The 53,138-nt window shown below is 55.4% G+C and overlaps 3 protein-coding genes across 4 annotated transcripts in view; 2 read left to right on the forward strand and 1 right to left on the reverse strand.

The window, feature by feature from the left end:
* Positions 1-1,760, forward strand: part of LOC102269134 (mas-related G-protein coupled receptor member D) — an 11,331-nt gene extending 9,571 nt beyond the window's left edge. Inside the window, exon 3 of the mRNA XM_070359092.1 lies at positions 1-1,760. This exon is cut by the window's left edge and continues 930 nt beyond it. The gene's annotated coding sequence lies outside the window, so the exon portion shown is untranslated.
* A 16,146-nt stretch (positions 1,761-17,906) lies between these two features.
* IGHMBP2 (immunoglobulin mu DNA binding protein 2) lies at positions 17,907-42,523 on the reverse strand. The gene is made up of 15 exons (XM_014482643.2): positions 42,365-42,523; positions 40,253-40,422; positions 37,260-37,443; positions 36,579-36,676; positions 32,950-33,113; positions 31,746-31,946; positions 29,682-29,829; positions 25,965-26,139; positions 24,251-24,433; positions 23,871-23,989; positions 23,367-23,461; positions 22,331-22,454; positions 20,901-21,728; positions 19,407-19,579; positions 17,907-18,956 (listed from the first exon to the last, which is right to left on the reverse strand). The coding sequence occupies exons 1-15, from the start codon at positions 42,448-42,450 to the stop codon at positions 18,759-18,761; spliced, it is 2,946 nt and encodes a 981-aa protein (XP_014338129.1). The 5' UTR covers positions 42,451-42,523; the 3' UTR covers positions 17,907-18,758.
* A 6-nt stretch (positions 42,524-42,529) lies between these two features.
* MRPL21 (mitochondrial ribosomal protein L21) lies at positions 42,530-52,524 on the forward strand. 2 transcript variants are annotated; one of them, XM_005908900.3, is made up of 7 exons: positions 42,530-42,673; positions 46,502-46,559; positions 48,497-48,582; positions 49,199-49,362; positions 50,854-50,906; positions 51,242-51,345; positions 52,407-52,524. In XM_005908900.3, the coding sequence occupies exons 1-7, from the start codon at positions 42,574-42,576 to the stop codon at positions 52,469-52,471; spliced, it is 630 nt and encodes a 209-aa protein (XP_005908962.1). In that variant the 5' UTR covers positions 42,530-42,573; the 3' UTR covers positions 52,472-52,524. The 2 variants fall into 2 exon arrangements, with proteins under 2 accessions (XP_005908962.1, XP_014338125.1); XM_014482639.2 differs by lacking the exon at positions 46,502-46,559 and having other exon boundaries at positions 42,538-42,673.
* Positions 52,525-53,138: the final 614 nt, after the last annotated feature.

Below are 53,138 nucleotides of genomic sequence, written 5' to 3' on the forward strand. Positions count from 1 at the left end.
TGGCTCTTACATCACCTAGGCCTCATTTTCCAGGGCAAGGCTGTGCCCGTCCTTGACTTAGGAACTCCGCTTCGGACTCACGGAGCCCAGGGCACACTCAGGCCAGGGTAGTAAACAGGGCAGCGAGGCTGACCAAGGGGGCTGGATGAGGGGACCCAGGTGGGGATAACCAGGAGAGCCAGGGTGGCCGGGGAGGCCGGGACAACCGGGGGCCATCAGGATGACTCCCTCCAGCCTGGTCAGACAGCTCCATTCCAGTCCGCTCCCGTCCACTCTGCTGCCCAACCCCCGTGCCCCCAGAGGCGCGTATCAGCTCCCTTTGCCAAGGGGACGTTTGCCCTTTCAGACCTGGCTCCCTGCGGTCTGACTGGGCGAGAGCCAGGAGGACGCAGAAGAAGGAAACTAAACACAGAGCCATTCGGCCCGGAAACAAAATATGGCAACCGGCTGTTGCAGTTCCGTCGCTCAGTCGTGCCAGACTCTGTGACCCCAGGGACGGCAGCCCACCAGGCTCCTCTGTCCATGGGATTCTCCAGGCAGGAATACTGGACTGGGTTGCCATGGCCTTCTCCAGGGGATCTTCCTAGTCTGGGAATCAAACCTGGGTCTCCTGCATTGGCAAGGGGGTTCTTTACTGTCTGAGCCACCATACTTTTCAGCAAATCCGGAGCCTGGCACGAAGTTGCAGGTTAACAGTAAACAGACGAACAGATGAAAGCTTAGTATCCTCCATCCTAGAATGAACCAACCCCGGGGTTGCACGTGGTGGCTCCAGATAAGACAGAGCAGAGGCGAAGCTCGTCCTGAAACCTGGAGAAAAGGTGAAGCTACACGCACTGGGTTTCCCAGATTGTGCTAGCGGCAAAGAACCCGCCTGCTGATGCAGGAGATGCAAGAGATGCGAGTTCGATCCCCAGGTCGGGAAGATCCCCTGGAGGAGGGCATGGCAACCCACTGCAGTATTCTTGCCTGGAAAATCCCACGGACAGACGAGCTTGGCGGGCTACAGTCCACAGGGTTGTGAACAGTCGGACACCACTAAGCGTGTGCACACTCACACACACACACTCACACACACACAGTCAGGGACACCCCCCTCCCCAGCTCCCTGGGCAGAGGCTGGAGGAGTCTTTACCAGGCATGCTTATTTCCTGTAGCTTATGTAACAAATGACCACAAACTGAGCATTTTAAAACAGAATAAATTCGGACTAATATCTCTCAGGGGACTTGGAGCTATTTTTTTTTTAATTAGGAAAAAGCAACTCCTTGTAGGGATACTTTAGCCTGTTGCTGCCTGAAAGATCATAAAGTAGGACGCTACAGAGTGCTTCTGGCAGACAAAGCATTCACTGAACCAGGTGAGACGGATTAGCTGAATCACGGCAGATGCTTCGCCTCCTAACCTTTTCAGCCAATAACACTTTCGCACGGACTTAGGGTCCTGTTTTCCGTGTTTCTCTCTTAGTTGTATCAGAATCAGATCCTCAGTATTTTAAACTGGGTAACATACTTACATATGCTAAAACTGAAAGTGGAATGGAATCGCTACAGCGAAATATTTCAGACTTCCCTGGTGGTCCAACGGTTAAGAATCCACCGGCCAACGCAGAGGACACAGGTTCGATCCCCAGTCTGGGAGGATCCCACATGCCAAGGGGTAACTAAGCCCGTTGCGCCACAACTGACAAAGCTCACGTGCTCCAGAGCCTGCTGCTCCACAACGAGAGAAGCCGCTGCGGCGAGAAGCCCCCGCTCGCCCCAACTACAGGAAAGCCCTTGCGCAGCGACCAAGGCCCAGGGCAGCCAGACACAAATACACAAAAATAAAATAAGCTTCATTAATAGGCACTGACGCTTGCATTTTCTACCCGTCTCGTATGTCACAAAATAGTCTTCTGAGTTTTTTCAACCATTACTAAATGTAAAAGTCATTCTTTGCTCGTGGGCTGTACCCAAAGAAAGGGCCAGGGGCCCAGATTGGGTCTGAGGGCAACCGTTTGGCAACCCCTGATCCAAATAACATCGGGAAAATGGTTTACTGAATTCTGGGGGAGCTCCGTGATGTAATACGATGAAGCAGTTTTGAATGACGATTGTGACAAATATTTTTAAAACATGGGACAATGTTTATGACACATTAAGTGGAAAATAGCAGAACACACAAGGGTATGAGCAGCCGGATGGTAACGCTGTAAAAATGCGCAAACACACGGAGGGCGATCTGCAAACCATTAAAAGGGCCCAGCTGGGTAAGCAGAGTGAGAATGGTTTCATCATTCGTTTTTCCAATTTTTTTTTTTTTCAAGAAGACTCAGTGTAATTCTTGGCTCAATGCAATGCGTGGTAAAGTGAAATTTCAGAGGTTGGGGGACACAGCATAGCCAGTGATCAAGATCATAACTCTGGGCTACACTGGGGGTTGGAACCCACTGGTCATCACTCACCGCTGAGCCCCAGCTCCCTCTTCCAGGAGCAGTGGGGAGTGAGAGGGGGAGTCCGGAGGGTGAGCCCTGAGCGGAGCCCTCCTTCCACGGTGGCCCACTTGGCCACCGTCCCTCAGGGGTGCCCCCTCCCAGCTCTTCCCTGGGTCTCTGGGGTCAGCCAGCTCTCTGAGGTTGCTCCTCAACAGCCCGGGTCATGGGGGCCCGCCCCGCCCTCACCAGCACTAACCCGGCTCCTCCATCTGAAGGAGGCACCTCCATGGTGCAGAGGCTTGGAGGCCGGTCCAGCCATGGTGGGAACGGTCATCCCTGCCTCACAGTCCTAAAGAGCCTGGCTCAAGGGCAGGCCAGAAGGCTCAGCTACCATGTGCTGTTCAAGAAATCCAAGGGACACAGGGTGACCATCTGACCCAGCACTTCCACTCCAAGAGAAGTAAAAACAGCTTCAGGTAAAAGCTCGCACTCGAATGTTCCCAGCAGTACTACTCACAGTAACCAGAAAGTCGGAAAGTCCAAATGTCTACCACCCCGATGGATAACAAGATGTGGTCGGGCCATACCATACAACAGTGTTCAGGTGTAAGAAGGAATTCACACTGACACGTGGATGAATCTTGACAAGGTTCAGTGAAAAAAGCCAGACACTCAAGGCTGTATTGTACGATTCCATTTGTATTAAATGTCCAAAGTAAGTGAATCCAAAGAGACAGAAAGGAGGTTTGTGGTTGCCTGAGGCTGGGGCTCAGGGACTGGGCAGTGACTGCTGGTGGATCTGGGGTTTCCTTCTAGAGGGATGAAAACATTTTGGAACCAGATAGAGGTGAGAGATGGGATGAGATGGTTGGATGGCGTCACTGACGCAGTGGACATCAATGTGAGCGAACTCGGGGAGATGGTAAAGGATAGGGAAGTCGGGCGTGCTGCAGTCCATGGGGTCGCAGGATCCGCCATGACTTAGCCACTGAACGACAATAACGAGATGATAGCTTTGCAACATTAAGAATGCCACTGAAAGGCTCACTTTAAGATGGCTGGTTTTAGGGCTTCCCCAGTAAAGGGAAGGCTCAGTGGTAAAGAATCTGCCTGCCCGTGGAGGACACACAGGTTCCATCCCAGACCCAGGAAGATCCCACACGCTGTGGAGCAACTAAGCCCGTGTGCTGCAACTATTGAGCCTGTGCTCTGGAGCCTGGGAGCCACAGCTACTGAAGCTCGGGTTCCCTACCAGCCATACTCCACAAGGAGAGAAGCCACCGCAGTGAGACTCCCTCGCACTGCAACCCGAGGGAAAGCCTGTGCAGCAGTGAAGACCCAGCACACCCAAAAATAAATTATCTTTTAAATGGTTAATTTTAGGAATTCCCTGAAAGTCCAGTGGTTAAGCCTCCGTGCTTCCGATGCAGGGGGCGTGGATTTGATCCCTGGTCGGGAAACTAACATCCCACAGGCCACATGACCAAAACAAAACAATGAAATAAAGTGGTTAATTTTACGTTCTGTGAATTTTACCTTAAAAAGATGTCCTGAAGGAGCTGGCCAGAGTTGGGGGAGGGGGAATACAGCAGCTGAACGGTGCCATAGACAACGGGCCAGATGTCAGAGCCACATAAATACGTAACATCGAGTCCTCCATCCGATACACACGCAGCGATGCCTACATGGGACAGACCCTGGGCCAGGGAGAGCCAGGGCTCGGACCCCATCCGGCCGGCTTGAGGACGGCCGGACACAGGGCGCTGGCCACCTCTCTCCGTGGAGGACGGAGATCTCCCTGGAAGCTCCCCTCCCCCCGGGGGGCTGCAGTTTTCCTGCCCCGCCCTCCCCCGCCACCCCACCCTGCGAGGGCCCGCAGCGGTCCAGGGGAACATACTGTTGGCAGCTGCCAATCTCCCTGACTGACAGGCCTGGAAAATCCAGAATTCCTCACCCTCTCACGTTGCCAGGCATGCAGACCTTCTGGGCTGCATGTGTGAATTAGAAATGAGAGGAATACGATTATTATTAAGAACATTTGGGCGGGACTTCCTGAACCATTAAGTCACCCTTCACCCAAGCCAGAAATATGGACGTCTTCCCAGGCCCTTACCCCACGGGGATCAGGCCACAAATTCTGATGATTTAACCCGTGAATATTCAGCAGCTGTGCCCCTCAGCCTTCTCTGCCTGGCCACGCTTCCAGACTCTGGCTACCTACCCCGTCCTCCATGATTCTGGTTCATTGAAGACACCTCCTCCTCTTGGTCATCCCCAGAAGGACTTTTCTAGAATACAAATCGGGCAGATCTCCCCCTCCTCCCACCTATGTAAGACCCAGGCCCACCCCCAGCCAACCAGGACCACAGGATGCCCAGGATGGAGAAGCACCCAGGATGGAGAAGCACCCTGCAGGGATCTGTTCCCTACAGATCACAGGACCACACTCAGCACTGTGGAAAACTTTTAAAAAGTGCAAGAACTGAATAAAATGACAAGCACTAGACCAAATCCCAAAGGTCAGAGATGTTTGAATTTGGCCTTACAACTTTCCTTCTTCTTTACGCACGTGGGTGTCTTTTACATACATAGCACGTGTGCTCAGACACTCAGTTGTGTCCGGCCTTTGTGACCTCATGGACTGTGTGGCTGCCCAGCGTCTTCGATCCATGGAGTTCTCCAGGCCACGATACTGGAGTGGGTTGCCATTTGCTCCTCCAGAGAATCTTCTCAACCCAGGGATCGAACTCATGTCTCCTGCATAGGCAGGCGGATTCTTTACTACTGTGCCACGTGGGAAGCTCTTACATAAATCGGAGCCTACTGAATCACTAGTTCTGCATCCCATTTTTATCCTTAAACGTTAACATTAAATGATTACACAATGTGATTATAAGATGATTCTACCATTTGATTTTTACAAAGTATCTGCAAAAAAGATGAATTCCTAAATATTATAGAGGAACTTTGGGGTAAAGATGGCAAGTGAAAGTTAGTCACTCAGTTGCGTCTGCCTCTTTGTGACCCCACCAGGGTCCTCTGTCCGTGGAATTCTCCAGGCAAGAATGCTGGAGTGGGTTGCCGTGCCTTCCTCCAGGGGATCTTCCCAACCCAGAGATCAGATGGCAGATTAAAGGCATACATCAACCGAAGGCCACTCCTGAGGCAAATCGACTGATTCCACAGAATCACCAGAAGCTCAGGAAGTGGGGGTCCTCGGGTGCTGAGGAAGGGGGTGCAGGGGAAATAAACTAACAAGGAGGTAGGAAAGCCTTTCAGAGAAGCAATTGCTTTAGAGACTGAAAGTAGAATAGAGGTAGGAATTCCCTGGTGGTCCAGCGGTTAAGACTCTGCCTTCCAGCGCAGGGGGTGTGGGTGTAACCCACGGAGCCCGGTCAAGGAACCAAGGTCCTGCAGGCCGTGGGATGTGATCAAAGATTGTTAAAATTTAAGAATAAAATTAAAAAATAATTTTAAAAAAGAAAGTTGAGGTGACCAGGGGCTGGGGTAGGGAATACGGTTTAGGGGGCACAATTTCCTTTCAGGGAGATGAGAAAGTTCTGGAAGTGGACAGTGGTGATGGCTGTATAATATTACTCAATGCCACTGAGTTGTACCCTTCAAAACGGTTAAGATGGTACATTCTATGTTATGTGTATTTTACCACAATTTTTTTTTAAAAAAGAAAAGGGACCTGGGACTTCCCTTGGGGTGCAGTGGATAAGAATCCGGCTGCCAGTGCAGGAGACGCAGGTTCTATCCCTGATCTTGAAAGATCCCACAGCGAAGCCCAAGGACCACAACTACTGAGCCTGCGTGCCTAGAGCCGATGCTCTGCAACAGGAGAAGCCACAGAAGCGAGAAGCTCCTGGGCTGCGACGAAGAGCAGCCCCACTCTCATCAACTAGAGAAAACCCATCAAAACTGCGAGACCCAGCTCAGCCAAAATAAATAAGTTAATTAATTTTAAAAAGACACAGTCTGATGATCAGATCTGAGGTGCTACTCAGCGAAGCCCCCTCCCCAGACCCAGGAGAAGAGTCGGCGCAGGTCTCGTCTCTGCAGTGAGTAAGACGGGCCCCTCTGCTCTGGGGCCAGGGGCACAGTCAGGGCAGGGATCCCACGCAGAGGAAAGGGTGTGAGGAGGAGAGATGAGCAGCAGATGCCGCGAGCCCACCTGCCCTGGCGCTGCCAGGAGTCCGACAAGTCCAAGGGGAGAGACGGACACTGACCTCCGACCCCTGGCTCCGGGGCCCGGCAGCTGGCTCCCCGGCAGAGCCCTAGGTCAAGGAGCCCGTGAGCATCTGAGCATGGAGGCCTCACCGGATCCAAGTGGACAAGGACCAGGTGTCTGAGGAGAGTCCTCCAGCAAAGGCAGATGACGGAAATATGGAATAAAACCACTGCAGGAAGAGGGGTGCAGGGAGCAGGGCACTGCACCCCAAGAGAGGAAGGAGGAGAGAGACGAGGGAAAGGAAGGAGTTCTCAAATCGCGATAAAATGTGATCGTAGGAATTTTTAAAACCTGAATATCAATATGAAGGTTGGGCAAATAAGCCTGAGGAACGGCTCACAGAAAGAAAGCAAAAGACCAAGAGAGAGAAAACGGAAAATGTAAAAAGAAAATATGTCCAGATTTGCCCTGTGCACGAGGGGAAATCCAGAGAAAGGGCAGAGAGACGTCACAGAGAAGAAAATCCACTGCAAGATGACCTCAGAAAACCTCCCAGCGCAGAACCATCAGAGAGCTCCGCCCGGCTGCAGAGGGGCGAGCCCCAGTCATGCGCTGGACAGATGATCAGAAGCCCCAGGAGGGGGATCCGGGGGCGAGACAGGTGCAGACCCACCCCCATGAAGCTTATAAACACCGTGAACCAAGACTCACTGAAAGAAATGCATTTACATCACAATCGTGCACACACAGAGCCCTGAGTAAAGTTTCATCAGACAGCGCCTCCTCTGACCGCGTGTGTCACCGTCTGATCACTCCATCCTGCCCCTTCTATTTCATGCCACTGTTTGTTAAAGTCCCTGGTCGCAGCTCACCATGTTGATTTCAAGTCCGCCATTCGGGTTCGGCCTACAGTTAATGCTGTGCTGTGCTTAGTTGCTCAGTCGTGTCCAACTCTTTGTGACCCCATGGACTGTAGGCTGCCAGGCTCCTCTGTTCATGGGGATTCTCCACGCAAGACTAGTGGAGTGGGTTGCCTTGCCCTCCTCCAGAGGATTTTTCCAATCCAGGGATTGAACCCAGGTCTTCCACATTGCACGCAGATTCTTTACCATCTGAGCCACCAGGGAAGCCCAAGAATACTTGAGTGGGTAGCCTATCCCTTCTCCAGGGGATCTTCCTGACCCAGGAGTCAAACTTGTATCTCCTGCATTGCAGGTGGATTTTTTTTTTTTACCAGGTTGTGCTATGATGCGAAGAACTGACTCACTAGAAAAGACCTTGATGCTGGGAAAGATTGAAGGCAGGAAGAGAAGGGGTCAACAGAGGATGAGGGGGTTGGATGGTATCATCGACTCAATGGACATGAGTTTGAGTAAGCTCCAGGAGTTGGTGATGGACAGGGAAGCCTGGTGTCCTGCAGTCCATGGGGTTGCAAAGAGTTGGACACAACCGAGAGCCTGAACTGAACTGAGCTACCAGGGTAGCCCACAGTTAATAAAAAACAAACAAAAAAGCAAAATGCTTGGTACATACAGTAAGTCCCCTACATGTGAATCTTCAAGTTGCGAACTTTCAAAGATGCTAATGAGTGTTTACACGTCCAGTCGTGTGTCTGGTGTACACTGTCTCGTGTGTGCACCTCTACAGGCGGCTGTGCTTCTGTGTACTGCACGGAACTGCGTAGAGCACACCTTTATGTCAAGCCCAGGGTGTCTGGAATCAAGCCTGAAAACAGCAGTGATGTAGCTGGTAGCGTTGTACTTTTCAAGGTACTGTACTATTAGATCAAACTCGTTTTCTTTATTTTTTGTGTTTGTATCTTATGTGTTATTTGTGTGAAAAGTATTAGAAACCTATTCCATGCAGGACTTCCCTAGTGGCCCAGCGGTTAAGATTTCGCCTTCCAGTACCAGGGGTGGGCACGAGTTCAGTCCCTGATCGGGAAGCTAAGATCCCACGTGCCTGGAGGCCGACAAACCAAACCCTAAACCATAAACAAAACTAACGAATTCAAGAAAGACTTTAGAAAACGGCCCACTTCATAAACCTATTACAGTGCAGTGCTGTATGGCCGACTGCGTTAGCCGGTACTTAGGCTGACTGTTGGACTCATGAATAAATTGGACTTAGGAACTCGATCTTGGAACCAAACACATTTGTTTGTAGGGAACTTACTGTATAAACCATGGAATATTAGCCATTAGAAAGAGTGACATAATGCCATTTGCAACAACATGGATGAACCTAGAGATTATCATACTAAGTGAAGTAAGTCAGACAGAGAAAGACAAATATGTGATACCCCTTACAAGCAGAATCTTAAAAAAAGAAAATGATATAGATGAGCTTACTTATGAAACAGAAACAGACTCAGAGACAGAAAGAATTTATGGATACCAGTGGGGGAGGGTAGGGGTTAAGGGATAGATTGGGAATTTGGGGTTGGAATGTACACACTGCTATATTTAAAATAGATAACCATCAAGAACCTACTGTAAAAATAATAATAATAAATTTTTTAAAAAAAGAAAAAACAAAACACCAATCTAGCTGGAGGAGGGAGGCAGATACTGTAACAGTGCAGTGTTAATAATAAAGTCCTGTGTATTCCACTTTTTCTTTTTTTTGGCTGTGCTGGGTCTTCGTTTTGTGCAGTAGCTTTGTGCAGGCTCCTCTCCAGTTGTGTGTGTGCTTCTTGTTGCGGTGGTCTCTCCTGTTGCGGAGCGCAGGCTCCAGGGCACTCAGGCTTCAGCAGCTGCAGCTTGCAGGCTCCCGGGTTCGGGCTCAGCAACTGTGGCTCAGCCGCTCCTCGGCGTGTGGAATCCTCCCGGACCAGGGATGGAACCTGTGTCCCCTGCAATGGCAGGTAGATTCTTATCCACTGCTCCACCAGGGAAGTCCTGTGTCCCACTTTGCTAAGCCCTGAAACTTCACCGGAACCCCAGAGCCCTCTCCCTTCTGGCAAACTCTGGCCCGCTTGTGTGTGTGTGTCAGGACCACCCCTCGCCCCCACCCTCCGACTGCTCTGTGGAGACCAGCTCATGGGTGCCAGGCTGGAAGCTGGGAGACCAGTGTGCCAGTGGATTCCAGTCAGGAAAAAGGGGACTCACCGTGGGCACTTGAGACCCAGGATCGCCTCACGGGACTCCAGCTGCGCAGAGAAAACGAGCGGCTAGCCGTCACCCCCAGCACTGGGAGGACAGGAGGGGCCCAGCCCCGGAAGGACCGGGGGATAAGTGTTGGGGGCCAGAGTGAGGCACTCCGCCCGTGGCAAAGGTCATGAGGAAGGAGGCTCGACATACGCAAAGGCAGGATCGAGCCTCAGGAGTCCCCCTGGAAATCCTCGAGCATCTACCCCCATAACCAGAGCCTGCCTGCTTTATTACTTTGTGCTCTCACCTACACCTCTGACTTTACGGGGGGCTGTCCCCCACCACCTCTTTCGGAGAAGGAGTTAACCTAGAGCTCCAGTTAATAAAAACTCCTGGGTGTGACAAGAGTGTTTTAACCTACAAACTCCTCTGAAGGTTCTCTAGCCTGCCTGACAGGCTTGTCCGGCCACATGTGATTGCTCACAGCCTCCCAACCGTGAGAGGCATGAGATGCTTTAAACCTTCTAAAAACAGGTTCCTTAGAAAAGTTAGAAAACTATTAGTATAAGTATAATGGGCTGATTAGAAATTGTATTGGTGAAGGGTTTTTCATTTGTTGAGCCAATGTTTGTTGCTAAGTCTCCACATCCCCTGCCCTTACACACGTTAATGAATATATAGAAGAAATAAGTATTAACCTTTGATATTAATCACGTTAGACCTTAGGCTAAGTACATTCTTTCCTTAGCTAAAACCCACTACACCCTCACCCTATAGGAATGTAACTTTATTTGGGTGGCGTCTCTTTTAAGAATAATCACCCCTGGAGAAATAAGTGTCCTGGTTGACTGACCGCTGTCACAAGGAGAGGGTCATAAATTGTCAGCAGGCCCCCCTGGCCAGAAGATGATGTAACACCCCTAAGACCTCTGTATACATTTGTATGAAGCACCTGACTTTGATAAAAGTCAGGACTGCTGACCCCGCGTGACTTTTGCATAACATCTCAGTGTATAAAAGTAGACCATGGAAAATAAAGAATTGGGATCAGTTTCTCGAAATACTGGTCTCCCCATGTCTCTCTCTCACTCTGGCTGAGTCTCCATCTGGAGCGCGGAACCCGCCATGCTTACTAATTATGCCTGGGCTTCTAAGATCCGACCGGGGAGGCCTCAGTGTCTCCTCTCCTTCGGGAGAATGGAAGGACGCCTGCGGCCTACGTAGTGGTGCAAACTTCTTGTCTTGAAGTTTTATTGGTCTCCCGCATAAACCAAGCTACTCAGCCTCTTTTCTCCACTGAATTTTCCTACTGAGCTATCCTCATCCTATTACTCTTTACATCTTTAATTAATATCTAATTGAAGTTATTGTATCCTGATCCTCGCCGACGCCGTCCCCGCTTCGAATACCCTGGATCAGCCAGGGCTGGACCCTGGCAGATACGGATGCGGTTTGCGGAGCATCAGCCTGGCATCACAGAATGAAGCAGAGCAAAGAGGACATGGGGGAGAAGGACGTTGTGAAACAGGTGGGGACCCCGAGGCAGAGTGCAGGGCAGACGGGGCGGAGGCTGGGCCGGGATCCAGGTCAGACAGGCTGCGTGGGAGCCAGGGCAGCCACAGAGGAGGGGGAGATGCGGGCAGATTCCAGCATGGTCTGAAGGCAGGGCACAGCGCACTTGCTGGCAGGTCTGTGCGGGGGTGAGAAAGAGGTGAACAGGATGGCTGTGAGGGTGCCCGGCAGGTGAAGGCAGGGCACTTGCTGGCAGGTCTGTGGGGGGGTGAGAAAGAGGTGAACAGGATGGCTGTGAGGGTGCCCAGCGGGTGACCTGAAAGAGCTGCAGGATTAGAAGGCGTGTCAGTGTCCTGGGGCAGCTTGAAACACAGAAACTTGTCTGCCCCTGGCTCTGGAGGCCACAAGTCCAAAATCAAGGGGTCAGCAGGGCTGCGCTCATTCCCAGGGCCCTAGGGGAGGAAGAAGCCTTCCTGCGTGTCCCAGCTTCCGGGGCTCCAGGTGCTCCTGGATCCGGGCCACATCCCTCAAGCCTCTGCCTCCTCCTCCAGGTGCCCCCCTCCTCCCTCCCATCTATCTTCTTTTGTCTCTTATAAGGGCACCTGTCATTGGCTTGAGGGCCCACGAGCCAGCAGGATGATCCCACCTTGAGATCCTTAATTACATCTACAAATACCCTTTATCCAAAAAGATCTCATTCATAGGTTCTGGGTATCGGGATGTGGGCATAGCTTTTGGGGGCCACCATCCAGTCCACCACCCAGGGGCTGATCAGGCCCTCAGACAGGGACGCGTTGAGTTCGGGATGCCTCTAAATACCCAAGGGCAGATGCGAGCAGACTTATATTTGGAGCTAGGGAAGATCGTAGAGAAGATAATCCTTGGGGTGCCATCAGCATGTAATTGGCATTAAGGCCCCGAGTGGCTCAGGCCCCGTTTCCCAGAAGCACAGGGGGATTCAGGACTCGGGAGTCTGGCTTATGGGGAACAGCTGCTCAGGGCAAGAGAGTGAGGACCCAGGGTGGGCTCAAGGGAAGCCGAGCAGAAAGAAGGCCTTGGCTGGAGACAGGCATCGGCCTGACCCCGATATGCCAGGGGCTGGTTTCACCGGAGTCCTCCCGCTTTGAGCCACAGGCCAGCGTCTTGAATCGCTGGGTCCTGCTGAGTTCTGTCCAAATTCCTGAGCCCAGAACAGGGAACAGGATAAACGGTAGTTTTATACCACAGAGTTTTGGGTAAATTTGTTATGTGGCCATAGCAACGGGAGCAGCCTTTCTGCCTCTGACGAACAGGAAAGCCCCAACCAGACCAGGAGCCCAGCAGGCCCAGCAGCTTCCCGCCTCTGACTGCCCAGTTTCTGTCTGTTTTCTGGAACACGGGGATGTTTATCTTTGAGGGGGGTGTGGCTCCATGTGTTTAGAATTCCTTTTCCATTTTATTAGGACTGCTGAGTGTCGGGTCAGGGATCGGGGTGAGGGTCCTGCCCCAACTTGAGACCCAACTAGTGACGCTGTCCTGACCAGAAGCCTGAGCTCTGTACCTCCTGCCCTTCGTGATGGGAGCCGGGGGACCCCGTGGGGTCTCACCAGGGGGAATAAAGAACAGAGAGGCATGACCACTGTCCCCAGGCTTGCCGAGGACCGGAAGAGGACTGGCTCTGTGCTGGGGGAGCAAGAGACAAGTTCATTCCCAGATGATCGGGGACCTGCCGGCTCTCACAGGGAGGGGTGTTCCCTGGACATTCGGCGGCGGGGCAGCAGTCCCTACGGGGCTTGCTGGGGCTCCACGTGCTGAACCCAGGGAGGAGGCTCACCAGCAAGCCGTGACCTCTGTCCTCTCGCTCCAGGAACGGGCATAAAAGACACCAGGACGCTCCCTTCACTGAAGAGCCTCGACCGGAAGTTCCCTGCCCTGGTTTGGCTGTGAAAGCCAGCCCCGGGCAGCCCCACATGGCTACTCACAGCCTCTGTCTGTCCGGGGTCACCAGCAGCCTCCGCAGCATCTCTGAGCAAATTTAAAAAAAAAAAAGGGAATTCCCCGACAGTCCAGTGGTTAGGACTCCGTGCTTTCACTGCCCAGAGCCTGGGTTCAATTCCTGGTCGGGAAACTAAGATCCCACATGTTGTACAGCACAGCAAAAAAAAAGTAACGGAAAGCCCTTCCTCTGAGGGGCCGCAGCTGGTTTCACCAGACTTGTTCGGCTGGGCACAGGTGGGTTTCAACCCCAACTCACCCCAAAAGCCAGTTCCATCCACCCCTGAGAAAGGTGAGCAGGCCAGTCCCAGGGGCAGGCCCCTCTGACTGCTGAATCTGTGGGGTTGAAGGCTGAAGCGAGCGACGTGGCAGCCTCAGGACATGTTTGAGAGGGAAAGACGGGTGTGAGCAGCCCTCTGCTGGGTTTCTCTCTCTCTGGGTCCTGGAATCCCTAACTGAGTTCATGAAAAGAATCCAAGTACGGCTTCCCCCTAAGGTAGGGAGCCCCAGCCTCTGGACTATAGACCAATCGGTCCTCTCGGTCAGATCAGCGGCACCATTAGATTAAAATGCCCGAAAATGTAACGCACTTGAATCGTCCTAAACCCATCCCCCTCCACCCCCACACGCGGAAACGCCGTCTTCCATGAAACCGATCCCTGATACCAAAAAGACTGGGGACCCTGCCCTAAGGAGACTCGCTTCAGATCTGCAACAGATGCTGAAACAGTGATTTCCAAATGTTTCTGATCACATACCCCCATCAGCAACATATGCAAACATTGTATGCTGTGACCAGTGGGATTTACCCTAGGAATTCAAGGTTGGTTTAACATTCAAAATTCAATTCACGCAATCCACTGTATGAGATGGTTGGATGACATCACTGACTCAACGGACATGAGTTTGGGCAAACTCCGGGAGATGGTGAAGGACAGGGAAGCCTGGAGTGCTGCAGTCCATGGGGGCGCAAGGAGTCGGACACGACTTAGCAGCTGAAAGACAAACCACCACCAGAGAGCTATGTATAAAAGATGAATCCCACGTGGTCATCCCCACAGGCATGGAAAACCTATGACAAAGTCCAAAACCATTTGTGATTTAAAAATAAAACCACTAATAAAAATTTATAAATAAATCAACAAAAATTCCCAGCAAATTAAGGATGGAAGGGGACTTCCTGCCCTAATACTGCATTAGGGAACATGGGGGGGGGCGGGGTGAAGGGTGGCACAGTCCTGTGCATTTACTAGAACTTGTTGTGTTGCACGCTGGCAATGGGTGGATTTCATGGTACGATCGCCCCACCTCACTGAAGCTGTGCAGCAAAATAACTCATCGGCAGTTGTGGGCAGGGGACAGAGAGCTGAGCGGTGGTTCTGGCGGAAAAGGGGGGAACTGTCGCTGAAAAGGGCAAGCAGCCCACCACAAAGAGAGAAGTGAGAGATGAGAAGAATTCACGAGCCGGACAACCCAAGCTGGCATCACTAAGGCTCTGGCTGCCCAGGGTGAGTCCAGATCGGCTCCCTGGCTCCACTTTTCCTCCGAGCAGAGAAGTTTCCAGACCAAATAAGGCTGCAGCTTTTGCAATGCTCCTGGCATGGAACACAGTTCCTGTCAAATGCCAGGTTGTAAGTCAGGCCTAAACCATCCCCACAGCAGCCGGGTGCCCATCAACCCTCTCTGATCACCTGGTAACGCTCCAAACAAACCCAGGTAAACACAGGGCAGGGCAGGGCAGGGCCCACTGCTGCCCACAGCCCACCAGCAGGCGAGGAGGGTGCACCTGTTGCGTGGAAGGAAGCTCAAGATGCCCCCCCCCCGAGCCCAGGCACGGGGCTTGACATACAGCATTGTCGGCTGGCAGCTCCTGGGGCCCCAGGCACCCTGGCCTTGGCCAAGCGCAGGAAACATCACTTGGTGAACCTGGAGGAGAAGCCACCTGTGCCATCTCAGCTCTGCAACAAGACGTCAAGGACAGCAGATACTTCCTGAGCACAGGAGCACTGTGTCAAGAGCCTCGTGAGTTTAAAGCCTTTGAGCTTCACAGCAACCCTGTGAGGTGTCCTGTTATGTCCCCATTAGACAGATGAGGAAACTGAGCCCCATGGCCACACAGCCTGTACAAGGCAGATCTGAGCATGTGCCCCAGGGCTGACATGCTCCAAAGCCAGGGCTCCATGCTGTGTTGTATCAGCCCCACAGCAAAAAGAAGAAAACAGCAGGCCCCCACATGGGTGCCCCCCACGGAGGAGAAGACGCACGACCACCCAGAAGGGACTCCGACACCAGTTGCTCCTTCAGGAGACCTGAACCTACAGGAGCCGGCAGACCACGCTCCTCTGGTTTGGGCTGTTCTCTCCTTTTCTGGGCTACCCTTTCCAGGTTGAGGGTTAGTCACTCAGTCTTGTCTGACTCCTCGAGACCCCATGGACTGTAGCCCATCAGACTCCTCTGTCCATGGGATTCTCCAGGCAAGAATACTGGAGTAGGTTGCAATTTCCTTCTCCAGGGGATCATTCTGATTGAGGGGTCAAACCCAGGTCCCCTGCTTTGCAGGCAGATTCTTTACCATCTGAGCCACCAGGGAACTCCACGACATTTTTTAAGCTACAAATACTTTCTGAACAAAATCTCTCTGGGATGAGAAATGGAAACCTTCTGTGCTGTTTCAACTCACTACATTTTAACCACGCATCAAACCCGGCTTGAGTGGAGGGCAGTGGCAGAGATGAGGACCCCATGTGGGGCTGGGGGTTCCTGCCATGGAGCCCAGTAGCACAGCCCAGACCTCACCAATACACTGCCCACTGCCCCTCTGTGGACATCTCAGCACAGCTGGCAAGGTGGCCCATTCCCCGGTCCCTGTGACGGAGGAGGAGATGGGCTCAAAGGGGAGCCACGTGCAGAAGCCACGTCAAACAGAGCTGGATCCACACTCAGAGCTCACAGCTCGGGGCTCCCACCACCCCTGCCACACAGGGCTGCCTTCCTCCTCTGCTTGGAGCTCTTCCTAGTGGGCTGGCCCACTGAGGGAGCACACAGATGAAGATATGGGGCCTGCTCTTTCCCTAATGAGGGGAGGGGCCCTGACTGGGCACCACCTCTGTGCCAGGACTGGACAGGCCCAGTAAGATACACAGTCGTGGGCACAATTGGATCAGGGCAGATCCTTTTAGCTGCAAGGAATGGAAACCCAGGGCAGATTTTCTCATCTAGAAAAGGGGATGTATTAGTCTGAGACACTGAGAAGAATGGGTTGGGGATCAGGTATGGCTGCATACAGGTGTTCAGACATCGTGGGCCGGTTACTCCCACACCCTGGTTTGACTCTGCTTCTGTGTTCGCCTCCTTCTCTCCTGCAGACGGGCTTCCTCAAGGTGGCAGGAAGGGTGGCTGCAGGTCACCCCCAGTGGAAGAGCCAGCATCTTTTAGCGCCTGTGTGTGGACCCAGGGGGCAGATCCTGGTGGATCCTGCTTGAATTCTAACCCGTCGCCAAACCTGGCCCTGCTGTGGCCATTCAGATGTGTTCTCTGATCCGGCGGAGGACCCAGAGCCTCCCTGTGGCAAGAGGATCAGGGCTTATTAACACAGAGGCAGGGATTAGCACCCTTTGGGAGGAGAGAGCTGCCACGGGGCCCTCAGCAACCACAAAAGGATGCTTCTGACGCACACGCCTCGTGACCGGGTCGCCCTGTCCAAATTTCCCAGCAGCCAGGGCGCTCGAGCAGCGGAAATGGTGGCTCTGCACTCAACGGCACTCTCTGTGCTGACCTGGATCATCCTCAGACTGTGTGGCTCCTGGAGACCCTCCTTCCTCTTCCCGGACAGTTCAGTCCTAAAGCCACCAGATGAGAGCAAGTAAGGAAGGCATTCACAGAAGGGGGAGGGGAAGGGGCCGTGTGCATCCATGGAAGGGGAGGTGGAGGGGCCGTGTGCAGGTGGGCATCCACGGAAGGGGGGGGCCATGTGCAGGTGGGCATCCACAGAAGGGGAGCTGGAGGGAACATGTGCAGGTAGATATCTATGGAATGGGGAGGGGGAGGCGCCGTGTGCTTGGAGGCACTGGCATGGGCAGGGGGCACATCCCCACAGGAGGTGGCACAGAGAGGGCCGCCAGGCCGGGGGCAGGGCCAGCACTGTCAGAAGCAGGGCAGACAAACCTGTGGGTCTGGGGGGAGGTCAGGATCCATGGAGGTGCTGGGTAAGCGGCCTCCAGGGCCCGACGGCACAAAAAGAGAAAAACTGGGCTTCCTAGGGTGATGGAAGTCAGAACAGACACCTAATCACCAGCCGCTCCCAGGCCCCCAGGTGGGGATGAGGGGCGGCGGGGAGGCGTGGTCCATGGTGGTGAGGCAGTCAGTGATGGGGAAGGAGATGAACCAAGGGCAGCATCCCCCAAGCTGGCCGGGCCTCTCTTCCCAGAGGCGCAGCTCCAGAGAGACCGCCCTCCTCCCCACCAACCTCTTTCCTCCAAGCTGGGCCCCGTGTGTCCCTGTCCAGGTTACACCCCTACATGTGCCAATCTGAAACTTCCCTCCTGGTTGATAGAAATGTCCAGCAGAGCAGGAATGCTTTCTCCTGCGTCAGCTGTGCCCGGGGCAAGTGTCCCCCCTCCTCCCGAGGCCCTGTGTGCTCAGCGGGCTCTCAGCCACCTTGGGAAAGGGGTGCAAACCCCTCTAAACCAGGCCAGAGTGAAAATAGAAGAACCGCATCACGAAACGTACTGTGGCTGTGTGCATGTTTTCACTTAATGTTTAAATAATTTATATTCCTTTGAAACAAATAAAGCTCTGAGCATAAAATAAAACATCCATCTGAGGTTCTCTTCAAGAAGGGACCCTGGAGCATCCCTCCGGGGGCTTCGGGTCTGCAGGCTTGGCTAGGCCGGGGCTCTAGGCGGCTCTTCCCTGAGACCACCACTGCAGACAGTGACACGGATGGGTGGCATGGCAGGGAGCCTCCCCAAACCACACCCGGACATGACCTCCGACCTCCAGGGCACCAGAACGGCCAGAGTCGCGTTGGTTGGGGTCAGGGTGGGGTCACTGCGGCCCCCAGGGAAGAGAGACAGGAACCGGCCCCAGTGAGGTCACAGACCAGCTGCGGGCCGAGCCGCGAGTGGGGACATCTGGGAGAAGCACTGGCTCTGAGACGTCCTCTGTCCTGTCTGACCTGAAGGGCGGGGAGCTGCCACCCTGGGCCGTGAGGCCGTCTGTCACCTTCACAGGGTCACAGGCCCAGGCCCCAGTCCAGGGGAGTGCACGACCCGGCAGCGGCAGCCCACAACGCTCCGTGGACGGCGGGCTTGCAGGAGGCCCTCAGGGGTGGGGGTGGGGAGCGCACGAGGGCTCCCACCCCCAACAGCAGCCCTGAAAAGCGGCCTGGGCTGGGATCCCCCAGCCTCTCCGCCTTGTCCCGAGTCGTCAGAGAAGCTCATCGCTGGGTCCTTGGCAGGCACTTCACCCCGCGGCCGGGGGCCGATGTGGGTCTGGCTGCCACGCAACCGCGTAGAGCCGCCACCAGGAAGGGAAAGGCACTGCAGGTCCCGCTGGTCCCAGAGGCCACGGGGGCGGCAGGGCGCCCGCCTCACTTGCCCTTCTCCTTCCTCTTGCTCCGCCTCTGGCCAGTCAGTTCGTCCAGCTTCTTGTCCAGCCTCCTCTGCAGCTGGGCCCGCTTGGCGGGGTCCAGGGACCTGTCCTTGGTCCCACTGCCGGGGTAGAGGACCCCTTCCCGGCTGATCCTCTGCCGAGCGTGGGCGCGAGCCCTCTCCCCACAACCATGGACCTGGGGGGACACAACAGGCAGTGCTGGGCCAGGAGTGGGGACAGACGAGGCCCCAGTTCCACCCACACAGCACTCGGGGGCCACGAAGCCCCAGCATCGCCCTCGGAGGGGCTCCCTGCTCTTTCCACATGCTGACTCTCACCCACGGGCTCCCAGTGTGGGGTCGGGGGGCAGGAAGGGTCCATGCCCTGGCAGGGCTGGTGGCTAGAGCCCCAAATGCTTCCTGCCCCCTGCCTTGGGCTCAGCACAGACCCTCCACCAAGCAGACGGCAGTGCGGGGCGGGGTACCGTGCCTCCCCGGCAGGGCAGGGTCCACTTAGGGGTCACTCACACACGCACAGGCCCAGTCTGTATGCGCACGACACACACACACAGGCCCATGGTTTGCCCGGAGCCCACCAGCCCAGGATCTGGAGACGAAGCCCGCCACTCTCCCCCAGGGCCGCGGACCTCGGGCAGGTGGTGGCTGAGGCAGTAGCGGTGGCCGCAGTGCAAGCAGAGCTGGCCCAGGGTCACGACGCTGGCCGTGCACTTGGCGAAGCCGCAGGTGTTGTCCGCCTTGATGGCAGCCAAGACCAGGGCATCAAAGTCCTCCTCAGCGGGCAGTTCTATGGCCGCGGGTCCTGTGGGGAGACAGGCGTCAGTCACCCCAGCAGGCGAGGACAAGGAAGTCGGATGCCAACTCCCCACAGGGCCCATGTCTGCCCGTCGAGCAGCCTGGCCCGACCCCTGCCCTCAGGGCTGCCGCGCGTGAGCAGACGCTGACGGAGCAGGTCCCTCACGAGCCCATGGCCCTCACCGGACAGCGCAGCGGATGGTGCAGCTGGGAGCGTCCGGAAGGGGCCGGCAGACAGGGCGCGCGTGCCTCAAAGCTCACCCGCACAAATCCAGAGAGCATTTAAATATGAGCATATCCTCTACGTTGCTGACTGTAAATTCAAATCCCCAGACTAACCCTGCCATCCAGGGAAACACAGCATATTCGTTCACGGCCCAGCGTAAGGAAACATAACACCTATAACCAGACAGTTGTGTGGGATCCTTTAAAGTTGTAAGGAAACGCTCAGAAGGGGGAAGGAGACTATAATCCCTAAGCGGCGTTTTTAATTCTGGCGGCTTGAAGAAGCACCCGGCGGCTCCAGCTCCCCTGGTGTGGGCGCCGACTCCGCAGGGCACCATTCTCACATGGTCACCACCCACACCCCACCCCCAAAGGAGGACCATCCTGCGGCCACGCCCGTGCAGTCACGTGTTCTGAGCGTGGTGGAGGCAGGAGTCGGGTGTCCGCTCCCGTGGGGGGTGGGGGACAGCGTCTCCTGTCCCCCAGCACAGAGACCGCACACAGGGGCCGCTCACGACAGGAGCCAGCGCAGACAGGCCTGAGGCGGGGTCTGGGCTGTGCTTCCCAGGGCTCAGGGGCCCGGGGAAGAGGACCAACCCCACAGCCTTGCCTGGAGGGACGTGGCTGTGACAAGGCTCATGCAAAAAAGCCAGGCCGTGCCCTGGACTCTCAGCTTCAGCGTGACACTGCGTCGGGGTGGGTGGCGGGCGGAGCAAACTGACCCCGGGTGCCCGGCGGAGGCCAGCGTGGCACAGAGCGTGACGCAGGAGCACACGGCCCTGCCGGGGACCCCAGAGCTCGTGGAAGGAGTGTCGCGGCCGTGCAGGTCGCCGTGACCCTCTGTGCGCCCGGGCCCTGCCAGCCGCGGCTGCTCCTCTGGCCCTCTCCCTGCAGGAGGAGCTCCGGTGGCCCGACCGGACCCTATACTAGGCCCTGAGGACAGAGGCCGCTGAGGCCAGTGTGGTCCCCGGGGGCTTAGGGTTCAAGATCCAGGACCCAGGCAGGGGCCCCGCGGGAGGCGCCTTGCTTCTTCATGGTGGCAGGTGGGCCTCACCCTCCCAGTGGAGGGGACGCCACGCCTGTGCTCCCACGAGCCAACTTACCTCTCGCATCTTTCTTCTTCTTCTTTTCTGGTAACTTGCGGGGCGCAGGGCCCGGGGCTCGGGGCCCCTCCCTGGCCCGCTGCTCCTGCTGGGCCCCCGCCCTCTGCAGTCTCTCCAGGTGCAGCGCCTTCAGGTCCGGCTGGTCCCGGCCGCTCGAGTCCCTGACAGGGGGCTCCGGCTGCTTGCAGCTGGGGGTCTCCGGACGCAGAGGGGCTCTGCCATCGGGCCCCGCGGGGGTGGGCGGCGCCTCGGGGGTGGGCGGGGGCCTCTTGCTCACCGTGATGAAGCGTTCCCTCCCCTTCCCGGTGCTGTCGTGCCTCAGCCCGAACTCCTCCGCGATCTGGTGGACCCGCAGCCTGTCGTGCGGGTTCAGGGAGGCAGGGAACTCCAGCTGCGTCTTCTCACTCTCCACCAACTCCACAATCGCGGCCCTGAAGCTGTCTGCGCCGTCTCTGCTCCCGGCACCCTCCCAGCCGCCGCCTCCATTGAGGCTGGGCTGAGGCTGCGGCTCAGAGGAGCCCAAGGGCGCCCCGCTCGGCTTCTTCCGGCCCGGCCCGGTCCCCCCGGGGGCCCTCCTGGCTGTCGCGGCAGAGCCCCGGGGTTTTCCGCCTGCCTGGGCACCCTCGTGGGAGTAGTTCTCGGGGACGATGTCGTCAAGATACTCAAAGGCCGTGCGCACCTCGCCGTGCTCCGTGAGGTAGCCCACCAGGGTCTTCAGGAAGGCGTGGTTGCTGACGGTGCGGGAGTCACAGACCACGGCCACGTGCCGCCGCGCGCGGGTGACCGCCACGTTGATGCGCCGGTCCTCGGCGAGGAAGCCCACTTCACCTGAACACCAGCCCGGGTGCACGGACAGCAGAGACTAAGGGACAGGAAGGCAGGCTCCCCCGTCCGCTGCCCTCCCCCAGAGGACCGCCCACGCTCCGTCCGCCCCACAGCCGTGGGTCCCGTCCACAGGCTCCCCCGGCTGCTGTCTAGGACAGTTCTCTAGTCCTGCCTGGGGCTCTGGCAGTGACGCCTGCTGCTCGTCCCCAAGTCAGTACAGAGTCCTCTGCTGGAGCCCAGACCCAGGACACAGCCTGGGGCCCCAGCCAACACGCGAGGGACCTTGCGGTGCGCTCCTCCTGGCTTCACTTTACCCCTCCTTGTCTGTTTTCGACCTGACAGAGCCCATTCACTAACAACTGTTTCTGGGAAAAAGCTTCTTACTCGATGGAATATCCATCAGCCCTGGCTGCAGAAACCAGGCCCTGAGGCTATACTGGCCGTGGGGCCAGGAGGTGAGCTCTGGGCTCTCGGGGGCCACCTCCACAACCACTTCGAGAGGCTCGTGAGATCCTAGTTCCCCGACCAGGGATAAAACCCAGACCCTGGACAGCAGAAACGCCGGGTCCTAACCACTGGACTACGTGGAAGCCCCAGCCCCGCACCTTTCCTGTTGGATCTGACGAAGGACAGGATCACAGCCTCCTTCTCCCGGCCCTGGAAGCCATCGACGGACCTTATCTCAAGCTCCGGGAGCCTGTGTGCGAGGCTCTGTCTGAGCAGGTCCACCTGCAACACCAAGCAAGGCTTCGCACCACAGCTCATGTCGGGGCGGCCCCACACGCTGCCCTTTAACCCAGCGGAGGCCTGACCCCGCACAGCCGCTCAGCCCAGGGGCCCCGCAGCAGCCTCGGGGTGACGGCTTCTGAGCACCTCGCTTCCCACGGGTGTGTGCATGAACGACAAAGCAGCACACAAACGTGGCAGGGGTGACCCACACCCCAGCACGGACGCTCACGCCACCACGGCTTGGGCTCAGACACCCCCAGGCGTGCACCTCTGAACCGGGACAGCATCTCATGCACAGACCTCACGATCTGGGAAGCATAGTTCTTCCTACCAAATGAGACAGGCTTTGCCTTATGAGCACACAGGCCCTGAGAGGGGAGATGGGAAAAAAGCCGAAGAGAAGGGAGGCGATGTCTAGGGCGTCTGCTGCCCACCGCACCCTTCACCAGGCGGCGCCCCCGACCTTCCCCGGGAAGCCTCCGGAGACACCCAGCCCTGCGGTGTTCCACGAGCCAGAGAGCTGACTCAGGAGGGGGCAAGAACCTGGCAACTGGCCACAGCCACCAGCTCAGGTGTGGGCCAACCTGAGCCGGACTGGAGACTCTAAGCCAAGGCTCCCGTGGGGACACCGTGAGACAGGCCACCCCAGGAGCACGTGGACGGAGGCCAGCCTGAGGCTGCCTGGCCCCGCGGGCAGGCCCAGCAGTTAGCTGACACAGGGAGCCAGTGAGAGCCCGGGACGGGGTGGGGAAGGCACCGCCAGGGGCAGACAGACGGAGCTCTTGCTGAGGCCATCTGAGCCCTGGATGCAGTCGTGACGAGGTCAGTTGCACCCTGCAGCTCTCGGCCACCAGAGCCCGTCAACCACCCTCTCCGCCGGCCCCTCCGGTGGGGAGTCACCCTGACACACACCTGCAGGTTGTACGGCGTGATGACGGCGATGTCGGCGGCCCGGACGCCCGCGTCCACCAGCGCCTGGACGTGCAGGCTGACGAGGCGCACTTCACCTGGGGGGAGACAGGCGGCCCTTCAGCACAAGGGGCGCTCCACGGACGCCCGTCACCAGCTCTGGTTTCCTAAGCGCTTTTCCAGCTGTGACGACAGGCGGCCCTCACGCTCGGCCTGCGGTGGCCTCCTGGGAGGGGACGCGGGACCCCACACACAAGGCCCAGGGCCCCCGCGGACGGGCCTCCTTTCTCAGTGAGGAGCAGGTGTGCGCCCCATCCAGCTGGCTGCCCCGAGGGGGGCCCCTCGCTGCCTCGGCCCCCTCTGCCTTGACCTGGGGCTGCCCGCCTGTCAAGCACACCCACAGTGCCCCACCGCCCAGGGCGCCTGGCTCAGGACCCCCCAGCCCTGCCCTCACGCGGCTCCTCTCTGATGCAGACCGCTGAGAGGGGCCCGGGCCAGCCTGCTCACCGGGGTTTCCTTTGGACTGCTCGTCGTCCTCCTCCAGCTCCAGCAGCCCACAGCCAGCCGTGTCCACCAGCAGCAGGGGCACGCCCGTCTCCTCGGTGGCCGCCACGCCCGGGAGGTCCCTGCACACAGGCCGACACTGAACACGGGAGGCCCCAGCGACAGGCAGGGCCCTGCTGCCCTTCCCGCCCCTCCCCAGCCCTGACCCCACAGCAGACAGCAGGGGGAGGGGAGCACAGTCATTGTGATCGGAGGACCTCATCCTGGAGGAGCCTGACCCAGTGCTCTGGCCAGAAATCCAGTCTCAGAGGCGACCTCCATACCCACATCTTTACAGAATGCGGCTCAGGGGACAGAGGGCGGGGTACAGCGGAGTCACTCACCTCAGGAGGTGCCCGGCCACGGAAGGGTGGGCGGTGAGCTGCCCGTGGTACAGGGCCTCCGAGGCCCAGCGCGCGATGGCCTGGTGCATGCGGTACTGCACCGTCAGCATCCGCAGCGCCCCGGCTCCGTGCCGCTCCGCCAGGCGCTCCATCAGGCTGAGCGACAGCCCCGCCAGCGCGGCCCTGCCCGGGGACAGCAGCGAGGGGGCCCGAGTCCCGAGGCAGCCTGAACCAGGGGCCAGGCGGGAGGCAGCCCTCAAAGGGGCCCGAGTCCCGAGGGCAGCCTGAACCAGGGACCGGGCGGGAGGCAGCCCTCAAACCTCAGCCCACTTCCCTCCCAGAACTAAGGGAACGGCCCCCCGGAAGTGCCCACGTCCACCAGTGAGCCACGGAGCTGGGACCCAGCCAGGCCGCCCGGCACAGAGCCGCCCTCGGCCCACCGAGGGATGGTGCCCGGCCCTACTTCAGCCCCGCACTCCCTCCTAACCTCCCTGGGTTACCACTGTTCAGTACAGGCGTCTACCAACAGCAGAGCCGTGGGCGTGAAGGGTGAAGGGACCCCAGTCCCAGCTGCAAACCCAGAAACACACAGCACGACCCAGCCCACACGTCCCCCAAATCACCCGACTTCCCCCCAGACACAGTTCCGTGCGCCTCCCCAAGGGCACACGGTCCACACAGAGGGCTGCTCCGCAGGCCCCTCAGGCCTCCTCAGGAACCAGCCACTGAGCCCAGGCCCCCGAGCCCTCCTCCTGGACAGCATCCATGCCCACCCCTACCCGGACATCTGGCTCCCACAGGACAGTCCTCCAAAGCACACTCCCGTCCCCGCTTTATCCAGCCCGAAGTCCCCTCTAGATCCTCACTCTGAAGCCCCTGGCGGCTGGACGCCCTTTCCCTGTGGGACCCTGACCTGCACACCTCTCAGCGTTGGGGTCCCCGCTCCCCTCTTGCCGGCTCCACCGACAGCCTTGCTCGCACACCCAAGTCTCACACCTCCACCTGCCGCATTAGGGGACATCCACGCAACAGGCGGGGCCTGAGCACACTGCAGGAGGCCCACCCTCACGGGGCTCAGGTCTGACCAAGCTGTGGTCTGAAGGAGCAGCATGGGCACGCGCGGTGGACGGCACACCTGGCGGTGAGCAACAGCTGTGTTCTTGGAGCCGCAGCCCCGGGGGTGTCACAGCGTGACCGCCGGCTCACACCAGCGTCCGCGCGTCCAGAGAAGGCCCTGAGCTCAGAGTTCCCACCATCAGCTCCTGCTCTGCTTCACCCGGGGCCCCTTCCACGATCCCCATAGAGACCAAAGCCGGGGAAAGGCTAGTGACCTCCGCCCCACTACCTTATACTTGTAGGTGACAGGTCTGCCACCTGCCCTCCAGCCCTGCCCGCTGCTGACCCGGGCCAGCCAGCCGCCCACCCCCGCTCACCACCCCCGCCACCTCTGGGGTCTGTGAGTCACACATCGTGAGAGCCTACTTCCTCTGTGTGGGGGTAACTGAAACTACACCTTCAATCAAAATGACCCCGGGGTTTCCCTCCCCTAAGTGGGGCTCAGATGCTGAGGGAGCCACCTGCCCCCCACAATCTTAACTCAGTCCATGGGCCAGGCTTCCCCACTGGTCCAGGGCCTCTGGGTGAGCCTGGGCTTCTGAGCTGGACTTGGAGGGACACACAAGGGGGTGGCGGGTGAGGGGCAGAGGGGTCTCACTTGTGGGAGACGATGGTGGGAGGCAGCTGCTTGTGGTCTCCGGCCAGGATGCACTTCCGGGCCTTCAGCAGGGGGATCCAGCAGCTGGCTTCCAGGGCCTGGGCACACTCGTCGATGACCACCATGTCAAAGTGGCTGTCGGGCAGCAGCTTTAGCGGGCCATCCGCAGAGGCGCCTGGTGGAAACCGGAGCCGTGAGCCTTCACAGAGGCGCTGACAGCGGCGGTCACCCCGGAAGAGACCCAACAAGCCACCGGCTCACAGTCTGGCTGCGCGTTAAGGCTTGCACGGTGCGTTTGCCTCTTGGGATGAGGGGCAGCAGGGTGTTCCAGGGCTTGGGGCTCCAGCCCCTGTGTCTAGGTGTGAAGTGGTGAGCCCCAGCCATGGGCCACCCCAACACTTCGCTCACCAAAGTCAATCTCCCTTCTGGGGCTGGGACCCCAAAGAAGGCTGCCTTGATTGTAAATACTACTTCTGTGTCATTTTCTGAATTTGGAACTTAGTTAATTCTCTTTTTAGGTACTTTCCTGGACACACGGAACAATTAACTGCTGGGCGAAAATCACCATGTGCCCAAGGACACAAAACCATCACACCCAGTTCCTCCTTCCTGGACACAGAGCGGTTCAGCGGTCCCAGGACTTGGAGGGCCTCCGTCCAACCATCACCTGCCCATGAGCTAAGGGAGCAGGGCTGCAGGGGCGCCCAGGACAAGGAGCCGCTCAGGAAAATCACTGGACAGACAATGACCACAAGGAGAAGAAACAAACCGGGGAAGGGAAGATGACCTGACCTCCAGCATCCCACACAGTACCATTTACAACGGTCAGTCTCCAACAAAAAGTTACAAGACAGACAAGGAAACGAAGTACGGCCACTCACAGATGAAAAGCTATCAACAGAACCATTCGTGAGGAGGCCCAGATGGCGGACTTGCCAAACACACACTTTAACATCAGCTACTTTAAATGTGTACAAAGAGAAGAAGGAAGCCCCGTCTAACGAGATAAAGGGCTGTCTGAGAATGATGTCCCACCAAGACTATCAATAAAGGGACAGAAATTATCTTTAAAATAAAGCCCCAAACTCATAACATTATAAATCAGTTATACTCTGCTATAAAATAAAAAGAAAAAAATAAATGATTTAAGCCATTAAAAAAAACCACACTCTGCAGTTGAAAACTATGATAACTGAAATTCACCGGAAGAGCTAAACAGCAGATTTGAACAGGCAGAGCAACCAACAAACTTGAACTCAAGCCAGTGGAATTATTCAGTCAGAGAAACAGAACAAAAAAATAACGAAGGGCAATGCCCAGCACCTCGGAGACCCACAGGACACCATCAAGGGCACCAGCGAGCACATCCCAGGAGCCCGAGAAGGAAAGGAGAGAGAAAGGGGCCAAAAGAGTACTGGAAAAATAATGGAATTTGGAAGCTTCGCGAATCTGATGAAAAAACAGCACACAGACCTAGAGGACTCAACAAACTCCGAGTGGTTACCCAGAGGGAGCCACAGGCAGACTCGTCAGTCAAGCTGCCGGAAGACAGAGAAATCGGGGCTCCATCACGTACAGCGGATCCTCAGACACTGACGCTGCCGCCGTCTCATGAGAAACCGCGGAGGCAGAGCGTAGGGGCGGCACGTTCGTACACCTCGGTCAGCCGAGAACTCTGTCTCCAACAGGACGGTCCCTCGAAAACAGAGGAGAGAAAAAGTACGCCCAGGTAAAGAAAGCTGAGACCTGTCCTTCGAGAAACACTAAAGAGAGTCCTTCAGGGTGACATGAAGGATGCTAGAGAGGAACGCAAATTTACAGAAGAAGCAAAAGGTAGCAGTAAAGGCAACGACGCGGGGAAGTATAATAGACAGCGTGACGGTGTTAGTGCAATGCTGTTTTCGTCCTGTCTGATCTGAAAGACAACCGGACAAAGCAAGGATTACAGAGTAAATCAGAAGCTGGGCTCTGCTCCTGAGAGGCTGCAGCAGACAGACCCTCAGGGCCGCCCACCCAATCCCAATCCTGGCCTCCTAGCAGTCACACCCCGCGTAGCCCCTTCCCAGAAGTCTGGGTCAGACTCGGGCCTTGCTTCCAGCCAACAGAATACGGCCAAGGTGATGGGGGGTTCATGTCATGGTGATGTTACCAAAGACTGTAACCCAGCTTGCCAGAACACTCTCTTACTCACTGGCTTTTAAGAATCAAGTGGCCACGTCAGAAAGGCCTAAAGCCGCTGAACATGGTCTCCAGCTGGACTGGCTGTTTTTATACCAAAGCAGACGTCAGAAGGCTTCCCAGGGGGCTCAGGGGTAAAGGATCCACTGCAGCGCAAAAGAGACAAGAGACAAGAGTTCAATCCCTAGGTTGGGAAGATCCCCTGGAGGAGGGCATGGCAACCCGCTCCAGTATACTTGCCTGGAGAATCCCATGGACAGAGAAGCCTGGCGGGCTACAGTCCATGGGGTCGCAAAGAGTCGGACGCAACTGAACGACTAAATAATAATGTTTCAAAAAAGAGAACATACTAGGGATAACGAAGGTCGTTTCAGAATGATAAATTGGTTAATTAATAAAGAGAACATAACATTCAAACCCCTAATAAGAGAGCTACGGAGGACACGGGGTGAACACTGACAGAACTCCAAGAGGAAACAGACGTACGATTACAGCTGATTTCAACACCCCTCTCTCGGCAAGTGACAGGATGAGAAGACAGGAAGTCAGTAAGGATGCTGACAGGAAACTTCAACAAAACCAGGGAACGCTTTCCTTTCAAATGTGTACTGAACACTCACAAAGACCATGTTCTGGACCATGAAACAAATCTCGATGAAATGATCCAAGTTGTACACAGTATATCGTCTGCCCACATGGAATTAAATGAGAAATCAACCACAGGAAGACATCTGGAAAATCCCCAAATATATGGAAAGAGAATGACACAATTCTAAATAACCGTGGGTCAAAAAAGAAAAGGGAAATGAGACGGTATTTCACAATGAATGAAAATGCAAACACGCACGTTAGAAGTTACGGGATGCCATGGAAATAGTGCACGGGGAAACACTCATAACACTAAATGCCTACAGCACAGAGATGATGGTCTCAAATCAATACAAACCAAAGCCCTCCCCTTCCACGTGAAGAAAAGAGAGACTGAAGAGCAAATTAAACCCAGGCGAGCAGACAGAGAGAAATCACATGAACCAGTACGGAGATCAGTGCAACAGAAAACAGGAAAACAACAGAGAGAGCTGCCGACACCAAAAGCTGGTGCTGTGAGATCGCTAAAATTAATATCCCTCTTGCCAGAAGATCAGAGGAAAAAAAATAGGATGCAAGTTACCAATCTCAGAAGTGAAAGAGGTAACATTGTCACAAATGCTACAGATATTTTTTTAAATGATAAGGGGTTATTATGAACAATTTTATGCCTGGGAATTGAAAGACTTAGATTAAACAGACAAACTCCTTGAAAGACACAAGCTCTTTTGAGAAGAGACACCCTGAATATTCTACGACAATTAAGGAAACTGAATTTGCAATTAAAAACCTCCTGAGAAAAAAACTCCAGACCCAGGGGGCTCCACTGGTGCATTCTACCAGATTTTAGACACCTCTATGAAACGCTCTCAGAAAGCGGAGGAAGCGGGCACACTCCCCACCTCCGCGGGGCGCCGAGGCGGGCGGGGCAGTGGACGCAGGGCCCCTCACCCGTGTTTGTGGCGAGGACCACATTGGCCGCCGCCAGGCTCTCCAGCATGGCTGCCTCCTCCCTGTCCTTCAGCTCCTTCCTCAGCAGCTTGATTTCATCTCGAAAATTACTCTTCTCTCTCTTATCCTGGGTCTTTCTGTTTTTCGCCTACAAAGAAAAGGAAAGATAGTAATTCTGACTCAACTTTGCTTTTTTTAGCTCCTTTTAATTCACAAAGCACTTTTATTTATCATCAATTGGTGCACTTCCCTAAGGTCCTTCAAAGGTGATAAAAAGTCCAAAGTCTCGGGCCTTGCCTAGTGCTCCAGGGGCTAGGGCTCTGTGTGCCCAGCACAGCAGGCCTGGGTTCGATCCCTGGTGAGGGAGCTAGGGTCCACGCGCCACAACTAAAGATCCTGTGCCTCAACGAAGACCCAGCACAGCCAAAGAAATACATTATATGTTTTTTTAAAGTCTTTCTTCAAAGAGCAACAGATCCACGTAGGTGACGTCCTGACTGGCCTCAGGGCCTTCAAAGCCACTGTCAGCTGTGCAGGGAGAGGCCGGGGGGAGAGGCCGGGGGGAGAGCGTGGGGCCCCAAAGAACAGTAAACTCAGCCCAGGGGAGCCAGCCCCGCCCCGCAGTCATCAGCAGTGCTCCCGGGGAAGAAATGGCGCCCGCTGCTGCAGGACTGGGTTTCGGTGGTCTACACAGAGGGAGGCGGAGCTCCTCTCAGTTTTCCACACTCGTCAGGAGAGGAAAATATTTGCTTCAGCCCCTAAATGTTCACCTAGACCTTGACTTACTTCCACACTCAAAAGACACATAACCCCTTCCTTATTCGTGGTTTCTACTTGGAAAGGATTTCGGGAGGAGTGACAAGAGGGACGCCTACCTTACAGAGAAGAGAACCTAAAAGCACAGATTTAAAAAGGACCAAGAGGGCCTTCCGCGGCTGTCCAGTGGGTAAGACTGTGCTCGCTCCCAGTGCAGGGGGCACGGGTTTGATCCCTGGTTGGGGAACTAAGATCCCACATGACCTGCAGCTCAGCCAAAAAATTAAAATAATCAGGAACAAGAAAATGAAGCCATCCACATGCGTGGTGGCATGGATCACATCAGTGCTGTCCTCCAGCGTCTTTAACCCTGAGTGACCCTGCGAGTGCCCTGTCTGCCCCCGGAGTCCCCACTACCCTGTGGGCCTCGGAGAAGGCCGAGTCTCCACGCCAGCCCTGTGAGGCCTGGACACAAGGCGGTGGGCTGGCGGTGAGCAAACACAGGGCGGACGTGCGACCCACTGACCTATCAGCTACCAAGTTCTTTCTCACAAGGATTACATTCCACTTTTTTGCTTTTTCTTTCTGGCTAAGCTGGGTCTTCGTTGCTGTGCGTGGGCTTTTCATCGTGGTGGCTTCTCCTGCTGGGGAGCTCAAGAGCTCAGCTCCGGGCTCGAGCACACAGGGTCAACAGCTGCGGTGCACACGGGCTTGTCGCTCCGCAGCACGTGGGGTCTTCCCGGATCCCTGCTCTGGCAGGTGAGTTCCTAACCATTGCACCAGCGGGGATGGGGAGCTCAAGAGCTCAGCTCTGGGCTCAAGCGCACAGGGCCAACAGCTGCGGTGCACACGGGCTTGTCGCTCCGCAGCACATGGGGCCTTCCCGGACCCCTGCTCTGGCAGGTGGGTTCCTAACCACCACACCAGCCGGGAAGCCCCTACAGTGTGTTTTATATTAATGGACTGAAAAATTAGGGAGGATGCATATTTTCTGAGTTTTACTTTGGGCTTGCTTTTTTTTTTTTCCTTGCCATTATTATCCAGCCAACATGCCAGACACAAGGAGCCCTTAAGAGCAATGTTTCCTGCACAACAACTGCTCGCCTCTTCATGAAACCACCCTGAAGACAGTGAGTCCCCATTTGGTGCTGAGCACAGGCCTGCAGCAGATACGGGCAGGCCCAATGTTTCAGGCTGGTCTGTGACTCAGCGAAGGCCAGAGAAACCCAGGAGGATGCTACTCACTCCTGGCAAAGACCGCAGATCAGAGAGCCACACGAGGAGCAGACACAGCCGAGAGCTACTCACCCAGGCCTGGTCGATGTCCCTCCTGATGTCGGCCACGATCCGGGCGCTGTCGCTGCGCGCTAAGACTGCGTCCAGCGAGTGCTGCTGGATGGAGTCCAGGAGGCGGGCTGGGTGGCCGAGGCGGAGAATCCTCTGCTTCCACTGGGCCAGCCGCTCCACCAAGTTGTCCACAGCGACGTTAGAGGGTGCACAGCACAGAACCTGGGGGGCACAGCTCGAGCTCGGCTTGGGGGTTTCTTTCTAAATGAAATCACCTAAGTTTACATTACAACAAGTGGGAAGTCCTAAGGTTAAAGAGAGAAGGGTAGAACGTGTACAGCTGGTGACGTTACGGGGCAAACATCCGGCTGTGAGGACTGGTGCAGATGACCTGACGGACACGCCACCACACACGGACACGACATCTGGGTTCTAGACCTGAGGTCGAAAGAACCTACGGGGCTACCGAAGACCAGAGAGGCTGACCGGCAACCAGAAGGAAAGGCCTCAAAGTGTCCTGGGATGGTCAGTCAGGGCCAGGACACCCGTCTCTCTGAGGACTGAAGGAGCAAATGCTGCAAAGGCTTAGACGGGTGCCTGGTTCATAAGAAGGATCCAGGGAACATCGACCTACAGATCTTGACTGTTACTGCTCCAGTTCTTATCCTTATCCAATATTTATGACCCAGCAAGGTAGCAAGCGCTTCACGTGCTCAGAATCCATGATAACTCGTGTTGAGGGTAAAAGAGCCTCTCTCAACCGTTAACAACCTAAGTGCATGGTAACACACACCATCGCATCCCACATCTCAGGAACCGGGAACCGGCCATCTGCACAACTAACGGGACTCTTGAATTAACCAAAAAAGGTCTGTCTCCCGTGACTGGCCGCAGGGCCTTCTCCTGAAGGGCACAGACCGGCCGGGTCACCTGCATGCCCAGCAGGGGCCTGAGCACACAGCACGGGTGCTGAGCGGGTGGCTCCTGGACTGTGGCCCAGCGGACAGTGCCCCAGGCCTCCCCAGTCCAGACCCACAGCCCAGAGGACAAGCCCACACCCCCAGCGCTGTCAGACACCAACAGGGGCGCAGCCTAGTGGTCAGTCAGTAAACGCCTGGGAACGTTCCTACCCGAGTCCTGGAACCTGGCTGGGGCCCTTCAGGGGCCTGCGAGCGCGGCAGACCCTAGTGACAGGTGTCTGTGGGGACGCGGTGCCCACGCCCACCTTTGAGCCCCGTTTCACAGCTTGAAGGATGATCTCCACCACGGTGGTGGTCTTCCCAGTGCCCGGGGGCCCATGGATAATGGCGAGTTCCTTCTGGGACAGCGCGAACAGGACCGCTTCCTGCTGGGAGGCGTCCAGGGCGGGGTTGCAGAAGGTCAGCGGGGCTGCGGGACAAGCGACAGTGAGGCTCCGGCCCCCCGTGACCCAGTGCCGTTCCCTCAACCCCACCCTGATGGAAATACAGGATGTCATGTGACAGGGAGAGAGCTGGCCCTCCCCTGGGTCAGCAGGCAACACAAAGTCAACCTGCGTGGTTTTCAGAAGTCTTCCCCTGGACAGGAATCCACAGGCCTGTGTGCAGGCTCCTGGGGGACCGTCCCCGGCCGCCCGCCGCTGCTCCGGCGCGCACAGCCTGCAGTGTTCACCACCTGTCCCTTTACTGACAAAGGCGGCCAACTCACGCTCCAGAAAAACAGATTCCTGGGAAGTAAATGTCTCTTAGAACATATCTGTTCCCACCCTAGTGCTCCTTTTTACGCGCCCATAAAACAAAAGCAAACAATGAAAAAGAATCACTAGCAGATCCAGGATGGTATTTCTAATCTGAATCTTCCATAAGCGAGACCGACAATCTGCTTCGTAAGCTCTGTGCTCAGAGCCAGTGCCGCTGTGTCCAGCCCCGAGTCCACAGCCTCCAGCCCACACCGCCCAATGCGGAGATGACGGTGCTGGCTGACCACGCGGGCACAGGGGGCTGATGGGCAAGCCTGAAACACTTGCAGGCAGCATGGGAACCTGGCAGCCAGAGCTCCTGCGTGCGTCCTGGCCCGCCACACCGCGCCCCTGCTCCCCTGGACGCCGGGTACAACCAGGGCAGGCGTGCAGCTGTAAACACAGCAAGGACAGTGCTCACTGCCTTCCCAGCTCAGAGCAGCCTCTCACTACCTGGCCGGCAGAAATAAAATCTTCTTTGAGAAAACTGACAGGCTCTAATTGTGTATGTATGGCTCTTGTTGTTTGCTTGCTAAGTCGTGTCCCACTCTTTTACGACCCCATGGACTGTAGCCCTCCATGCTCTTCTGTCCATGGAATTCTCCAGGCAACAATACTGGAGTGGGTTGCCATTCCCTTCTCCAGGGGACCTTCCCAACCCAGGGATCGAACCCAGATCTCCTGCACTGGCAGGCAGATTCTTCACCACTGAGCCACCAGGGAAGCCCAGAAACAAAATCTCATTTAAATGTGCTTTCAGAATTTGAGAAAGTATTAGGCTGGCCAAAAAGTTCATAAGATGTTACAGAAAAACCTGAACAACTTTTTTGACCAACCTCATAGGAAGCAGCCCTGAGCTTACAGACAACACCGCCAGGGTATCAGCCCAAGTGTGACAGGAGGAGGGCGTGGGGTGGCCCTTGCATTAGAACCCCTGAAGAGATGTTGCATAAACCGCAAGTCCAACATCTGGAGAACTGTTCAGTGAAGGGCAGCTGCTTGACGAGGTAACAAACCCCTCTCAAAATGAGGTTTTCCCAGACACTGAAGGGGATGAAAGAGTGCACAGACCAGCGTGAGAACAGTGGGTGTAGGGGGTGTGTGTGTGTGTGTGTGTGTAAGTGAAAGAAACACCCAATCTACATGGATGTGGAAAAACAGCTATCTGAATACACACGCCCGTCAGTGAGGCTACTCTACGTGACACGTGTTTTGGTGATTTCCCCCCTCTTGTTTATACGCTACTTTATTTCCAAATGTTCTGTGACTAACACATGTCACACTTACAATCAGATATAAGCTGTCCTCAATTTGAAAGACACAGAAAAAATAATCAGATGTATAGAGGACTGAGATTCTTCAAACCATAAAAAACTGCTATCAGGCATAAAGCACTGGGTTGGCCAAAAGGTTTGTTCACACCCTACAGGTGTAGTGGAAACTAGCACCATCGCTGCCGTCTCAGGGAACAGAGGTGCCCAGGTCGTAGCCGGCATCCAGGGGAGCAGGCACATGCAGGCGCTCTGGCTCAGAGGCTCCGATGCAAGGGTGTTTCAGTCCAGTCTGTCGGGGTAGCACCCTGCGCCCATGGCGTCAGTGTGGCATCTCTGTAGTGGACGCCTCGGTAGAGACTGTGGATGTTACGTTTTCCGTAACACCATATGTTGCTGTCGCTGTTGTTCGCTTGCTAAGTTGTGTCCGACTCCTTACAACACCATGGACTGCAGCACACCAGGCCCCTCTGTGCTCCACGATCTCCTGAGTTTCCTCAAACTCATGTCCATTGAGTCGATGATGCCATCCAACCATCCTATCCTCTGTTGCCCCGTTCTCATTTTGCCCTCAATTTTTTCAAGCATCACGGTCTTTTCCAATGAGTCGGACCTTTGCATCAGGTGGCCAAAGTACTGGAGCTTCAGCCTCAGCATCAGCGCTTCCAGTGAATATTCACGGCTGACTTCCTTTAGGACTGACTGGTTGACCTCCTTGCAGTCCAGGGGCTCTCAGGGGTCTCCTCCACACCACAGCTTGAAAGCATCAGCTCTTTGACACTCAGTCTTCTTTGTGGTCCAGCTCTCACATCCACATGTGACTACTGGAAAACCACAGGTTTGACTAGATGGACCCTTGTTGGCAGCGTGATGTCTCTGCTTTATAAAACACTGTCTAGGTGTGACATAGCTTTTCGTCCAAGGAGCAAGAGTCTTTTAAAATTTTGTGGCTGCAGTCACCATCTGCAGTGATTTTGGAGCCCCCGCCAAAAAAAGTCTGTCACCGTTTCCATTGTTTCCCCATCTATTTGCCATGAAGTGATGGGACTGGATGACATGATCTTCATTTTTTGAATGCTCGATTTTAAACCAGCTTTTTCACTCTCCTCTTTCACCTTCACCAAGAAGCACTATAGTTCCTCTTTACTTTTTTGCCGTTAAAGTGGTATCATCTGCATATCTGAGGTTCTTGGTATTTCTCCCAGCAGTCTTGATTTTAGCTTGTGATTCACCTAGTCCAGCATTTCGCATCATGTACTGTGCATATAAGTCAAATAAGCAAGGTGACAATATACAGCCTTGATGTACTCCTTTTCCAAATTTGAACCAGTCCATTGCTCTATGTCCAGTTCTAACTATGGCTTCTTGTCCTGCATACAGGTTTCTCAGGGGGCAGGTAAGGTAGTCTGGTATTCCCATCTCTTTAAGAGTGGGAATTTTTATTACACAGCTTGTTGTGATCCACATAGCCAAAGGCTTTAGCATAGTCAATGAGTAACACCTTATGGAAAAACCCAAACGAATCTTTGGGCCAACCCAATATGATCAGCCATCCTCTGTTCTCTTCAGGTCGCTGACACAGAAGAAATATCCTCCCCCTTCAAAATGAAATACTCAGATACATTAGAAACAGCATTATTTAAAAAAACAACAGAATGAGCCACTTCTTTGACACTGTGTGCAGGCAACTGACTTGTTCAAGAAAGTGACACAAAGAAATTTATAAAAAGACACTAAATTAGACTTCTCCCCGTGCATTTGCAAACTCTTGTTAAAATCGCCCAAGATCGCACTGGTCACGGTCACACCGGTCACAACAGTACCCATAGTGACTTCAATCAGGAAAGGAAAATCAAGAGCTCTTACGTGTCTCGCTGGGAGGACTGGGGTCCGATGCGCCGAAGAGGACCTCTATGAGTGAGGACGCAGGGCCAGCATGATGCTTCTTTAGGGAAATCAGAGCTCTGCCAAGGGACGGGGAAAATGAGGAGCTTAGAGACAAACAGGACTAACACGGCGCCTGGGGCCCCTGCAACACCGCCGCCACTGCCCACCATCTCCCGCAGTGCTGTGTGCTCAGCTGCTCAGTCATGTCCAGCTCATTATGACCACATGGACTGGAGCCCACCAGGCTTCTCTGTCCATGGAGATTCATTCTCCAGGCAAAAATACTGGAGTGAGTTGCCATTTCCTCCTCCAGGGGATCTTCCCAACTCAGGGATCGAACCCAGGCCTCCTACACTGCAGGCAGATTCTTTACCGTCTGAGCCACCAGGGAAGCCCGCCATCTCCCTCAAGGGGCATGCAACCAACCCCAGACCCCAGGTGCTTGCCGTCTTCTCCAGCAGGAATGAGATATGTTTAGGGAAAATGTTACGTGTGATTTCCGGAGAAGGCAATGGCAACCCACTCCAGTATTCCTGCCTGGAGAGTCCCAGGGGCGGGGGAGCCTGGTGGGCTGCCGTCTATGGGGTTGCACAGTCAGACACGACTGAAGCGACTTAGCAGCAGCAGCAGTACGTGTGATTTCCAGTTACGTACGCTTACTTTTTCAGTCGCTTGTAAGTCACGTCGTTGGCAAGCTTCAACAATCTGTAGGAATGCTCTTGGTCCAAACTCAGCTGGGAATCGTGGGACTCATCAAAGGCCACGGTGACCGCTTTCTGGGTGATGCGGGTCAGGATCCCAGTGGCCAGCTGACCGCTTTCGTCATACAGACCCACGATGTCACCTGCAGGAGCAAAGACCAGTTACGTAAACGCTGAACAAAGTTAAACAAGAATTACTTCATTCAACAAACGCCAGCACATTTCAACTACTGTAACTGTTACTTTCATTAGAAATGAAGTTGGTGGCAGCAAAAAAAAAATACTTCTAACTCACATTACATAATTAAATTCACTTGCACGAAATGAACTGTTTAACACAAACATGAGAGTCAGTAAGATATTTAAAGTCTTCCTCTGCGCCTGGCACTGTTCTGGGCGCTGGTCTGTATCAGGAATAAATCACAGTCCCTGCCCTCACTTTGGGAGGAGGGAAGCAAACAGAACCACCTGGCGGGGTCGGCGCCAAGGGCTTCAGTGAGAAGACGGGCAGAGTGAGCACGGGGTCACTGCAGGGCATGTGGGACGGGCCGCTCTGCGGGGAGACAGGTAAGCAGGGCAGGCCCCGAGCAGAGTGGCCACAGGAGCTCACCTGGGGGAGAGCACTCCAGGTGGAAAGGGAACACTGCTGAAGGAGGGAAGGGGGTGCTGTCCACTCAGCTGGGCCTCCCGCCCCTATGACAGCTCTGGTGACTCAGCCTCCACCAGGCGAGTCTGAGGGGCACGGGGCACTCAACCCATACTCAAGGGAATCAGGGCTTCACATGCCCCTCGGGGATAAGCCTGGGGCCAATCGGAGCCTGAGACTTTTGCCCGGGCAAGCTGGAAGGAGGCCCTCACCCTTCCCCGCTAGACCAGAAACCAGAGAAGACGGACAGGCTGCAGATGCTACCCCATGGGGCCTGAGAAGGAGCCAACCCAGAAGAGGGCGAAGCCAAGACACAGAGAGGAGCTGGGCCCAGGAGACCCCTCTGAGCCCAGGGCCACCTTCCAGTGACTGCAGCCCATGCGCCCCTTCCTGCCCAAGCCCGCCAGGCTCAGCACTCTGTCCCGTGAACACCAACAGTTCTGCCCAAACCAGAGTCCATGTGGAGATTCAGCCAGAGCCCCCACGTACTCACACCCCCTTTATCCTGAGTCAGAGTCCACACCACACATCAACCAGGCACCAGGCGTGATTTCAGTCCAGACCTATTTTCCTTCTAGGAAACGGGTTTCATCTGTACCTTGAATCTGTCCTGTCTCCCTCCCGACTTCTAAAGACAGAGGAGGTGGCAGCAGTCCCCTGCCTGGGTGCAAGGTCTGGTTCTGTGCATGGGGTGGGGGAGTCTCCGTGGGCTGAGTGCTGGGGCTCCAACCCCACTGCGCCTTCCCCACCAGCCGCCCTGGTGGGCCCCACATTGCAGAGTTCACATCTCTAAGCTACAGAGCCTTAAAACTGCTCCGCAGAAGATGGAAACCTAACATCCAACCTGACCTATGTCTGATCGGGAGCTGTAGCAACACATCAGATTTCAGACCTGTGCTTTTCCACCTAAAGGACCACCCTCCTCCAACTTTCTGTGTATCAGTTACTCATCAACCTCGAAGGTCCTGCCCTCCACAGCACTTCTTAACTGAACATAATACATTTTCCCTTTGGTTTGCAGAGTTTACAAACGCCCAGCAGGGACATTCGGTCCTGCCCACTTAATCCTGATGGTAAGGCCGAAAGCTCAACTGTCTTTAGAGGACAGATGACTTGACTCCTGGCCCCTCAGCAACACACTGTGTAAGATCTGACTCCGACCATCAGCTTCCCCTCCTCCCATCTGTCTCCAAATGCAGCCAGGATTCCAACAAGCGGGGGGCAAGAGGCCAGAAAGTCAAAATATGAAACCAACAAACCCTGTCATCACCAAATCAGGGCTGAGAGACTTTTCCAGAAAAGTGCAGTGCTTGGCAGTGCTGCCGTCTCCGTTTCCAGGTCTGACTGAAAACGAGAGTCCCAGGTGTGAGGTTAAGAAGCTTCTTCAAACTGCCCCTTCTTTCCAACACAGCTGCCACAAGTTTAGCCAAAGTATCCTTAGTACAAGGAAGGTCTGGGACTACACAGCTATGGACAACGAGCCGTCTGGTCCAGGGCTACGGGGAGGGAGGCGGCGGGAGGTTCAGGAGGGAGGGGACGTATGTCTACCTACGGCTGATCCATGCTGATGCATGGCAGAAGCAACACAACATTAGAAAGTGATTACCCTCCAATTAAAAATAAAATTTAAACAAAGAAATACATATACTGTGATATTATGGGAAAAAAAAAAAACAAGAAGCGAGAGTCACAGGTAACCTTACATCTTCTCACGGCTACGTTTGTGTGTTGTTGTGTGTGTGTACTCAGTCATGTCCGACTATTTGTGACACCATGGACTGTAGCCTGCCAGGCTCCTCTGTTCATGGGATTTCTCAGAAAAGAATACTAGAGTGGGCTGCCATTTTCTTCTCCAGGGAATCTTCCCAACCTAGGGATCGAACCCATGCCTCCTGCATTGGCAGGCTGGTTCTTTACCACGGAGTCACCTGGGAAGCCACATTAACAACCAAAAAGAAACAGGCAATTTTAACAGTAGCTTACTTAATCCGATATGTGAAAAATATTTTCATTTCCAAACACGATTGGTAGTCATAGAAATCACTCTCTTTTTTTTACAGCACTAAATCTTCAAAATCTCTTGTGCATTTTACATGGGCAGGAATCACCAGCCATATTTCAGCTGTTCAGCTGGTGTCTGCTGGTCTGGACAGTGCCGATCTAAACCACCAGAAAGCCTCATAACTGCTGGAGAGTTCTCCACTGCAATGCTTTATTCCCTAGCTGGTCCTATGTGACTAGATCTTTACAACCCACATCTGAAGACTGCAATATTCAACACACACCCTTGTCAACAAGGTACACACCGGAAGTAAAGCTGTTACTAGGAAGCACAGCTGCAGATACGCATCTCCTGGGCTCGAGGGTAATGAGCAGCCGTCCGTACAGCCCGGTCCGCTGGCTGGATACCTGCAGCTTCAGCAAACAGACGCCTCGGCTCTGGAGTTCCTTCAGAGAGACATTTTCCTGCCAGGATCTGGGAAACACCCAATGTTGAGACTTCAGTATTTGTATTTTACCAGTTTTTACTTCCAAACGTGCAGGAGGAACAGAGGAAGTCTATGCACTGCTGCTGCTGCTGCTGCTGTGTCACTTCAGTCGTGTCCGACTCTGTGCGACCCCACAGACGGCAGCCCACCAGGCTCCCCCATCCATGGGATTCTCCAGGCAAGAACACTGGAGTGGGTTGCCATTTCCTTCTCCAATGCAGGAAAGTGAAAAGTGAAAGTGAAGTCGTTCAGTCGTGTCTGACTCTTAGCGACCCCATGGACTGCAGCCCACCAGGCTCCTCCATCCATGGGATTTTCCAGGCAAGAGTACTGGAGTGGGATGCCATTGCCTTCTCCCAAGTCTATGCACAGGAAACTCCAAACCTGCCTCCTCTCAAACCTGTTCCTCCTACAGCCGCCCATGCCCTCCTCGCGGTGCCCCCACTCACCTTTGCCTTCTCTCCTGGGCCCTGTGAGTCACTGTCCCACCAGGCACCCCCATTTGTACCCAGAATCCACTCCTGCACCCTCACTGCCGAGGGCCATCCTCTGCCCAAGAACATAAAATAAGAGGGACTCCTCTGGCCATTCAGCAGTGAAGACTGTGCTTCCAATTCAGGAGGCAGAAGTTCAACCCCCAGTTGGGGAATTAAGATCCCACGTGCAGCTTGTCACACTCACTCACACACACACACACACACACACACACACATAAAACTATGATACAAGCTTCTTCCCCAGGTCCTTTTCAATCGGACCCCTGTGCATCTTTCCACGGGTGCTTACTCTGTACTCCGGTCAGTGCTGAGCCCTTGACTTTTAGATCACTGCATCCCCACCTCACTGGTTTGCTGTAAGGATGATCTCATTTTACAGACAAGATGACTAAGGCTGCAAAGTCACCCAGCCATAAATGATGGAGCCCGGATTCCACTGAGGACAACAGGAGTCCCCACTCTCAATCATCATAATCAAAAACTTCTAAATCAAATCCTCTCCACTTAGGCAGCACAGTAGTTGAGTACAAACATCAGCCCGCGTGACCTCAAATCCTGGCTCACCCTGTGTTACCTGGGGCAAGCGACTTAACTTCTCCATTCCAGCCTCCTTAGACCCAAGATGAGAATCGGTTACCGTAGTAACCAATTTCCCAGAGTTGATGCGGGGTTTACAGCGACTGATGCCTGTGGAGTGCTTTTACACGCCTCAATAAATGTCAGCTCTCAGTTTCAGCCTTAGGGGTAAAAGCCCGACGTTTTCAGGGCTCCAGTCCTGGTTGCAGGGGTGCGCTGCTTTCCCACATCTCCTCCAGGAAACTCCTCCCCACAAACTCTTTAACCCCTATTCTTCTGTAAGCTGTGCTCAGGCACCACCGCCTCCAGGAAGCCATCCGCCGCTAAGGCTTCGCAGAGTCGGCGGTCCTTCCCTCACCCCCTCCACTGCATTCGGCCTGCACACACAGCTCAGCACCTGTCAGGCTGGAAGCGGGCCGTTCGCGCCCCCGCCGGCCCCTTCTGCTCACACCGGTCGCCCGGGGCCCATTATCAACCACTGCGTCCCATTCGAGGCCCGGCACGGAACAGGCGCAAGCACTGACGGGGGGAAGAGGAGGGAAGAGGGCGGAGAACACGATGGGGATGGAAGTGGGGAGACAGGCTGGGCCCCCGCGGCAAAGTTCAGAGGGGCACTTCAGGGGGAGAAGACCCTTCCAAGGGGGTCCCCAAAACGGAACGGGCGCCCCGGAGAGTGAAGAGGCTTCCATCCCTGGAGGCGGCCAAGCCCCCTTCACAGTCAGGAGGGCAAATCCCGGCCCTAAGCTTGTCAGGCCGAGCCCCCGGAGGCTTCATGTGTGGGGTCTCAGCTGGGAGAGGAGGGGGCACTGGGGGAGACGCCGGGCCGACCCCGAGAGGCCCGGGCCGGCGGCCGTACCTGCGCTCCTCGACCTCCGCGTCTCTCTCGAGCTCCAGCAGTTCCAACTGCTTGGTCACGAAGCTCTCCACAGGTGTCGAGGCCATGGCCGCAGTCCGGCCCGGGCCCAGAGCCACGGAGGTCCGGCTGCCGCGCGCGGCGCTGCTCCCGGCCGGACCCGGTGCGTCGACGCACCAGGCTCGCGCCACTTCCGCTTCCGCTGTGGGAAGATGGCGGCGGCCGTGGCGGCCAGGGCCCTGCCGGTCACCTTCGGGCGGCTGGCGTTTGCATGCAGCCGCAGCGTCCTGAGAGCGTCGGGACCCGGAGCCGGTGAGGCCTGCCCCGCGGGGTGAACGGAGGAAGCTGGGCACACGGGGCGCCTTGCCACGTGTGTCTGCGTCTGACCAGTGTTAATCGCTTGTTTGATGGCGGTGATTATCGGTCGTGGAAACCCTGGGTTCAGACCCTGATTCCTTTAGTTAATAGCTTAAATATTGGTGATAGCTCTCCAACTTCCATATAGGCTCCATTTAAGTTGGGGAGCAAACTCAGGCTCAAAATGGTCAGGTAACTTGCCCTTGGTCATACAGCAGGGAAGTAGGAGAGGACTGAATCAGATAGCTCGGTCCGGCTCCAAAGCCTGTGTTTTAACCATCACTCCCCAGGCTGCAGGCCACTCTTTAACCTTCCTTGTCCTCATCTGGAAAACGGTGGTGAATGACTTTGCCCAGAGGTAACCAGTCCAGCAAAAGCTACATCTGTATTTTAGGCACTGGGTTGTCATGAAGCCCAGCAAGGTTTTGTTGGTCAAAAACACTATAAACCTCTCCTCAAAACGGTTGGAGTGTGTATTTGTGTGAAGGTATGTTTATGTATGTAAAAAAGTTTTCCTTTTTTTAGGTGTGATAATGATGTGGTTATGTTTGTTTTTAAGATGCTTTATCTTTAATAGAAGTACCCTGACAATTGCTTTAAAATACACCACAGAGTTGGAGCAGAGACATTGTGAATGAGTCAGGCTTGGCTATGAGTTGATGACTGTTGAGTCTAGGAAGAGATACAGGAGGACTCCCTGTTGTCTTGAGTTTTGTGTGCTTATCGTTTTCCATAATAAAACTTGGGTTTAAGCAGGCAGGGAAGTTTTTATAAAAGCGGTGGGACTTACTTTGTTCTACCAACATAAAGCTACCTCTAGAATGCTGTGCTCAATTCCCGCCCCACCCCCCACCCCCGTTTTCAGAGAGAAACACAGGTGAAGTGAGCTGAGTAAAGACAGGGTGACCAAAATGGTGAACAGGATCTTGAAGAGTGACTGAAGGAAACCATCACAGTTCTCAGGGATTGAAAGATGGTCCTGGGGGACAGGAAGGTGCACATTTGTTCCCTGTGGGGTTGGAGCTAAGCTAAGGCCATAGGCAGGAATTACAGGGAAGCAGATCAAGTGCAGAAAGTTTCTGAGCTTTCACCAGTGAAATGGCTCTCAGGCGTGCTGTCTGTCAGTTGTATCCAACTCTTTGTGACCCCATGGAGTATAGCCCGCCAGGCTTCTCTATGGGAGTTTTTGGGCAAGAACACCATAGCGGCTTGCCATTTCCTCCTCTGGGGAATCTTCTTGACCCAGGGACCGAACCTGAGTCTCCTGCATCTCCCGCACTGACAGGCAGATTCTTTACTACTAAGCCACCTGGCTTTCAAGAGAGGCCAGTCATGAGTTTCCAACTGTGGGGTGTTCCACAGGGGCTTCATTTGATGGCTTAGAAAAGATTTCATTCATTCCTTCGCCATTTATTGGGCATCCATTACAAGTCAAACTCTGGTCCAGGATGGTGAATACATCAGTTAAATTCGTAAAACAAACCCGTTTTTACGGAGCTCACATTCTGATGGGGGGAGGCGTTTGCAGAGATGAGCAATTTTACAAAGAAGCAAATTACATAGTATGTTCGAAGCTTAAGAAGAAGCAAATTCCATAGCAGGTTCAAAGCTGGTAAGTCTTACGGAGAAAAATAAAGCACGGGTTGGGAGGAAAGTGTTCAGTTTTAAATAGGATGGTTGGGGAAGCCTTCTCTAGTGAGATGGTGTTTGAGTGGAGACCCAGAGGAAACAGGGGATTAGCCTAGAGGGCCTCCTGGGGTTGGGGTTGTCCCGAGGAAGAGCAGTCAAGGCATAGGCCGTTGTACTTGGCATCTTCCAGGAATAACCAGGAGGCCCAAGTGGCAGGTGTGCAGGGAACAAGGGGAAGCTCATGAGGCAAGGCCCAGAGAGACGGGGTCGCACTGCCTGCTGGCCACTGTGAAGACTGCCTTTTTCTCAGAATGAAATGGGGCGCTCTTGGGGGGTTGCACGAAATAGGAACCTGAGCTGCCCTCATAGTTTGTTTTTCTGGTTTTGGGGGGATTTTTGCCCACCCCACACGGTATGTGGGATCTTAATTCCCTGACCAGGTATCGAACCTGTGCCCCCTGCAGTGAAATGTGACATCTTAACCTCTTGACCACCAGGGAAGTCCCTAGCCTTCTAGCTGCTGTGCAGACAGAGAGGCAAGGGTGAGAGCAGGGTATCAGTTCCAAGCCAGGCAGCTTGGCTGATTGAAGTGGTCAGAGCCTGGATGTCTCAAAAAGAGCAGGGGATTTGCTGACAGGTTGGTGGCTGTGGGGTGTGAGAGAGAAAAGTCATAAATAAGTGAGGTTTTTGACCTGAGCAGCTGGAAGGATGAATTCGCCATCATGCGAGATGTGGAGGGGTGTGGGAGAAGCAGGCGGGAGGGGCAGATCAGGAGCCTTTGTTAGGTTCTGAGTCAGGTGACGACCAGGTGATGCCAGCAGACAGGCAGGTGCCTGTCGTGTCTGAGTCCAGGACGCAGGTGTCCACTTGAGAGTCACCAGTGTGCTGATGCTGAAATCCATTCAAGCAGATGTAATCCCAGAGGAAAGGGCATAAATAAAGAAGCGGTAAGAACCAGGTTTTAGGGCAACCCACTCCAGTCTTCTTTCCTGGAGAATCCCATGGACAGAGGAGCCTGGCGGGCTGCAGTCCACCGGGCCACAAAGAGTGGGACACGACTGAGCACAAAGACCCAGGTTTAGACCACAAGCACACCAAGATGGTGGAGGGGAAGAAAAACCAACTCAGGAGACCAGGAATTGGGAACAGCTGCTAATGAGTGAGCTTTAAAAGAGTGAACTTTATGGCATATAAATTATAGCTCAACTGAAAAAACCAACAGTAGTTACTGAGAGATCTGCCCTCTGCTTCTAGCACCTAAGCATGGGGCATTTTGTTTCTGGGCCCTTCTCAGCAGGCTGTGGGTGCCTTTGTCCCTAGGTGTATTATTATCTGATGCTGTGTCCTGAGTTACCGCAAACCCAGCAGCTTAAGATAACTTAACGTGTACTATGTCACCCCGCCACTGAGGGTCAGGATGCAGGTGTGGCTGAGCTGGCTCCCCGTCTGGTTAGATTAAAGTCAGACTGTTTCAGGCTAAGAGTCAGCAGGGCCAGCAGAAGCTGCTTCCTGGCTTCCCCGGACAGAGAAGCCTGGCGTGCTGCAGTCCATGGGGTTGCAGAGAGTCGGACATGACTGAGCCACTGACCTGAACTGGGAAGGTGGAATCCCAGGGGCCTCCCTGGGCTGCTCACAGCGCAGCGGTCCTGCTGCAGCGAGGACGCCAGGCCGGCAGCTGCCCTCTGATCTCCTCCTCTGGAGGTGCTGGCCTGTCACTCCCGCCACACGCTCTTTGTCACTGAGAGCCGCTCCCTTGGAGGGGGGAGCAGGGCTCGGGGCTGAGAGCCCCAGGAAGGGTGTCCTGGAGGCTGCTCCCACACTGGGGTGCCGAACAGGGCCTCACCCTGGTGGGCACCTGGCGTCGAGGAATGAGTTAGCAGGTAGGTGATTCGGTCTCAGGCCCTTCTCGATGGCGTGATGCACGCCCCTTGGCGCTTGTGGTAATAGCCCGCAGCTGTGAGTGAGTGACGGCCTCAGTCTTCTCTGGGCCTCTCCGTAGTGCGCTGTGGTGTGGTTTGAGCCGGGGCCTCTCCGTAGTGCGCTGTGGTGTGGTTTGAGCCGGGCCAGCCACACTGGCAGCACTCGTCGCTGAGCATCGTGAGGGGCAGTTCGTGTTTCCCCCTGGTAACCAAGCGTGTCTCTCTTGTCCCTCAGCTTCCCTGTGGTCCGCTTCTCGGAGGTTCAGTTCGCAGAGCGCTTCATCTCCACAAGGGTAATATCAAAATGTGGGTTTTGCTGACTCTCTTCCTTTCCTTTCTTCTGAAGTCAAACTTCGAACATTTAGGTTTTTAGGAATATATAAGTTTTAACTGTTTCGACAATATTTTACTCAGACCCTTAACACGTAGAAATACAGACGGAACCTCAAGAGTCCAAAGAGAAGGTGTTCTGGGCCATGCGTGGCTGTGTCTTTTTAAGGAAAAGCTTTTAATTCCTAATTGGGAAATTTCTAACCGGGAAGGTTGAATCACAGGACAGATTCTCTGGAGGACCTTATGTAATTTGAAGGAGCATGTTTAGTGTTAAACTGTATATTTAGATTTAAAAAGTAAATAAATAAAAATATAAACTAAAAAGGTAAATTTAACAAAATCACACTTGAGTAGGAATATACAGGGTCCTGTAGCAGCCCTTGCAGCCTGGGTCTGTGAGCAGAGTCATCCTTGGGCTTCAGTCCTCTTTGAGAAATGGAAGTAGGGGTCAGGAATAGCTCAGTTGGTAGAGCATTTAGACTGGAGAAATGGAAGTGATAGCAGGCTGCATCGCAATGGGTTTTCATGAGAGTCGAGGGAATTTCTGCATCCAGAGAGCTCATTAGAAGGACTGCCAAGGGGGAGGAGTGAAGGAGGGGTGGATTGGGAGACTGGATTAGCGGGTATAAACCGTTACACCAGCATGAGGCCCACGGCGTGACATGCAGCGTGGGTGAACGGCGAGGTCTCCCTGTGGCACAGGGAACCACATTCAGTATCCTGTGATCGTCAGGAAAAGAATTGTACATACGCACGTGTAACCGAGCCACTTTGCTGTACAACAGAAACTGACAACGTTGTGGGTCAGCCGCACCTAGATAAATACATTCCTTAAAAGAGAGCTTCGGCGACCGCCTGGCACCAGGAAGCTCTCAGTACAGCCGCCTGCACTCCTGCAGCGGGGGACCCGGGGCCTGCTGTTCCCCTGAAGGAGCAGTGGGCTCCCCGGATGAGGCTGGAGGCAGAAACCCTGAGGGGGCGCTTTCGTGAACCCAGCTGATCCCCCCAGCGCTGCTCTGAGCGGTCACGGCTGCCCCGGCCCCCTCGCAGCTTTGTCCCTCGTCTGGCTGGCTGCTGCTGGGCCACCCGGGGTCCTGAGCCTCGAACACAATTCACGGCTTTAAAACACAACCTAATTTGGGGGCCAGTTGACTGCAACAGGGACATCTGTGTCCAGCATACCTGCCATGACAGTGCCGGGGGCCCTGGCCTGTGCTGGAAGCAGCAGTGTCCCCAGTTCTCCAGGGTCTTCTGGCTGGTCGAAGAGTTCAGTTGACGGGAGACAGGTTAACAGGAGAAAATCAGACCTAAGTTTAATAACCTGTACACACGGGAGAGACCTGGGAGAAACGAGTCATTCGCCAGAACGACTGAAGCCCTCTGCTGAAACAGCTCCTTCAGCTAAAGACAAAAGAGGATGTTGAGGGTAGGGGTCTGGGACTTGAAGAGCGGGAGAAGGCAGTCCACGTGGGGGTGGAAAAGCAAGTGTTTGGTGGATAAATGTTTGTGGGGCCTGCAGAGACCGTGGGACACGGAGCAGCCCCCGTCCTCGGGGCCCGCGTGTTCCGCACCCTTTCTGGGGAAGCTGTCTCAGGACAGGCCCGCCATCTCCAGATGCCTGCGTGCAGCCCCAGGCCTGCCTGCCTCCTGCCAGAGTTTCTTCCAGAGTCTTGGGCCTTGATTGTTTTCAGCTTGAAGTAATCCACACGCCTAAGAGACATTTGGGGGGCAGATTTTGCTCCCCCACAAATGTGGGGGCTGCTGCCCTGCCAGCCACTCAGGCATCGGAGACGTGCTGGATCCTTGTCCTTTCTGGCGTGCTGAGCACAGCTGTGGCTCACAGGTTGGAACTGTCTTTTCACGTGTGTGTGACCTGCATGCAAAAATACTTTTACAGATACGTTCCTAAAACCTCACTGAGTTCACCACCTTGGCCAGAAGTTGTGCTGCCAGACCCTGTGGAGGAGGCCAGACACCACGCAGGTAAGGGGGGCGGAAGCGGGGGGAGGGGCGGCCTCCTGGCCACAGAACAGGGGCCTCACGCTTCCAGGTGCCCAAGACGGGCACGATGTGGGTGTTCCCCTTCACAGGATGCAGCAAGGCAGGAACGCTGAAGTTCACTTAACTTAACACCAGAATCCGAACCCTCGTTCAGTTAGCAAAGCCTCCCAGGGCACCGGCTGAGTAGCAGGCAGCTGACACAGGTGGTGGCAGGGCTCCGTCCAGCCCAGTCTCCCCGCCGTTGGTAGAAACGTGCGTGTTCAGGGAGAGAGAACAAGGAGCATGCTCCTCGGTGGAAGCAGCCCCAGCACGGGGGCCAGGAGGCCATCTGGGTGCCGGGAGGAGGGTAGCGTACCGGCCGCGCCCAGCGCTCAGAGGCAGTGAGTGTCCTCGGTTTCCAAAACCTGGAAATGCACAGCAACGCGTGGACTCCTCCTGGTTTTAGATATGGTTGAAGGATGTGGTGGGAGAGCAGGGAGGAGCCCCCGGCACGCGCCCTGCCGCCAGTCCATGGATGCTCAGGGTCGCGCGGCTCTCGGGGGCGCAGGGCACGCGGGCAGGGGCAGAGCTGTGACCCTGGCCACCCTTCCCCCTGCAGAGGTCGTGGAGAAGGTGAATGAGCTCATTGCCAGGGGCCAGTACGGCAGGCTCTTCGCCGTGGTGCACTTTGCCAGCCACCAGTGGAAAGTCACCTCTGAAGACCTGATTCTAATTGAGAACAAGTTAGACATTGCCTGCGGAGAGCGGATTCGGCTGGAGAAGGTGAGACCATGGGTTTCTCAGTGTATCTGGGACTCAGTCCCTGCTCCCCAGGGTCGCCTCTGGTGGAGAAGGCTGGCGCCCTTCCTGGGACGGGGCAGGCCGGCTGGGTGGGCGTGGGGGAGCCTGGGGGCAAGGGGAGATGCCCCTGAGGGCGGCCCTGACTTGGCAGGGTCCCTCCCGACGGGGAGACGCTTGGCACGTTTCCCCAAGGAGGAGTGTGTGTCTGTGGGTCTGTCTCACCCACTCCCCTGGCGTGAGGTGTGGCGGCCGCTGCTGTCCTAAACAGTGAGCGCTGGTTTCCAGCCGTCCCCCCGGACACTGGTCATGTTCTGGCCTCCAGACCCACTCCATGGTCTGTGCTGTTCTTAGCCATGCTTGTCAGCTTCCACTTAGGATTCTGTTTGCTGTGTTCAGGGGCCTGCTTGGTTTTTGCCTGTTCTGCTGTAGATAAAATACGAGATCTCCGCACCAGATCCCGTTTCTGTGACATAGTTAACTGTTGACAAGGTGTAATATGACAGATGGTTTTCTTGATAATTTAAAACTCCTCCTTTGTGACCATAGCTTCTTGGTGTATTTACACCCAGGCAGCATCACGCTCCTCTTTCTCAGGTGGTCCTCCCGCAGCCTGTGGTCTGAGCAGGACCACGTGACTCAGAGCTGAATGAGGTGCTGTGGGGACACCCGCGGCCAGCACAGTGCCTTCTCCGTGGGGCCCCCCGGGGCCACATCACAGGCTCAGGGACAAGAGCATGTTTACTTCTTACGTCTAAAATCGGACACTTCTGAACTGTATCTGTAAGGGTTTCTTAAAAGACGTTATCTTGAAACATTTCACACTAACAAAAGCGTAGGAGGCCCCACCCAGTAAAGATGATTTTCATGATGTAGGAAACCCAGCAGTAGAGACCACGTCAGGCTGAGAGTGAGCGGGTCAAGGTTCTTTGTCAGGGCCTAACGTACAGAGTCCATGGATGTTCTTACAAAACAGGCTGTCTTCCACGTTTAGGTTTGGTGCGATCGAATTTTCTTCTGATCTGTAAAATTCCAGACAAGTCTCCCAGCGTCTAATAAGACCCCCCGCACTCGGGTCGCAGGGCTGTCTCCATCTTAGGCCAGCCCTGGCGGCGCGGCTGCCCTCCTGCTGCCTGGCGGGGGCAGGGTTTTGGGGTCATTGAAAGAACAACCTTGAACCTGAATCTTCACAGAATCTGCAGGACCGTCAACTGCTTAAAGACCCCCACCGTCTGGTTTGTGCATTTTTCCCCGTACGTATGTGCTTCAGTGAGAAGGTTTAAGTCCGTTTCCAGAGGAGATGATCTGCTGACCGGATGTGCCACCAGGCCCCACGTCCGCCTGTGCCAGTCAGACGGGCCTGTGTCCCTAGGAGGCGGCGAGCCCATCCCCCTCTGCAGCCTGCCTCTGTCTCGCCTGTCCTGCGACTCTGTTCTGTGGCTGTTCTCTCTCGGTGACGCGCCTGTTTCGTTCCAGGTCCTGCTGGTTGGGGCCGACGACTTCACTCTCCTCGGCAGACCCCTGCTTGGGTAACGTGCCCTCGGGGGGCGGGCGGGGGCCCCGTCACACCCAGTCAGCCCCAAGCTCAACACGCAGACCCTGCGGTTCCTGGGCGTTTGGTGCCCCGCGTGCAGAGCGTCCCGGCCACGTCTCTGGCCTGTTACTGCTTCGCTGCAGTTTGGCCCTTTTAGGACTGGCTGTGAGACGACCCCGTCCCTCACCGTGTAGTGTCTGCGGGGGGCGGGGGTGGGGAACGCTGATAACCAGCAGAAAAGGAAGTTTTATTTTAGAAGTTCTCACGTGTAAAGTACCAGGAAAATGGAAAATAAGAAGGTACATCACTGTTTATTCTCCTGTCTTCTAGAAAGGACCTTGTTCGAGTAGAAGCCACGGTCATCGAGAAGACAGAATCGTGGCCGAGAGTCAACATGAGATTTCAGAAAAGGAAAAACTACAAAAGAAAGAGAAGTAAGTGGGGGAAACCGGAGCCCACGCCCCTGTCCTCCGGGTGTTGCCCCGAGGCCTGCCCTGGGCGGGTTGGACGGGCACCTGCCCTCTGTGGCTCCTGGAGACCAGCAGGTGGGCGCGGCCCTGTCCCCACTCTGACGGGGGTGGGAAGAGGCCACCAACTGGAGGGCGCGGCCCTGGGAGGCGCGGCCGGGAGCACCGGCGGCTGCTGAGACCCCCGCAGCACATCTGGAGTCCCCCCGGGAAGTGGGCAAGCAGGCCGAGGGCGCCCTGTCGGGAGACGTTGCCCAGAGTGCAGGGGGTGCCCGCCTCCACCCAGGGGGACAGTCTTAGAGGGGGAGGGTGAGACCGCCGCCTACAGCCCGGAGGTGGGCGGAGCCCATTCTTGTGCTGCCAGGCACACACGCTCTTGCACGATGGCACGTTTCTACAAGAGGAGTGAGACCAGCAGAATCACAACTACTTTCGTAGAATTTCCTTTGTGTTTCCACCTATTCACTGGGCGTTTACAGAGCGTTAGGCCACACACGTGATCTGGAGATGGTTTAGCGTGTACGGGAGGGAGTGTGTAGGTTACACGCAGACACTCTGCCATCTAGTGTGACGGGCTGGAACATCCTTGGCTGCTGGAATCCTCAGGAGCCCACCCCCTGCAGATGTGCATCGGTCCAGTCCTCAGTCACAGGTGGTAAAACGCACCGGTGACGTAGCGCCAGCTTTCCTGGAGTCAGGCCATTAGGAAAGCCCTCCTCCAGGAGCCTCGGGTCATCAGATGCCTCTGCCCTCCCCACCCGCCATGCCATGTGGGGGTCTCCAGGCATGTGGAGGGGCGAGGCCAGGAGCCGCAGCAAGGGCTCCCGGGCTGTCACAGCCCCTGCTGCATCTGACGGGGCTCAGGGAGTCAGTGGTGAGGCCTGTGGTCTGTGCGCCCCAGGGACACACCACACGGGACCTCGCTGAGTCCGACCCCCATGGGCTGAGCGGGCGGTGGCTGGTCTCACAGTAGCTCGTTCCCAGCATCGGGGTCTGCACCGACGCCCCGGCCCTTTTCTCTCTCTCAGTCATTGTGAACCCGCAGACCGTCCTCCGGATAAACACCATCGAGATTGCTCCCCGTCTGTGTTGACCGTCCAGCTGATATTTATAGAAATATAAAAATAAATCTGTTTTCTGAAGAGACCAGGTTGCTGTGTTTTGCTGTAGAAAACTCTGATGTGAAAAGCTAAATCCCGTTGTGGGTAGTTCTAAACTGAGCGCCCTGACTGAGAGCTTATTCTTAGTAAGCAGCAGCCTCCCTGAGCCAGAGATGCCAGGAATTCAGGAAGAATCACAAGCATGGCCCTCCTGGGGCTGGAGCTTGGACGCTTTTGTAAAGACAGGCTGGCGTTACTGGCTGCCCTCCCCCCGGCGCTCCAGGACCACAGGGGCGTGACGGGCACAGCTAGGGCCTAGAGCTGACTCCGAGAAACACGATCCGGATTCCGCTTCTGGGCGAAATGAACGAAGTGCCATCTCCTGGGTAATCCAGTCACTGCTGCTAGTGGCTTGCTTTCCTGAGAAGCTGGGATTCAAACCAGGGGTCTGGGCACTGAGCCCCCGCCCTCGTCCTTCAGCTCCGCTGGGTCCAGCAGTGAAGGAGGGTCACGGTGCTGGTGGGTGGCATGGCTCGGCGCCTGGAGCCCCAGGGCAGCAGCACAGCACCTTCTGGAAGCTGGACGTGAATTACAGAGCAGAGCGGCCAGAGCAGTTCCAGACTAGATCTTGACAGCAGCCTTTCGGGATCCTGGGAGGGT

Source organism: Bos mutus, chromosome 22, assembly GCF_027580195.1.
Source record: "Bos mutus isolate GX-2022 chromosome 22, NWIPB_WYAK_1.1, whole genome shotgun sequence".
NCBI lineage: Eukaryota > Metazoa > Chordata > Mammalia > Artiodactyla > Bovidae > Bos > Bos mutus.

Bases quoted from the DNA above. Each gene is read 5' to 3' on its own strand.
- IGHMBP2 (XM_014482643.2), bottom strand. From the start codon at position 42,450: ATGGCCTCGACACCTGTGGAGAGCTTCGTGACCAAGCAGTTGGAACTG. The intron at 33,114-36,578 runs GTAAGAGCTCTT...CTTGTCCCGCAG, and splicing joins CAGTCCTCCCAGCGAGACAC to CCCCGCTGACCTTCTGCAAC. The intron at 24,434-25,964 runs GTGAGACCCCTC...GTCCCCGGGCAG, and splicing joins CCCACCATCGTCTCCCACAA to GGCCGCGCTGGCGGGGCTGT.
- MRPL21 (XM_005908900.3), top strand. From the start codon at position 42,574: ATGGCGGCGGCCGTGGCGGCCAGGGCCCTGCCGGTCACCTTCGGGCGG. The intron at 50,907-51,241 runs GTAACGTGCCCT...CCTGTCTTCTAG, and splicing joins CTCGGCAGACCCCTGCTTGG to AAAGGACCTTGTTCGAGTAG. The intron at 51,346-52,406 runs GTAAGTGGGGGA...TCTCTCTCTCAG, and splicing joins AAACTACAAAAGAAAGAGAA to TCATTGTGAACCCGCAGACC.